The 60,948-nt window shown below is 38.9% G+C and overlaps 1 protein-coding gene across 3 annotated transcripts; it reads left to right on the forward strand.

Annotated features, from left to right (window-relative positions):
* Positions 1-15,330: 15,330 nt before the first annotated feature.
* TES (testin LIM domain protein) lies at positions 15,331-45,511 on the forward strand. Of its 3 annotated transcripts, none has more exons than XM_005519251.3 (7): positions 15,331-15,452; positions 26,178-26,263; positions 35,132-35,381; positions 36,498-36,833; positions 40,136-40,351; positions 40,879-41,037; positions 42,274-45,510. In XM_005519251.3, exons 1-7 carry the CDS (start codon positions 15,426-15,428, stop codon positions 42,463-42,465), a joined length of 1,266 nt encoding a protein of 421 aa, XP_005519308.1. In that variant the 5' UTR covers positions 15,331-15,425; the 3' UTR covers positions 42,466-45,510. The 3 variants fall into 3 exon arrangements, with proteins under 3 accessions (XP_005519308.1, XP_087911937.1, XP_087911936.1); XM_088055811.1 differs by lacking the exon at positions 15,331-15,452 and adding an exon at positions 15,601-15,621 and having other exon boundaries at positions 42,274-45,511; XM_088055810.1 differs by lacking the exon at positions 15,331-15,452 and adding an exon at positions 15,778-15,797 and having other exon boundaries at positions 42,274-45,511.
* Positions 45,512-60,948: the final 15,437 nt, after the last annotated feature.

Consider the following 60,948-nt stretch of genomic DNA (forward strand, 5'->3'; position numbering starts at 1 on the left):
AAATGAATTAAACTACTCTGGTCTCAAGGCTGCAAATACTCACCAAGCAAATGGTGATCTGAAAAGAACCAGTGTAATCAACTATAAATGAAAGATACAAAGAAATAGCTGTCTCTAAAGGATGAATCATATCACCTTAAGACTGGTGTGTGAGTAAGCCAGATGAAGCACACAGTAGCAGTACTTATTTCTTTCCATAGATTTTAAAGACAGCTCAGAGGGACTAGCTGTGACTCAAACATTTAACTCCTACACATGTAAAACTGAATGATAAAAAGCTCTCACTGAATAATGACAGACAACTGCATACAGGGAATACAGGAAGTTGTAGACTACCCTACAACCTGCCTTGACACCTGAACAATAATGATGATTGGATAGAATTTTACTGAGCAATGACCTGTAGTAAACGTAGGTATTGTTACCACCAGCACGGCTTTTACACCACTCACATTGTAGCTCTCTTCTCACCAGTAACCCAGATTTGGCCTTTTAGTTACTTTGGTGTTGGTTCTGTTTATTATTTTTCTTCAGATTGTGCCTCTTGTCACTTCTAGAAACACCCACAGATAACAGTGCCTTTCTGACTGAGGCTTTTTCTAGACTGGTTCAGGATTAGATATTCCCTGCCTCTTTAGTCACTAGCTTTCTGCTGATCCAGAACAACCTGCTGTTCCTTCATGGTGGGGATATATATTTAGCTGCTGACTAGAAATTCAGCAAAGAGTTTGATAGAGATAGATAGTAGAGCAGCTTGTTCAGAGATGCTTAAAGAAACGTGCTCCTGGTTGCTGTGCAGCAATGCTGGTGATGAGCTGAGTGGTGCAGTCTCTGCTACCAGCTGGAGAAAGCACACAAAAGACCTCAATCCTAATGACAGCCTGGAGGGCAAGTGCACACGTTGCGGCCAGGTGACAGGCTGAAAGGAGTCTGGGCTGGGCTTAATGGTGGCCTCATCTGTGGGAGGTGTGCTTTGTTGAGGCTGCCAGGTGAAGGGGTTGGGAGGAAAGGTGACTGCACACTATCATGGAGAAGGAAGAAAAGAGCACCGGGTCTTCCTGACACCTTACAGAGGCAACAGCCTGAGCCACACCATGAGTAAGCATGGCATGAGACCATCCATGGTGGATGGAGACCCCTCCAGAGGTAAAAACTGCAAGCTTATGCCTTCTGACACCAACAGAATAGGTCCTCCTCTGCCTTCAGATCTGAGCTTAGAGTGCCCTGGTAGTCAAAAAATTGGCACAAGCTTCACTGGGGAGACTCTGGAGCCTGAAATATGCATTAGCACCAAGATGAAATAGCAATGAATATGCTGTGTTGATTAAGGACATTGTGGAGAAACTGCTGGGGCTTATTGTGTCCTCAGACTAATATTTCTCATTGCTTATCCACACGGGCACTGAGGGAGACCTGGAGCAACTCTAGAGGGTCTACATTGCTGGATTGGATGAGGTGATAGACACAGAATCCAAGAATTTTCCACAATCCTACAAGTGAAAGGGAACAGCCAGACAGGATTGAACATACACTAATTTACCAGGTGGCTGCGTGGCCAGTTGCGTGGACTAGTACTTTTGTTTTTATGACCAAGTCATAAATTCTTTTTTCCATGATGGGGGAACAATTCAGAGGCAGGTGAACAATTTGGGGGGTGCATAAGATTCTTGGAGGGAAGACAGACAGGACAGATGACATCTACTGATCACAAAGGTATTCCAGATTGATCATAAGATGTTCTCAGCAGCAAAATTGAGAGAGGGAGGTTGGTGGGGGCAGCTGGTGGGGTCAGTTGGTGGTGAGCAATTGGTTTTTTTCACATTGTTATGAAAGATTCTTGGATTTTATTTTCCTTTCTCTTTGTTTGGGTTTTTTCCTTACTTTTTCCCTTTGTCTATCTTACTTATTGTATGGCTTTTATTTCACTCATGAGTTTTCCTCAGTTTTACCCTTCTGATTCCACAGCACTGAGGGGGAGTGAGTGAGCAACTGCATGAGGCTTTGTTGCTACCTGGGGTTAAACCACAATGGGCTAAAAAATACATGTGTGATTCTTCAGACTAACTGCATCCTGGGTTGTAAAGGAAAATAAAAAGACTGAGTCTCTTTTTTTCAGTCAAGGGAAATGATCAATCACCTCAACTTGGCCCTTGTTAAATCACTTTGAGAGGGGCTCCCCACATTCAGTTTGGGGCCCTCAGTACTTTAAAAACATTGACTGGCTGGTGAGATTCAGCAAAGAGGTACCAAGATCATCAATGACTGGAGAATATGCCTTGTGAAAAGAGGCTGAGGGTGCTGAGCTTATTTATCTTGTTCAGAAGAGACAGCTGCAGTGGGACTATCAAGAAGACAGAGTCAGGCTCTTTCCTAAGGTGCAGTGGGAAAATGAGAAACAGTGTCCATAAACTCAAAAGATGGGACATCCTGACTATACAAGGAAAACATTATAATTAAACACTGGAGCAGGTTGCCCAGAGGAGTTGCATGAACTCCATCTTTGGAGGTGTTCAAGACCCAAGGGGACAAAGCCCTGAGCAATACTGTCTGATTGTTTACCCTGCTCTGGCCAAGAGGCTGGAGTAGATGAGCATGAGCACCCTTCCAATCTGAATGATTCTGTGAAATATTCTTTTTCCATCAATTGTATGCTGTGACAAATCATGGGTAACTATGAATGAGAGTAGACATAGCTGCAAATCCCACTCTAATCCATGCAGCAGCAGCTCTGGAAGTCTGATCTGGCTTTCCAAATTCAATTCTTTCTTTCTTTATAGGTGAGAACCTTAAAAATACTTACAAAAAATAATTATTTTGAGAACAGTTCACTTTCCCTTTGCTGACCCTTGAAGTATGGCAAGATTACAATGTGTGTAATTCTAAGATCATGCTGTAGTTGGTAGTTGAATAATCTGCTTCGCACCAGGTTCACTTACCCTTCAAAAAAGAAAAGAAAATCATTAATTAATACTCTGACAAAAAAAACCAAAAAAACAAACAAAAAAAAAAAACCACAAAATTGTGATGGCAGTCTCGGTAGAATTTTATCCTTAGTTATATTAGAATCTCAAAGCAGAAGGTATTTTCAGGCTATACTACATAGAGTAACGCAGAGTTTACAATTTAAATCATACTTATCTCTGAAAGCTAATTTAAAATCACTGGCATTTCATAATGATCATGCAAAGACACAAAAGTCTGTAAAGCATCTAGAGCTTTCAGGCTTTATAGCAAGACTACTTTTAATGTAATTATAGCAATTAAGACCCTTCTATTAATAACTTTCTTTTCAGATTAATGAGCCACTTATGTAGTACAGTACAAAGAGGCTTCTAATTACAGTGACAACATTGCGATTTCTGAAAACTGCTTAATAATGTGTGATAAGCAACTGCCAACTTGCATTAAGATGTTTTAGGAATCCTGCATGAACCTGATGTTTGATAATCCTGTTTTGAAGACATGATTTGAATTGCAAATTGAATTTAAAGGAAAATTCAGCATTCTTCTGCCAAAAGCAGTGGAATATGTATTTGCAGGGCTGAGCAGACCTTTAAAAGCATAGCAGCGCTTGATAAAAAAAACTTCTTGTTTGATGTAGCTGGCCATCAGATGCAAGGCACACTGCTGACAGAAAAAAACTTCTCATAATTATCTCAGTGGATCAAAATCTTAAGTGATTTATCTGGTTTAAACAAGGCATCCCCGCAATAGGAAAGATAAGGTAATAAATAATAAATAAATAAATATAATTTATTTTACTTAAATCAGAAAATAAGAAATGTTGAAACTGAGTCTCTATTTCATTGCTCCAGAGCAAGGTGTCTAGTTCAGATATTAATGAAGTTTGTCCCTTGCTGCATGTGAAGCTCTTGGATTCTTGATTTTTTTAATTCATTTTTTTTAAATATCATGGATTTAAGGAAGACTTATTCTTCATATTTTAGACATGAATACTGAAAAACAGAAAAATCAGATTTCAAGAGATTAAGTTAGGTGACTGTACTTAAATTTTTTATCCCAAATGCATTATTCAGAGTCATGTATCCTTTGCAGGTTACTGAGCTTATGGTGAATGCTAAACTACATGGTATTGACAGGTTTCAAGCTGAGCTACCAAATTGTGACACGTTTTTGAGAGTACAATTTTTCAAATGCTGTTACTATTATTATTATTATTATTATTATTATTATTATTATTATTGTTGTTGTTGTTGTTGTTGTTGTCGTTGTTGTTGTTATAGACTTAAAAATTATAATTGTCTTAAGCACTGCTAAGACCACCAAAGGACTTTGTCCACTGCAGGAAACTGTGCAAAGAAGAAACTGCTCATCTACAACCACTGAAGCTCAACCCTGCGGATATATGCCTTGTGATTTCAGGAAACTGGACAGTGAGTTCAGCCACCTGACAGGGACTTGAGACAAGATAAAGGCCGTACTGTTGTCCAAGTATCTCAGATCTAAGGAGAGGTCCTGAGGCCTTCCACCGAGGATTGCACTTGATTCAGGTGTTGCCAGCAGATTCATTGTTGCAAAAGACAGTGTAAAACATCCCCCACCTCAGGGGAGGTGCTTGGGCATTCCCACCTGTGCCTGAACTACATTAATCCAAGAACTCTGTGTTTCAAGGGACCTCCAGCACCAACAAGCCCAGGGTGAAAAGGACCAATGGGACACCACTGGATCCACAGGGGTGGTGACACTACTTAAGTTGTCTCTCCTTCTCCCTCCTGCCGTCTCTTTCCGATTTCTTTCTCTATTTCATATTCACAGTTAAATAAAATCTGTGCTATTGGCTTTGGCATACAGTCTTACTTGCATCTTAATTTGAGCAGAGGCATCTCTCTCTAATAATCATAATAATTGTATCATAACAATTATAAGATTATAATTAAATTCATCTGTTCTTTACTAAACATGAAAAGAGAAATCCCAGACTTATTTTCTGCAAAAATTCAAGTATTCATTAAACAGATTAGAAATATTAGAATTACAGTTGGATGCACTTTTGGAGGGAATAACTGATTTAACAAAAAAGCAATTTTACATTCAAACCTATGATGCTGGGCTGAATCTGAAAAATAGGCTTTATTAAAAAACCCAAACCAAAACAGCCATTTTCAGGGGTCATTTACAAAACCAGGAAAGAAAGGTATATTTTCTTCTCAAACTTTACCCACTAGTGCATAATAAAGTTGCCAGGGAATATAGAAATGGCCCAGTTTATATATTCTAAGTGTGACTACACTCACAATTATTCCACATTAAATGCAATAGGTAATTATACCAAAGCAGGGGTTGCTCCTTCACAGCAGGGACTCTGCACAGAAAGGGATGTATTAGAAAAAGAACATTTCTTTGTCAAAGATGTTCTGTTCCATACAAAATATTTTAAGTACATACACGATGCGACAGGTTAAAGGTTACAGGATTTGTGTGGGAGATTTGGTATAAAAATAAGAAGTATTAGACAAGGCTGTCCCATACTTCAAGAACAGCTGAAGGCCCTAAACACAAGACTATCCAAGAAGAGATCAGTACTTCCATTTAGGTTGTTTGCTGAATATAGCCATTGACTCCTATTCAAAATGCCTTCAAAATGAGACTCCAGCTGCCAGAAAAAAATTCAGATAAGAAGGCACAAGAATTGTTAGTTCTGGCAAAAGAAGGAAAAATATTCTTCACTATTCATGTTCTAGGAAATACCCTAATTATCTGACATTAACAAGAAATCAAATCAATTTCTTTCTCTCCTCTAATGTTTAAAAAAAAACAAACAAAAAAACCCAAAAAAAAACCAGTCAACAAATGTTAGAAGAAGAATGGAATACTTATGCTATCATGATGGGTAGGATGTGAAGCTGTAAAGCTTTCATCTCAAATGGCTAATGCTTGATAAAGTTATAACAAGCTGAAAATAGACCCTGTACCAGAAAGCATTTGGATAGCCTTGGCTCTTGGTACTGTATTTTGTCACTGGTGGGAAAATAAGCAACAAAATGAATGAAAAAAGCATTTGAAATGTAGACACATACATGGGCACACTGAATTCTAACTTTCTTTTCTTGTGTACCTTTTTGTATATATTCCCTTAGTAACAGACAAATACAAGATGCTATCAAGTTATATTAAAATACTTTTTTGAGAATGGAAGGCAAAACATGGATGAGAAAAGCAAACTAAGACTCAGTCACCCCATATAAGGGAGTGGGAAGAAGATGGAAACCAAATACAGAGCATAAAACATAGAAAAAAGGCATACATAGAGAGAATGAGGGAAATATATGAAAAGGTCTAATCTGATGAACCATGTTGTTCATACAGTTTCATTTCAATAATGTTTTGTGAATCCTTTACTCTTTTCCAGTAAAGGAGTACAGTTGTTGCATATATAAAACAGCTGTGATAAATTGTGTTGCAATGTTTCATGCCTACTATACACAAAAAAGAAGAAATACACCATACAGGCAATGAAGAAGTGAAAAACTTTAAATGAGGCATAACTTCAACAGTTTCTGTTTTCCTCGGCACTCGTGCATCATATTTAATCCAACAGCTTTTGAGACACAATATACCCATTGTTCATTAGTACTAAATGCTTGAATCATGGTACAGTTTTCAATTCTTAGCTAATATACTGTTGTAATTTTACTGCTTCCTACTGAACAAGCCAGAATCTAGACAGTACTGTAGTTCAAGATGTGCAAACATGCTGATAATCTTTGTGAATCAGATTTGTTTCTTGGTCTGTGGTATATACAACAGACAAGTTCCCCATGACACCATACAGAAGACATGAATTCTAGAGTGTCTTCTGAACAACTAGATGTTGTCCCATGCTTGCCTCCACCTACTCATCTTCAAGGGCCAATCCCTAATCCCTTCTGGACATAACTTTGTCATAAAGCTATCTAACAGCTGTATTTAAGAGTCCTCTTAATTCTGGTTCTGCAATGACTTCTCCCATTATCAGTCTCCCTCACTTTGAAGTTCCATGAGAACTTCTCTGCTACCAGCCAGAATGCTCCTCTCCTCCTGCTCTCTCTGGTGTTTGATTTCTTCCACAGCCAGTTCCAGTCCCTAAATTCAGCTCACTAAGAGCTGAAAATTAAATAATCACAAGATTAATACATTTCTTCTGGCTACAGAGTTGAACTGGCTACTCAAGGAATTAGGTAAGAACCAGAGATGGCAAGGTCATTAGACTGAGCAAAGGGCAGAAATGAAGGAAGAAAGAAAAATCAGAACTGCTGCTTTAGCCAGAAATGGATGTTAGGACCAGATTCTTCTCTCATTGCCCCTCAGCTACACAGCCACCTTTACTGAATATTTTTTTAATCATGCAAAAAAGTCTTTATTTCTCCCCAAAACACATTTGTTAATGGCATACAAGTCATTAAACCATTTAAAGTGAATTGCACCATATGGCTGTGTAAAGCTAAAAGCATAGGCAAACTACATGTAGAACAAGCCCTAAGACCAAATTCAGTAAACAAATATAAGCATCCAGCTGTAGCTGAACTTATGCCTCTGTAGGCTCTTTGTCACAGAAAAATAAATCAGATTTTCAGAAAACTTTTTATGTTTTATTGGCTGAAAAAGAAGTTTGCTCTGATTCTTGAGACATCAGCTGCAGTCCTGCATATTGAGCCATGCTTTTCACCTGTTTCAGACCTAGAAAACTTCTACACTAAAGGCCTCCAAGCCAAACAGCAGAATAAAATGGCCAAAGTGAATTATATGCCACATATTTTCATTTTAAATGAAGGCACAGATGTAGGGAAATTACCTCTGTGTCTGACTTATGACTCTCAGCTAGCATTTCCATCTGTTGGATCAGAGCCTAAACTTGTATTTCAATAGAGGCAGCAAATGCTAGACGCATATCAAGACCATATTATATTATGACATTATTATAAGGAGGATTAGAGTGCAGTATAAAGTCTTCCAGGACCGATAAAAACAGAAGTGGCAAGCCCAAGGAGGAAGTTTACTAGGTAGTTCAGATAATTGTCCTAATTTTAATTTTTCTTCCTGTATACCATCTTTACCATCTGAAACTATAAATCATATCCCCTGAGACTTAGTCCTTTGACAACCTGTAAGTTACTGGGTAAGACCTCAAGTGGGTATCTTTTTGGCTGGGCTAAGAGTAGGTTTGATCAGTAGAAAAAGCAAGAATTTTTGATCTATCAAAGTGACAGCTTGGAGACCTATGACCCTAATGACAATTTCAGTCCATTTAAGAGAAAAATTCGTGCTTGCAGAGCAAAGCCAGGAATTTTTTTTGATGGCTCTAAAAGGAGTCTGGTATGCAGAAAGTCTGATCATCAAAACCTGTTTTCTGAGACTTAAATTGTTTCCTTGCCTCAGATGTGGGTGGCAAATATCACAAGATACATAAAGAATTCAATTACCTATTAATGTTCCTTGGCATCTGTAGTGATAAAAGCATGATCTCATATACTGCAACTACTTTCTTTCAATAGCATTAGACATCATCTCTTCAGTTTAGGCTGAAGTTATTAAATACAAATTATAGCAAAAAAGTTGCTATGATTCTGTCCAAATGGTACTCAAATTATCCTTCTCTAGACGTATACAATCTCTATGTAAATTATTACAAATGGAAAATCTGAGAACCACAGAACCTTTGTGGGAGCTCTCTTGCATGGGAAAGAGGCCAAATAAGTGCTCATAACATTATATCAGCAGAGCTGTGTAGGAAATTAGTTCCTATTCCACAGTTTTTTTGAGAGTATAAATAAAAAAATGTCTCTCATTGCATTGGAACAAAACCAAGAATGTTCCAAGTGAGAAACTTGTCAGAAACAGCCTTTACCCTTTATAGAACTAACTACTCCCATGGAAGTATTCCCCTTGGTTACAGTCTTCTACTCTGACCTAGGCAAAGCAGCATCAGACACTGCTCTTTGCAACTCATGTAAATACCTTAGTACTAATGAGATGGAAATTGTTTCTCTGTGTACTCTACTGTGACCAAAAATTCTACTCCTAGTATTTGAATTCGTGCAGAAATTTTTGATTTCAAAGAACTGCTCTGTTGTCATGACAAAATAAAAAACTTTTTGCCATAAAATTTCTAAATAATCATAATTTTCAAAATTTTGCCTCTGTATATTGAAAGACCTCTGACGTAATTCACAACAAAAAAAAATAGATAAACTTATTGACTTAGATAAATTTCATGTAGCTAATAGATAAACATCAAATTTTTGATCTCTTATCAGACAGAAAATACAAGTATGTAGACACCTTTTAAAAGTATTCCTGTTTCTTTTGTCTCAGGGAACCCAGATCTGGACACAATACTTCCCATAAGGCATCAGTGTAGAGGGGAAGGATCACCTCTCTCAACCTGCAGCTCAGGATATCATATGTCTTCTTTGCCACAAAGTGCATGATCAACTTGGTGTCCACCAATACCCCCATGTTCTTTTCTGCAAAGTTGCTTTTCAGTGGTTCAGCCCCCAGCAGATAATGGTGCCTGGGGTTGGTTGTTCCTCCCCAGCTGCAGGACTCTGAAATTCCTGTCGAATTTCATGAGGTTTCTGTCAGTCCATTTCTCCAGCATGTACAGATCTCTCTAGATGGCAGTAGGACCCTCTGGTGTGTTACACCCACCTGTTTTGCATCTTCAGCGAGCTTGCTGTAGATACACTCTGCTCCATCACCCGTAATGAGGATGCTACTCTCATCTAGCAAGCCAGTTATCCCATGGAGGCACCTGAGGATCGTATCAGATTGGTCAAGCATGACTTGGCAAATCCATGATGACTATCTTTGTCCTTCATGTGCCTGGAAATGGTTTCTGGGATTAGCTACTCCATTAACCATCACAGGGACAAGAGTGAGGGTGACCAGCCTGTAGCTCCCTTGCTCCTCCTTCTCCTGATTTTTTTGAAGAGTTACATTTACTTGTCTGCCATCTTCAGGCACTTCTCCCAGCCACCATTATGAAATCAAAATTATCAATTGGTCTCACAATGGCATCATCCAGCTTTCTTGGCAGTCCTGGACATCTCCCATTAGGACCTGTAGACTTATATATGTCCAGTTTGCTTCTGTGTGCTCTGACCTCACCTTCTTCTACCAAAGGTTTTTCTTCTACCAAATGTTTTCCTTCCACTCTTTCCCACTGGTATCAGGGATTTCTGAAGGCAGGTCTTATTAGTAAAGACTGAGGTGAAGATGGCAATGCCTTTTGCATATCCCATGTCACCAGGGCCACTACCCCATTCAGCAATATGTCCACATTTCCCCTACTCTTGCTTTTGCTACTTGTGTACTCAAGGACTTTACTTTGCTGCTTTTGGCATCTTTTCTCAGATTCAACTACAAGTGAACTTTGCCTTTCATAGACATATCTTTGCATTCCAGACAATGCCTCAGTATGCCTCTCAGGCTGCCCATCCTTGCTTACACCTTCTATAAACTCCCTATTTATGTTTGAATTTTGCAAGGAGCTCCTTGTTCATTCATGAATTAAATATTTCTGGAAGCTTACTATACAATAAGCTTTTCAAAGAACAAGAAGTGCTTTACTTAGTATTTTTCTGATACCATACATTTAATTTCTTATAATTTCTAATACATTTTGAGTAGCTGTTTGAGAAGGTGTTGAGTATGTTTTTTTTCCTGAGTAAATTTACCTCTATTAGAGATTTAATAATGCAGGAACCTTTTCTGGGTTGTAACTACTGATGTTGTGACTGGGACTTAAAACCAGAGAGGGAATAAAGAATTAGCTCTCTTCTCCAGTATATAATTTCTGAGTTATATCCAATAATTAACTTAGAAACCTAAAAGTGGGGCATGTTTAGTTTCTATGCTTGGGGACCTAAGGCACATTAAGCTCTTGGAGTAGCCCCATGATTCAGAACAGGCTCCAAGCCAAGAAGCATATTGAGTAAAAAAGAAATGATAGTCAGTAAACAGCTGTCTCCTAACTTAGCTGAATCATGCATACTTGATAGAAAACATCTCTGCTTGTTGGGAAACAGGGACTCCTTCTATCGCAGTTCTTTCAAAGAACAGAGCACAGTTTATTCTTTCCTTTTAGAGGAGTTGTTTTGTTTGTTTTTTTTATTGTTTTCTCTTCTGCTCTTTATGCTCCTAAAACTGTCTACAAAGAGGACAAGTTCAAGTTCCTCTTCTGGTTGAAGGAAGCTTTAATTTTCCCAGCAAGTGTTATAACCATCAAGCTACACCACATTTTTCCACCATTTTGCTTTGCCACTGTTTCAATAACTGAAAAGTCACAGGGACAGTCAGGGAAAACAAGAGCAAGCATGACTGCAGCCTGTGTTAAGGGTTCTTTGGCTAACAAGCCCTCATTTCTAAAACTTTCAACATCTGGCCAATGTAGGCCTTGGGACTACAAAGCCACATAGACAGATCCACTCTGTCACTATTTCAGCAAACACTTTTTCTTTTCTGTACAGTGGTACTACTTTAAAAGCATAGTTAATACAACGCAGCCAAAGTCTGGCAGCTAATCCACAGCCCTAACAGATGGAAGCTGTAGTTTGATTCCCCATCATGCTGAGGAAAACTTAAGACCTTGTATTCCGACTTGGGGGAAGGTTCACTATCTATTCAGGCTTTATAGAAAAAGTGGAGCAGAACCCCTCTTCTTTCTGTATTCTTTTAAAAAGGCAATAACTGTTACCAAACTCCACAAGGTTCTCAAATCAGCCTCTATTTCATACATGGTCATAATAAACCTCTGTGTAGGGTGAAATAGTGAAGTTTAGTTTCTAGATTTTGAATGGATCAAGCATGAAACAATTATCAAAATTACTGTGTCAAGATTAACACTCAAGGTATCTGAAATCTGAGACAGTAAAAAGCAGAAGAATTAAAGTACATTGGAGAACCATGTATATGCTTACCTTGTAAGCAGATTATCAGTAATGCCTCCAGACTTACAACTTTTGATTTCTGCATCCAAATTCTCCTCTAGGTTTTTATTGGACCTGCCACAAGACATTTCACGTAACGTTCCTTTGTTTTATTCAAATGGATACAGAAAGGCAAATGTTGTTCCCTTCTTAAACTGAAATGTTTTTTTTTTAAACTAAATTAGTGTATTAAGCCTCTCTGAGGCAAGACAGACTCTTTATATTTATATCACACTTCAGATTATATTTACAAAAAAAAGATCTTAAAAGCACAATGTCATTACTTCTAACATATAAAGCACTGAGTAAACAGCAAAACTAGAAGAATATAACTGGAAGCTAGCCTCAAGTATTTGCTTGAAAAGTTTAAACAGAAGAACTGTTTATTAAACAACAGCTTTACTGGAAACAAATTTTCAGCATTGCTAAGTTATGATACCTTCCATCTGAGGATGGACATAAAAATCACCTATACAATCTACATATCTAATGTTTGGAGAAATGCAGCTACCTTTATCATTATCGTATCTGAGTGAAAAGAAAATTGTAAAACCAGGGAAGTTATCTGACTGACCATCCACTCTGTGCTGTCCACGTTCCCAGAAATGTGTATGGTAAAAGTATTAGCCTTTTCCCATCTTCTGCCTGTTGGGTTTATGAGCATTGCTGTGGGAAAGTTAGTGCTGGGATACATCATGCTCTTTCCTTACAAAATACTAATATTCAAAACAGGTATTGGATATTTCCCAGACAGTTATGATAAAGCCCAGCTCTGTGCCCTGGCATGTCAATGTTGTTCTCCTGGCAAGTTCAGAATCTTGAAGAAGAAGAGTCATACAAGATCACATTCACAGAACAGGAAATTATTTTTGCAAGGCAAATTAAAGCCATAGAAAACACAGAAAACAGTTAGAATCTTAAAATGCATTCTGTATTGATCCAGGTCTCAGAGAAAGTGTGTTCCATCAGCAGTCTGCTGGTTTGCAAAATAGATTTTATATTACTGTCTGCATTTTCTATTATATACATGAATTGTAGGCTTCATATATGAATTTGTATATAGGAAAGTTGTTAGAAGATTACTACATTCTGTCACCAAATGACACAATTGAGATATGTACAAATCACAACCAGAGCATCTCCAACTCAAGAAGTTTAGGAAAAATATAAGGAAATTATATTATTATTAACTAAGTAGTGCTGTAGCTTAGTAGGGAAAAAAAAAGAAAAATAACATGATCAAAACCATTATTATGCTATTATACTCAGAGAGATAAGGATAAGGAAAATATGCTTAAACCACACAAGATTTTCTTTCAATTCTTTTTTGTTTCCTAAAATGAAAATATGCTCCTACATCCATTCCCAAATGAAAAGCATATAATTAGGACTATGATGGTTTAATTTCTCTGCTTAATTTGGTCAAAAGTATCTATCTAGTCTTTCCAATTGCTGACATTCGACAGCATATTTACTGAACAGGAATAATCTCCTGCTTACTCCTTTGATCTTAGCCTGAGGAAGTTATGAGGCTTGATGGTATTCAAATTATAGGGTCCCAGGTACACCAACATCAGGCACTCTTAACTTCCCCTTGTCTTTCAACCCCCAAACCAGCAGGAAGTAACCACTAAACCAAACAGACTGAGAACCAGAAATGAAAAACAAAAGTTAAAACCCAACCAAACAAAATACATGCAACAGCTCCTGTTGTTCACCTCTTTTAGGGAGACACACTCTAAACACAGCAGCATTACCTGGTGGACTGTGTTCTCTCATTTTATCTAATGATACAGCTTGAGCCCACCCTCTCAGCTTTTTACTGAACTTCTTGGCCAAGGTCTGCTGCACAGATTCACCTGTAGGAGCTGTTGGCCCATAGCATACACCATGAGGCCAGTCCTAGCAGAAAAGTCAGTTTTACCTTTATCTGCTAACAGACAACAAACAGACCTGGTCTCATTTTTGCTTTGTTGCAAACATCTTTCAACGAGTGGTGTTAGACAAAACAATGAAACACTGAAAGATAAGTATCTCTGGCCTCTGGGGAAGAAAGAAAATGACCTAAGATCTACTTGAGAAAAGCTGGTATGTACAGAGAGAAAACATTAGATTCTGAAAATGAATGACAAAATTATCTATCAACTTATTCACCACCACTTCCTAGGGTAGCTATAAATTCTGTATGAATGTTTGTTACTTTTTCCAAAGATAAATATGAAACATTAAAATATTTTACGTTAGTAGTCAGTCTTTCAAATGCTTCATTTTTGTGTCATTTTGCATTATGTGCATATTATAGGTAAAATATATTTTATATAATCAGTGGCATCCCAGGCATAAGAAGTTGCAGACTGGGATCAGAGTCTAACTTTCGTTCCGCCAGCAGGCAGGTAGGTGGAGTCTAGAGCCAGCCCCTGTGGGCATGGCCCTGCCCAGGAATCCGCTGGGAATTCGGGAGCAGTCTCGGCCTGGCGGGGCTCGGCAGGACCGTGCTCGCTGCCGCCTCCCGCTCCTCCTCAAGTCAATAAACCACTGAATAACAAAATTGTCAGGGTTCGTAGGGACCTCTGGTGATCATCTAGTTCAATTTACCTGATGAGGCAGAGTCATCTAGAGAAGGTTGCATAGGAACCTGGCCAGGTAGGGTTTGAATATCTCCAGAGACTCCACGACCTCCCTGGGCAGCCTGTTCAGTGCCCTGTCATTAGTAAATTCTTCCTTACGTTGAGGTGAAACTTTTTTATGTTTTAGTTTATAGCCATTGTTTCTCGTTCTGTCACTGGGCACCGCTGAGAAGAGCCTGGTACCATCCGAAACCCGCTTTGAGCTCTTTATATGCATTAATGTCATCCCCTGTCAGTGCTCTCTAAACTGAACAGGCCCAGCTGCTGCAGCCTCTCCTCATAAAAGAGATGCTCTGGACCCCAAATGATCTCTGTGACCCTTCACTGAACCCTCTCTTTGTCTTTCTTGTTCTGAGGAGCCCAGAACTCAACACAGCGTTCCAGATGTCGCCAGACTAGGGCCGAGCAGAGGGGCAGGATCGTCTCCCTTGACCTGCTGGCCATACCCTTCCCGAGGCACTCCAGGTCACCACTGGTCCTCCTGGCCTCAAGACATTATAGCCCTCCCATTATAGCCAGAGATTTCCCCTTTTCTTATGCTCCGGGAAGCTCCACATTTGCAGTCGCCTGTACCTGCAGGCGAGAAGCCGCAGCAGCCCCGCCTTCTCCGTGACCTCCCGCCCCGCCGGGGCTGACTCAGGGCCGGGCCGGGCCGGGCGGGGCTGGGCGGGGTGGCGGGGATTGGCTGTCGGGCCGGCGGCGGCCGGCGGGGATTGGCTGTCGGGCCGGCGGCGGCCGGCGGGGATTGGCTGCCGCGCGGCCTTTGTTCGGCTGCAGCCACTGCCGCAGGGCAGCGGAAGTTTGAGCGTCGCGGAGCGCGCGAGCCGTGACTCCTCCGTGGGAGCTGCCTCACAGCTGGACCCGCCCCGCCATGAACCTGGAGAATAAAGTGAAGAAGGTAAGGGGGGCTCCGGGTTGTCTGCCGCGCACGCCGGTGTCCGCACTCTGGGGAGCGGCGCACCCGCCTCGTCGCTGCAGCCCCCGCGGGGACTGCCCCGGGATCCCCCGGCTGCTGGGATCAGCTTTTGCCGGCGCCCCGCGCTCCCCGGCCGGGCCCCGTGGCGGAGGTGGGAGGCAGAGGAGAGCTGTCTGCCGGGTACCCCCCGAGCTGGGCTGCCTCGCTGCTCCCGGACCGTAGCTAGTCGCCGCAGCTGGTTCCCCTGGCGGGGTCATGCTGTCATGCAAGTAAAACATGTGTTCGGTCCCCCCCAGTAAAAGCCTGAGATCTGATGGTTGTTTCTATGTACGTGCGCTGTGTATGTTCGTATGAAATTTAAATCACAAACAGCCAAGTCGCTGTTTGTGGTTATGTTAGTGATTAATTTCAGACTTGTGATGTGACTGACTCCTTACAAGTGTGTTATCAGCGTTCTTATGGCTTACCCCCTTGAACGAGAAGCCTGAATTTGAATTTGCATTCTTTTTAAAGGTATATTGACTAATTAGTTGTGTTAAACTGTCAAGAAACAAAAGGTAAGTAAAAGAAAGCAATAGGTAATCCAATTGTATTCAATCTCTTTCAAAAACTCACTATTTAGAACTTCTATGTAAGACTGGCTTCAGGTAGGAGGCTTGTGTAAGTCTTTGCTTCTAGTTCTTTCACAAATTAAGTATAGTGCTAGAGCACTGACCTTTTTTTAAAAATAAAAGCTTATTTGTATCTCTTTTGTTACTATTTGATAAGGTGAAAAGGAGCTTTTTATGTGAATATGGGTTAAATCTATACATAACAGCCTTCACTGATACCTGAAAAGTAGTCTTTTGAAATGCACGTTGTATGAATGTGTGTGGGGTTTACTCCTGAATTATTTTATTTAAAGGTAGCAACTTGTTTTAAAATACACATATACACTTTTGTGTACCTGTGTGCTTTTCCAGCTTGCAGACTACAATCTGACTTGGGGGTGGAAGTAGTTTTGTGTGTGGTGTGGAAGACTACCTGTTGAGGCTGAATCCTAGCAATGCCTTGAGGTGCAGCTTGCTTCAAGTGATGTCACCATGTGATAGTGTCACTTGGGTGAGGATCCTGCTTTGGAGGAGCTGCCTATCTCAAGCCCCAGTCATTAGGCCATCAGCATATAGAGTAGCTAAATACTGTCATTGTGTTTAGAAGCTAGTTGAGTGCACAGGGTCGTTCCCCTTGTATGACTCCTTGATACAATGAAAATAAGATTTTTAAGTAGATTTGCTTTTATTTTCTAAGCACACTTTAAAACTTGATGGCATCACAGAGCTTGTTCGCTGGAAGTTTTTGAACTCCAGGAGGTGAGAGATGCATTTTTGTGGAAGATAGTGCATTCTAATTCAGAATTTATTCATCTGAAGAGAAAATAAACATGGGGTGTAAAATGACTGATAAAATTCTGCAGATAATGGAGTCTTGGTTTGAGTGAACTTGCAGTTGCGAAACATCTGCTTTAAATTGAACTGTAGTTATTGGGTAGTTGTGTGTGTTTTAAATTTATTTGACTATTATTTGATCATCTTTTACTTTTCTTCATCAACTTTGAAGATTCATGAAGACTTTTCTGAATCTGCTTAGATAGACACAGAAGCTATTGCCACAAAAGAAACCAGCAAAGCTGCATTTAGTGAAAGTAATATTTCTATTCTGATCTGCTTTACTGTTAATATACAAAGATGTCTGTGATTTGAAAAACTTCAAATATTCTCTGTTTCTACTATATGTATATTCAGAAAACTAATTCTGTTATTGTGCTGTTCCCTCTCCCCTGCTCACATTTTATGCTCTTCTTCTTTCTGTCTGTAACTTGGGTGAAGCTTATTTTCCAAGAGAACAGAAGAGGCTCTGTGAATGTACAGGGAGAACTGGGAAGCTTTGCTAGGTACCAGCGAGTTTGGTACAAAATCCTTTTTTGATTATCAAGATTTATTTAATCAAAACTTCTTGGATTTTGTACACTGAACAGAGTAACAGTTCATGTCAACTCTGGAGTAACTTTGTGTCTTCCTTTTCTGTCCTTTAATTCCAATTCTCAACCTGTTTATTATCTTTTTGCTTCTGTCCTTTTTTCCAACTTCCTTCTTTGTTGAAGGGTGGAAGAAAATTCTGAGAAGTTTCAAATCAAAGTTATTAAAACCAGTGAACTACTTGGCTTTTAGAAAAAACTTGTCCTGGGGTGGAGATGCCTGTGTCTGATTTTAGTCCATCAGCAGCAATGGATTGCTCAACCACAACCACATGCTGTAGTTCTCACCTGTCTGTCTTGCAGCCTGAAGTGAAAATAGTTTGAGTTCTCTTACAAAATGTACTTTGTACTTTATGTAACCTTTTATTTTGTAGTGACTTGTACATATTTATTGCCTGGGGAATAACCTGGTAAACATCACAGGCTGTTGAGTGGATAACCTGCCTGTTGGGAGGAAGTTCTTAGAACACTGGACAGAAAAAAGCAGGAATTGTCATGTTGTCCCCAGATCAGTAATTCCATTGCATTTTTGAACTCTGAGTTTAGATGTTGGCTGTTGTGTAGCCCTGGTGTTCAGCAGAGCAGAAGGAAATGAATGCCTGTTGGAGCAGCATGCCATGTGGAGGCTCAGACACTCAGCTGGTGCTGTAGAAAAGCTTCTTCCCCTACCTACAACTGCTAGTTTATAACTGTACTGGGTAATATATTGGGATGTTTTCTGTTTCTGGAAAATTCGATAGATGAAGTTTCCAAGGTGGCATTCCTAAGATTTCTCTAAGTGTCAGTAATCCATGAGTCTATTCTTCAGTTTTGAGTTTCTGTATAGTCTCTTTGGAAAGCTGCTACATACATTTATATCTATATGCCTGGGTTTGTATGAAGAAAAAAAGCACCCAGAGAAAGTTTGTTTTCAGTGTTGATACCAGGTTTGGTGGGTTTTCTTTCTCCAAATGTAACAGTTGTAGCACAGTCTGTCTGACTGGAATTGCTTCCCTCCACTGCAAGACCACTAGGGCTCCAACAATGTACTTCAGCAGGAAAAACTACTGCCCCATCTGCCACAATTGCTAACTTTTCATCCTTTTGGCAGTGGATACCTTGCATATTTGCTGCCCATGACAGAAAAGCAACAGTCCTGTTTAACGTACCCTTCTTAAGGAATACTAAGGGCACAATTGCTTTGGCTCAGACTTTTAATTTAGCTATTGTTTGGTTTCTTTCATGTGTTTTAAAACTCATCTTGCTATCTTAACTAGTGGCCAAAGGAATCAGTACTGCCATGCAGCCAGATGTCTTACTTGGTGTGAATCTTGGGCTCTGGACAACCGCAGCCTGACAGAAACAGAAATTTCAGCACTTTCTATACTGAGCAACATACATGCAGAGTATATGCAAATGTGTGGAATAACATGTAAATTTTTTAGTCAGTTCATCATGTTTTTTAAAGCTATTAAATAGCTGGCAAACATCTAGACAGTGAATAGTGTCTTTTTGGCTGCATGTGAATGCTGAGACTTTCCTGGTCTGTTACAATTTTACTTTCAAGAGGATGGGGAGTTTAGGGGAAACTGTACAATTTTCTTTTTCTCAGGAGGAATTGGATTTGCCATTGCATTTGAGGCTCTTGAAGGTGGTGTTTGTAGTAAACGTTTGCACAACAGAGCTGAAGGGTAAAAACAGTAGCTACAGCTTGAGAAGTACTTGTGAAAAAAACAGACCACTGTTTCTCCCAAATACAATATATGCTGTGTTCTCAAATCTTTTCTTTGAGGCTATGGGGAAAATGAAGATTTAATGCTTTGTGTTGAATACTGTAGCAGAACTTTGTTTCAACAGCCTGGATTCCTGCCCTGTCTGCCACCTCTGTGAACTTGGTAAAATGAATCAGTAGGTCACGGTCCTGCTTTTCAGTCCTGCTGGCAGCATGGTCTCATGCTTCACTAGAGAAAATAATCTGGCAGTGAGTCCATTCTATATAGACTTTCACAGTATAATACTTGCTTTATAAAAAGAACTTTGCCTGTGGTGGAGAAGGGTCAGGGCAGTTTGGGGGAAAGAGGTGCAACTTCTCTAATGTGGAATTTGTGTGTGGTTGTTTTTCAATGGTGTGAGACTTAGCAATGTCTAAATCACTCAGTGTTTGGTTTTCCAACTAACAGGAGAAACCTAATCAACAATTGTTGATCTTTGATAAATGAATGGTGAATAAAGTATGTACAGGAGCAAAGTCAACTTTTCTGTGTTTTGCAAAGCATGATTTAATGTCTGCTGGGCTGCACTTCCTGTTGAGGTCACTGTTTGTTTTGGTGTTACTGCTATGGAAACCCATTATAGCAGATCTTTTTTGCTGTTTCATGCATATAGTAAGATCAAGGAAATGTACTTTTATTCAGTGGTGAGTTTTGCCTGCAAGTGGAAGAATGAAAACATATTTGTAGGCATGAGAGGAACTACTTCAGGTTTGTTCACAAGGAAACTAAGTAACTGCTTCCTGCATATGCCATGGGGTTTGAGGGGTTTTTCTCCCATCAAAGTTTAAAAAAAAACCAACAAACCATGTGAATAGTGTTTTGGAGCATCTGTCTGAATCCACACCTCTAGTTATTTTTTGTCTGGCATCCCTGGATAGAAGCTTGGCAAAATATGGCAAGGCTAAATTTAACATTTTGACTGTTTTGGGGTTTTTTTTCCCTATGGCAAAAGTACTCCCCAGGTGTCTGACGATAAAATATCATGAAATGGCTGAATAACAAGTCAAGAAACTCTTTAAATTCAGGACTCCATGACTTTTTAAGATCAGATGAAACTTTCTTGGATAGGGTATAATTATAAGCCAAGTATTTTACAGCAAGAAGGAAAATTAACTTAGTTTGAGTTACAGTGTTCTGTCATAAAACACAGATCTGCTTCTGCAGTTGTTCCTGTAAAAAAAGAAAGAAATGTTTCTATTTTCCTCTAAGTAACTAATAGTAATGGTGAGTAGCAATTGTTAATGAAATTTATTGGTAAAAGTTGCTTAAAATTACCTTTTTTACTTAAAGTATACTGAACGTGTCATGCCAATTACTGTCTTCTTCCTGGCAGATACGAAGTTTACAGTTTATAAGGGTGTAGATTTAAATATCTATAATGTAGTGTATTTTAAAATTGTATTTTATAGTCTAAATAGACATGCATGTTTCATTTATATAGAACTAATTCTTATGTGTATGGGTTGTGTATATATATATATAGATGCATTTTTTTTATAGGAGTGTATATGTACAACCCTCCCTAATATGTAGCTGTTGCTGATGATCAAAGTTGGTGTGGTTCTTTTAGGTCCTGGAGACCTTCAGGAAGAGCAGGGCTGTTAAGATGAAAGCATGTCACACCTGTTAGCTACTGTCCTAAACTTGGTCAAATGAGCAGGTCAGGGGAGTAAGGAGGCTTCTGTTGTGACTTTTCCAGAATGCACCAGACCTAACTGCACTCCTGGACTGCTGTGTGTTTCTGGTTTTGTTGGGGGCGTTTTGGTTGTTTTTAAAGACTGCCTATCTCTTTATTTGTGCTTTGTTTTCAGTCTGAGGTTGTCTAGCTACAGCTTTTAAAAGCAGAAAAAAGCAGGCACTTTCCTGCATGACAAAAAATTAATGTGTAGGTGTGGAGGTCTGCTTCTCAAATCCTAGGTGCTAATGTTAGCAGACACAACTGGGTAAGAGTGCTGATGTCAAAACAAAATACATGGAGTATTGTGAAAATGCTTCTGCAGTACTGGAGGATGGATAGTGTTGTATCGGAGATTTACAGATAGTGTTATAGTGAGTGTCAGCTGCATTCAAACGTAGCTAGTGTAATGCGGGACTTTGTGAATAAACAACACTTGTTTTCTATCCAACTGAGCTATCTTTAATATTTGTTAGTCTTTTGAAGGTACACTATGTAGCAGTGTCTTAAATATTTAAATTCTGAGCTATTTGATGTTTAGTAGAAGATACCACAATAAAATAAATTCCTGAGACTCGTATGGTCAGGCTACTGCAGCTACTTGATTTATTCCTCTGCCTGTCCTGCCTAAATATTTTTCTTGGATGCAACCACTTTTTGGCATCCTTTTTTTTTGTGCAAAATGGACTTCTATATCCAGACTTCTTAATTCCAGTCAACCTTAATTCTTAATTCCAGTCAACTTTTCCCCAAATCAAGATGCATATTAAAAAAACCCAGAGTCACACTTGCCATCAATTTTAATAGACATGTTAAAAAGAAATATAAAGTGGTTTGTGGGATACTGCTCTTTCTTACAGATCTGTTTTTTTTTTTTCCTTCTCATACAGTGTATGTCAAAGTTTATAAGAGCATTGTCCAGATATTCATATGTCTTTTGGAGTGGTTTGTTCTTTTTTTCATTCTGAAATCAAAAGAAGTATCATTCTTCTTCTGTTTTTAAAGTTTAAATGCTGTAGCCTATTTTAATTTTCTATTTGTTGTGTTTCCCTGCTAAAGAGGACTTTTGATGGTACACAATATAGTGAGACAAGATCAGGTCTCAGCAATAGAGCATGCACAGCAATGAGATTTCTCATGTTTTTTGGGGTTTTTTTTTGGTTTGTCCTTCCTGGTTTACCTTCCCTTCTTTGAAAGTGCCATCACATTAAGATGTACTAGAAATCTGCTCTGCTCTGCAGATGCTTTCCCACTCAAACATCCAAATAGATCAGTAGTTAACTAATCTTCAAACCAGAACATTCCTAGGATTTTATGGTAAATCCAAGAATAGCTTTAGCATGGATCGCTTCAATTCTGTGCTTGGAGCACTGAAGAGCATAGGAGAGAGATCTGCAAAAAGGATAGTGAAGAGGATTTAGTTTTAATCTGAGGCTCACTGATACTTGTTGCAGTCCATTAACCACAGCATTCTCACTGTATAGCCACATCCTTTCAAATTCCAGAGGGATCTGTAACATTTGGAAGGGTTTTTGATCTTTTGCAGAGGCTCAGTACCAGCACTGTGTCTTACTGCCTGTGGCAGGGTGAAGTTCACCTGTCTGGTGGTACAGGAGTCCTTTTGGGATGACAAAGGAAAAGAAGCTGAGGCCTGAGTTAATTCTGGTTTCCTGGTGGCACTGAGGAAATAAGAAATGTTCAATAAACTTAAGAATAAATCCTTCTGATAAGCCAGATTTGAACTATTTCATAGGAACTGCTGTTTCTCTTACACTTCTGAACAAACTCTTAGACACTTGAATATTATCATTTGGGTTTTTAAGATGATGGTAAGTGTCTATGCATGACTCCTCACTGTAAAGTCAGCCAGCTTTTGTCACTAGATTCCAGTGTGAATTGAAATGGGGAAATCTTTCATTAATTATCACTTGGCTATAACCACTTAAAGCTTTTTGCCCTTGGGTACTGTGTAATCTTGAAAACAGCATGCAACAGATGATCTCAGTCACAGTTATATCATCTTCTGAACTCAGGCTATTTAAATCAGTACTGGGTATGTTGGTAATACCAGATGGGTTTGGTTAGCTTTTGCTGTAAAATGAAATTTAATGGTGGTAGACAGACAGGAACCTTCTTCTGGCAGTATTTCAGCTGACCTATCTGTACCATTTCTCCCATAACTCCATTTATGGGGAAAATGGGTTCCCTGCTGTTCTTAGGCACACGTTACCTCTCCAATGCTCAGCCTGCTCTGTATCTCTGGGTGCTTCTGCTTGGAGCTGGCCATCTTCTGCAGAAGACATGGGGACAGATATGGGTAGCAGTAAAGAAACACTACAGTGCAGTTTTAGACTTTGTGAATTTCCTAAACTACAGCTGAATTGGCTGCTGAAGAAGACAGTAATTTCTGAGGCTGATGCTTTCTTATATTTGAAGGATGTCCTGTTACAGGACTCTGGAGAAATATGTGTAATGTACTGACTTCTGGATAACAATAGCCTGCAGTGCTTTTGAGTTTTGCTATTTTATATCTTAATTTTTGGCAAGCAGCCATGTAGATTCTCTGTCAGAACAAAGGCTGAGGCTGTGTGTGTATCTAGAATCACATCTATTTTGGTTTTTTTTTGTGTGCCTTTCAGTCTTGAGCCTAAACCTTTTCCATAAGATGCCCAGACATTGTGTATAGGACAGTAATTCCCTTCTTTCTGTTTCACAGAAAACTAAAAAAAACTGTTTCAAAACAAGTCTCTGTAATTTTCTAATTCAATTTGTCTTGAGCTGCACAAGCATTTACATAGTGACGTGCTCTTTATTTCTGGGGAGGGAATGTAGAATGCTGAATTTCTGAAGAAGTCTGCACTAAGACTGCTGGCTGTGAAAGTACACGTAGACTAGCTGGTTGTTGTCCCTGGAGGGAGAGTATGTTCTGGGTGGAGCATTTAGATAGCACATATTTCCTCTCCTTAATTTGTTTCTGAAGAGGTGGGGTTTTTTTTTAGCTTAAAAAAAAAACTTAAATGTTAGGAGGCTTGGAAATGATAGTTAAAATGGTTTTTGCAATTTTTTAAAAATATTTCTTGCTTGGATTTCAGATTCTGTTTTGGGAATTCTTGAAATGTCAAGCTTATTTCTCTGTAGTATAAAAGAGTACTCTCTAAACAAGTGATCCTATGTTTCTAAATCTTCTAATTACAATACTAATGAGTTTATCATTATTTCCCTTTCTTCTCATTCCACTCTTTTTGAAGGAAGGGAGAACCTGAGCATAAAGAAGCAATGCCAGTTTTTAACTGAAGTAGCAGCAAGAGAGAATGGGTTAATGTTATCTTTGTTTGGGGTGAGGGGGGAGGTCAGGATTTTGTGGGAATTTAGTTTGTTTATTAGGGCAGTGCAATCATATTTTAACAACTTTTTGGAGAGGATGATTTTAAAAACAGGACAAACAACACCAAATAAAAAACAACCTGTCTTTCCCTCCTCCTCCCCCCCCCCAAAAAAAAATAAAAAAGTTGGTTTGTGCTGCTTTAGCCTCTTTTTTTTCGCTTTAGAAAACATCCTGGTCAGCATCTTGGTGTGTGAACTGGGAAGAGTGCTCAGTTTTCTTGTGATTCGTGGTGTGGGGGTGTGTGTTGGTGTGGGGGTGTGTGTACATATGGGAGATGTCTGGAAGACTCCTACAAATGCCCATCTTCAGTGAAGAACTTTTATTAAGCAGTTAGCTTATCAGAAGTATAGCTGATGAAGAACCTAATCTTTAAAGTTATGCTTATTTTACGTATCTACTGGTAGGCTTTAGGTTGGCACATATAACATGAACTTCTTGAGCCCTTAGCTTGATGAAGATGTCACCGTGATCACAGCCAGCTTGTGTTTCATCTTCCAGATATGGAAGAAATGATGTGTCCTGTCCATCCCTGTAGTAGTTTAATAGCTGCTAGCATACCTCTTTTCTCTAAATAGATCATCACAGTCTTCAGGGAAGTTTTCCTGAGGGATGTGTGATGACTGTTGAGGCAATGATCCTTTAAATTATAAAGTAGCTGAAAACATGGTGTTCCCTGCATTTTACTGTGTGTTTTGTATTAAACAAGTGGTTTGTGAATAGTCTGTTCTTTATTTTGGACAGAAGCAAGTTGAAAGTTGACCTGGTATATATCCTTGTACATACAACAATAGTAGTATGATTTCTCTCAGTAAAATGGCCAACTTAATAATAAAAATGTATCACCACATCTAATTAACTTGGGCATTGTGTTGTTGCCAGAACTAAAATTAGTAGCAGAACTTGTCAGTAAAAGCTCAACTGAAGGTGAGCTGTTTCTACCTACAGATAGTTTTAAGTGCCCCTCCTGCATCAGGGTGTGGGAATGCGTTCCTCTCTGCATGTTGGTCATGAGCCTGCATACCCAGCTGTGGCCACATTTCCATGGTCCTTCATCTGTCTGATTTGAGAGACATATCCCTCAAAGGTTTAAAGTGCTGGAGTGAGACATTTTTATTTTACTGTGTTACATGAATGTGTAAGTTGTTGTGCTTCATATTTGTTTTTCACCTCAAATTTCAAGTGGCTGTTACTAGGTTAAACTTGCTGATGTGCTGATACATTGTGTGAATACCTTTACTCTGCACTGTTTTCTGTATTCTCTGATATTTCCTCTGCATTGTGAATTGATCATCCATCCTTTTGAAACTCTTTGCATATTGCTTCTGGTCATTGATTTTGCTAACTGTGCTGTTTCTCTTTCCCCTAAGAAAGTAAGCTGGTATGAGTCCAACTGAAATGTAATTGTAAAGGGTATATGCTACTCTCAGTCATTATCAGAGTAGCCTCAAATATACTTGGAAATATTAGACAAACTTAATTGTTTCCTTTATTCTAGGTTAGTGCATATAAATGTGGGGTCTGTTTATTTCTTGATCTCTTGTATTTTGCCTAGCCATATACTGTGAATCACTTTGTCCAGACAGCTGGATTAAATGGCCTTTGACTTGAGGTCTTCTGGCCTCACTTGATCTCATTTCACAGCCTCATCAAGGCTATCTCTGCCTGCTTAGCTCAACTCTGTGTACAGGCTTGTGTGGACACTGCTGCTTATATAGATACAATAGGAAGGTGAGTGGGCCCCAAAATGATGTCCTTACATCAGCTTAGTCAAATGCTTAATCTTTTGTTTTAGCTGTTGATTGTAGATTATAAAGGCATCAGTGGGATCATTCATGCAACATAATTCTTGAAGCTGACTGTAGTCATCTTTCTCTGTACACAGATGGGCTTGGGCCATGAGGAAGGATTTGGTGCCCCCTGCTTAAAATGCAAGGAAAAGTGTGAAGGATTTGAGCTTCATTACTGGAGGTAAGTAGCACCAAATGTATCCTAAGCTGTGACTCAGCACTGCAGACCTTGACGTATGTATGCAAATGTAAAAAATAATTAAGTAACCTTTTTGTTCTCTCTCTCAGTTAAACTATTAAGATATTTTTAAAAAGCTGACACGATTCAGGGCCAGAACTTTTCAGTTGCATTACAGTGTAGTATCTAATCACCTGTGAACATACATTTCGTCTGCCCTGAAGTGAGTGGTAGTACTTCTACTGTAGCATTTGCTTTAGCTGACTAAACAATTGAAATAGATTTGTAAAAATATGTAAAATTGTAATACAGGAAGAGACATGGTAGGGAAGAAGTGTGTTTTATCTCTGTAATAAAATGCTTTTTCAACTCCTGACCAAATACGTAAGCTTTGATCTGAGATGCTAGGTAAAATTATTTTGAAAATATTTGAAACTTTGAATATATCTACAGCTTACTTAGATGGGGAAGAGGTGTCACTTCTGTGTGTGTCACACAAATTCAGTTAGGTTGGATAATACTGAGCTTTGGACGGTGTACTGTTCCTAAATCAGTGAGTTGATGATAGCAGTAAATAGTCTGTCATTACTGATGCAGAAACTTTGTATTGCATGAAGACCTTTCTTGTTTTACTGAAACAAGATGTATATATCTATATTAATGTGTTTATGTATCTTTGGCCCAGTTCATTCATAATATTGGTGATTAATTAGGGTGTACCTTAAAATGTAGCTTAGTAATTCTGATTTTTTAGAAAAAAGGTCCCTCTCAAAGGGAAAAGAACAGAAAAATAGTAGCATTAGCGCATGCTATTAGTGAAAATTCTTGCATTTAACCAGTGCTAACTAGCTACAGTGAAAATTGCATTTGCAGTAGAATTTTATTTTGTTCTGTTTTATAAGGTAGCTTCTGTATCCCAGCCATAGTGGCATCAGGTGCTGATAAGGCCTAGAAGATTTTACATTGTTGCCCAAATATTTGACTGCAGATGAGACTGTTTAGAAAATAATTGGGCAAATAAAAACAAAACACAGCAAAAGCTTGTTATAAGTTGATACATAATCATAATAATTCAATATAAACATTCATAATAATTCTATATAAAGCTATATTCTTATCTGTAATATGTAGCTATTGAAACAACTTTAAAATAATGACATGGATCAAGAAATGGTAATGCAGTAGTAAGTAAATGTGATCATCTAAAGATAAAAGAAATAATTTATGGAAAGACTTCTTCAATATGCATCACTGAGGGGTCGTGTGTAGAAGTAATAGTAAAATAAAACAGAATAAATGTAAGTAATGCAATAAAAGAATTTTAAAAAGTGCAAGTGTCAATAGTGTTTATCCATGGTTAGATGAGAAATGATATTACTTACTGCTTGAAAGCTCTTTTGTTCATAGTCATGGTGCCAGATGGGGAAATTACAAGTGAAGGAGGAAAAGGTCCATTTAATCCATATAGCTTTCTCTCTTTTTCTTTTTTTTTTTAACTTTCTTAATTGCCAATGTTACATGTTTTAACTGCTAGATTATTCTTTATCATAAAATAATTTGGAATAAAAAGAAATAAAATGGCTGAAGTGGTTTAGTCACATCGTAGTGTGATTGCAAAGTTGTCTGCTTTGTCTGTAAAAGGTGTCTACTTCTCTGTGGGTATTGGGGTTTTCTGCCTGTATTTTTCTTTATCCATATTGCATATTCTGTATCTTCCTGTGATTAGGGGCTCATTGTGCTAAGTCCTGAATACACAGGTCATCAGAACACTTTCTCCTAGAAAGTAAGAGTTTGTAGACAGCACTGGATTAAAGAGCAAGTAATAAAAAAGATGTAAAAACAGTGACTATTTAGCTAATATTTAATTTGGAAATTGAGTCCATATAGGATATACCAGATAAATAACGTGGCTGGAAGTAGTCTGAGAAGCTTCATCTAAGTGTCAGACAAATGTGGTGCATACTTCTGAAACAGTCAAAAAGTTAGCAATTGAAAGAATTCAAGAATGGGTTGGAAAATAGCTGTTTCTCCAGTAGAGCTGCTACTGGGGGCAGTAAGAGTGTGAAACTGAAGTATTAATTCAGTTCTGTGTAAATAGTTTTCAAAGGAAAAAAATATATTAATATGCTTTGCATGATGCATATCTTTTAGTGGTCTAACACTTAAAAGGAAAGTGATGCATCCCAAATATCTATTTACTTAGTTGTTAGCCTTTAAATCTGAAACTCTCTTTGAAATAAGAACAAACTGTAGCAAAAGTGGACAGTATATTGCCTTTATAACATTAATAATCAAAATCAATTCAAGTTTATTTCATTGCTACTCATCCGTAAAAGGCAAGACTTGAAGTAAGAATTGTAACTAGTGAAACAGTTACACATTGGGAGAATCATTATGGGTAGGGATTGACCCCAGTCAGTAAACACCAACACAGACAGCAGGGTGGGACACAAAAAAAGGAGAAACAAAAGTGAGGCAATTCATAGGTTTAAATAGTTTAATAGGTGAGGTGGTGGGTAAGAGATGCAAAGGGAATCACCACCAGCACACTGATGCCCAGCTAGTCTCCAAGCAGTAACTACTTAAGAAGTCAGAAACCCCGATTTCTTCATCCTCTATTTCTGTTTTATTGGTTAACATGACATTATATAGCATTTAACCCCCACTGACCAATTTGAGTCAACTGTGCCCCTTCCCAGCCTCTCTACTTGCTGGAGCGGCAGCAGAGTTCAAAAACGGGGAAGCCTTGACTGTGTGCCAGTAGTGCCCAGTAACAGCAAGTCCTGTCAAGGCTGTTTTAGCTACAAATCCAAAGCACAGCTCCGTAAGGGTGTTGTGAAGACAGTGACCTCCACAGGAGGCAGCTGCAGCCCAGCAAGCCGGGCAGTAGCGGCCGCGTGTGCCGGGCGTGGTTCTGCTGCAGGCTGTGCAAAGCTGACACTGCCCTCTCCTGGGGACAGCCCAGGAGCTCCAGCACATCGTGCAGCTCTTGGTCTGATACAGGAAAACGCTGTTCCTCAAGAAGACAACACGTAATTCTGTTTTGTATTTCCATACAAAAGAGCCTCAGTTCTTCCTCTGGGGAGTCAGATTGTAAAGTGCACAAAAAACCCAAGTGTACCTATCTAGTACTAAGGCTTTACAAGGAGCTGCTACACACTTCTTCTCTAAGCTTGGAGTATATCTCTTCTGAGGTGGCACATACAGTTTTATGACATTTGTGCTGTAAATCTTCACACAGTGTGTGGGCAGTTTTTATAGGTGCAGAACTGTAAATTGAGGCTAGTATAGAAATGGTGGTAAACCAAGCCTTCAGTAAAATTTATTTCTAAATTTAGAAGTTGTGGTAGCCTCAGTGTTGTGAGCTGAATGCAAAATTAATAAAATGAGAGATGTAGTCTACAATGATAGTTGAATGGTTAACAATTATCTGGTTTATCTTAGTGTATTAATAGCTTTTGTTTTTAAAATTGTCCTTAGAATCATGCTTCTGCCCAAGTGTAACGGCAGCAGAAGGTGCAAAACAGCTCTCACACGTGCCCAATGGGTCGGGCTGTATGTAAGAGATTCCTACTCGGTTAGTTACATATTGCTCTTTGGGAACGTTCCCCACTAGAGGGAACTATGGGACATGAGTAAGAAGTCGCTAAAAACAGGAGGAAAGGTTCTGATTTATCTTGGTTGCGTATATACCAGAGAGTGTAACTGTCCCTGATGTGACTTGCTAAGGTGTTAAAAAAACTTCTGCAAAAAAAGAATCTTAGGTTTGGAAATGATCTTTTTCAGCATATGGCTTCTCTGCACAGATAGAGTACGTGGAAGGCAGGGTGAGCCTTAAGTTTGCTTTAAGATTTTCTGATAATACAGCTGGCAGGGAAGCATTGAGATGCAATTCAAAGCAGTTGCAATTAGTTATAGCTGCACTAATAGCAAGAAAACATAACAGAAGTAATCACAAAATCTTATACTTGGATGAAGAAGCAAAGTGCCTTCTCAGTCATTTGACTGATGACGCAAAGCTGGGAGAAGTGGCCAATACGCCAGAGTGCTGTGCAGCCCTTCAGAAGGGTCTTGACAGGTTGGAGAGATGGGCAGAGGCGAACCAGCTGAAATTCAACAAAGGCAAATGCAGGGTCCTGCACCTGGGGAAGAATAACCCCAAGCACCAGCACTGGCTGGAGGCTGACCTGGTGGAAGGCAGCACTGTGGAGAAAGCCCTGGGGATCCTGTGGAAAACAACCTGTCCCTGAGCCAGCAGTGGGCCCTGGGAGTCAAGGCCAGTGGTATTCTGAGGTGCATTCTGTATATGGAGTGCTGTGTCCTGTTCTGTGCTCCTCAGTACAAGAGAGACATGGAGCTCCTGGAGTGGGTTCAGTGGAGGACAGCAAAGATGATTAAGGGAGTGGAGGGACTTCCTTTCTTAAGAGGAAAGGCTGAGGAAGCTGGGCTTGTTCAGCCTTGAGAAGAGATAATTGGGTGAGGACCCCATCATTGTCTATCAGTATCTGAAGGGAGGGTGTCAAAAGGATGGAGCCCAGCTCTGCTTGGTGAGGCCAAGCAATAGGACAAATGACAACAGCAGAAACTGATGCACAGGAAATTCTACCTGAATATGAGGAAGAACTTCTTTACTCTGCAGGTGACTGAGCACTGGAACAGATTGCTCAGAGAGGCTGTGCAATCTCCCTCACTGGAGATCTTCAAGAACATCTGGATTTCTGTAATAGGGAGGTTAGTCATTCTGCATGGAGGGCACAAGCCTCAGGACTTGCCAGGTCTTTGTTGAGGATTTCTCTATGCTTGCAGCTGCTACCTCCTGTCACTAGGAGCCAGCATAGGAAGGACCATGATCAGTCTTATTTTTCCTCTCCATACACCAAAACATAGACAATTGGGAGGGTGGCTAACATTTGATTTTGGAGAAGGAAGTGGAAGTCTTTGATCCTTCCTGTCAGTAGACATTCAGGACAAGAATTCATCATTTGAGAGGATGGAATCTCTATACCTTTCTTCCTCGTTCTTTCTAACTACTCAAGACCTGCTAGCAAAACACTATCTAATATTAGACCTGTCTTTTACCTGTGGTATGCCACTTTTCATTCCACAAACTTTGAAGTTTCCTTCATATCTTCCATGTTTTGAGTGGGAAAAGCTTTTCAAATTGCTAAGACGTGTGTGGAGGAACATTGCTCTGCTTTGATGAGGTCCTTAGAGCTGCGAAGACATAAACAGGAACACCTCCTTCAGCAGGGATCTTGCTGAATGTCCTCAAGTGAAGAGAAAATGTTTGCAACAATGCAGATGGGGAGAACAAGTTTTTCAACTGCCTGTCCTCTTGATGGAGTCAAAGGAGATAAAATTGTCTAAGCATATACATTTTTATATGTTTATATGTCTGTGGGTGTATATAATGACAGTTGTTTTTTTCTTGCAAATGAGGTGTTCACTTTAACAGCAAAGATAAAGTGTCAATTATCAGACAGACTTGTGAAATATAAACTTGAGGTAATGGAATGGGGTCACTTCAGTGAGATAGCTGTGTTAAAGTTAACCAAATTACCAGCTAATCTATTCTAAAGAGATAATTGGCCATATACCTTCTGCAGAAGGGACAGTGAGTGACTAATGAGCAGGACTGTGCTGTGGCAACTAGTGAAAGATGTTAGGAGTAAATTGTAAACAATACTATTCAAGAACAGTTACATGTGTAAATATCAACTGGATATCTTTTAGTACTGGAAATTACTCAAGAGGAAAGGTTATAAATCAGGACAGGATACTTTTTGGGCTGTTAGCAGCTGTATGGATATCTTCATGTGGCTGAGAGCCAGGGGGAGGGTTGGGGAGCATGGGAAATGGCAACAGCCATGGGGATTTTCCTGCAGTTTACTGAGATATGCTGACATCAGGTATGACTCAGCATTCTCCACATTCTTTCTGTATTGTTTTGTCCTGTATCCAGAGGCATAATGGAACACGAATTCTAATGCCAAGGCCATTATTACACTTGTAACATAGGCCCTGTAACAGCTTCTTGCAAACTGTTGGCAAGGAATTATTCACTTGACTTTGAAGGCGCAAGGAGATTAAACTGAAATGTACACAGTCAAATTCTTAATTTCAGTGTGTGCAGGGACAGGGAAGATTAGTGAGTACCTCATTATTTTCAGTGCAAGCAGACAGTGCAGTAGTTCTGGCCCATTTTCCAGGAAGGACCTAAGGACAAATTGCATGCTTTCACTTCTACTCAACTACCTATTTATGAGGAAAGCAAAAGAAAAATCTCTCACAGATACTGCAGTCAGTGAAACATGTTAAGCCTGCAAGGATAATGACAGCAGCTGAGTCAGGGTGTTCATCTAATTGATGGTAGAAACAGGATCTCTGAAGTATTTTGCATTCTGAAAGAATACTGTTAGGAGAAAGATACACAATTTCATGGTGTAACGTGAGCAAATATAAGGTGCTCTTACGGTTTTTCCAGCACTTGTGAGAGTCTTAGGATAAATTCCACCACAGCTTGTGGAGGGTGGTCTGGTCTCTGGCTGCTGTCAATGCTGCTTTACTGTAGTTGGAGGCTGTAGAGCGGGGAGAGTGCACAGCCTGTCATGTGGCAGTTGTGACCACACAGGCAATACAGCAATATGAATTGTCCTTACTGAGGTGTGTCTTGCAAGCAGAGTGGTTCTGGACAGCATGATGATATTGTGTAAGTCTCTGGAGGGAATCCCAGGACAGCTGGTCTTCACCAATGTTACTAAATCACATCCTATCAAGACATGAGACTAAAACCATGGGTTACTATTGCTAGAGTAAATAAAGTTCTAAGAGTAAATAAAGTGTTTGGTGTCATTGTTTGGATGGACAAACTGCTTCAGTTCCAGTAGCATGTGTGCTGTGAGGCATAAACTGCATGGTGATTATGATTTAAATTATTAAATCTGCAAAACACAAGGTCTGATTCTGTCACCTGTTATTAGATCTCAAAAAAGATATGACTGAGAACTGGTAATAAGATATGATCACATGCGTGCCATAAAAGATGAGCAATGTGAATATGAATTGCTTTATTAGTATATTAAATACTCTCTAAGTATAACCTACATAAAGGACTTGTGTAGACAGATGCTGAAGATCTTGCAAAATTTTATGTTTGGAGTGCTTGAGGTGCATAGTAAAGCTTTTAGGCTTAATGGGCAATGCTAGCTTATGCTTGAATGTTTTGGTAAACTGAGAGATTACAAAGTGATTAGTGTTTAGTAGCTATCCAGGTAAGTACCAGCTTTAAATTCTGTACATCTTTCCTGTTGTGGAAATGAGTTGGAAACTGTCAGACAGTCTACACTTCAACGAGTGATATCTTTAAGTATTTGTGTTGCAAAGTGGAGTCACTTCTGTTTAATATTCGTATTTTGCATGAGTGTCTCATTTTTACTGCAGTTAGGTGTTTTTACTTGGAGTGGGCTTTATAACTTCAGTTGTCATTAAATTAATGTATGGTTTCTGTATAAAACCACATGACCAGGGCAGCATCCACCACACACTGAAATGTTAGTACCCCTCATCCAAACTGGTGTACATATAGACAGCATATGTTTAGACCTGGCTGTGTATCACTTCAGGTGACCAATTTAAGATCCTCCTTCCTTTCCCATTACCTCAGGGGCTTGCTGAGTCATGGCATGTTTTTGTTGTTTTCCTGTGATGTACCTTAGGTGTAAGGCACCTAACTTGCCTTAAAGACTGTATAAAGGAAGATGCAGAACTATGTTAGATTTTGATGGGTTTTGGCAAGCAGGGTTCAGAAGCATTTTATAACTAATAGTTCATGCTATTTGCTATATGAAGGATAAATAATGGGATAAAACACTGCTCATTCCTCTTCAAACTGCAGAGATCCAGAAGGCTGATATGTTTTCTTAGTCTATAATAAGAACCTTTAGTTAACATCTAGTTTCACTAATTTCTGTATGCTGTGGCTGACTGCTTTGAGCTGAAGTTCTGGAGACACCTTTAATAAATAATGAACTAGCTTGTCTAATCCAAGGTTCTGTTTATTATATGTGAATTGTTTAATTATGCTTAAGATAACAAATTGCTTTCTAATATTCGTTAGCCAAAGCAGTTGAAATGTGTTGTATATGAAATAATATAATTTATATCCAAGTAAGTAGATATACTTCTACCTTTCAAGGCTGTTTTCTGTGAAAATTGTCTACAGCATGTGCCAGAGTACCTCTGACTTTGTTCAGGGATATTTTGAAAGGCTTTGTCCATATAAGCCTTTAACTTTTCTTTCATCTTCTGTTTAAACGCTGTGCTTTGAACAGAACTTGGTGCAATTACACTCTTTGTATGTCTGTATGCATTTTCTTCCTTTCTAGGAAATATTTGTTTGCACATGATAGCAACCTGGTGATAACCAAACATCATGCATACAATGAAATGCATATGAAGAAAATAGTATAGTATGTGTAACTTTGAATGTATGAAAGCAACTGAAAAACTAAAAGCCCAAGGAAGTGATTGCTGGGGGAATTGTGTTGAAGGTTATACTAAATCTGATTGGTGACTGATAATGGATATGTGTGTTTGATCAGTACTGAGATGTAACTGAAGAAATGGCATAGCTTCATATTAAAAATGCATTAGTGTAGTTGACTGATATCTATCTGATAAAAATATCTGTAGATAGACAACTTGAATAATACAACAGGATACATAAGGAGATGTTTGACATATTGCAGAAAAACGTGTATATTTCCTAAACAAAGCACTGAAAAGAAGGGTTTGGGTTCCTACACACCCAGATGTTATACACACCCAGATGGTGTGAGATTGTCATTTTGTTGCTGTTTCCATGATTTTCAGGAAAATATGCCGCAACTGCAAATGTGGCCAGGAGGAGCATGATATCCCTTCAAGCAATGAGGAAGATCGGAAAGTGGGGAAACTCTTTGAAGATACGAAATACACAACACTCATTGCAAAGCTGAAAAATGATGGCAATCCCATGTATAAACGCAATGTAATGATATTGACCAGCCCAGTGCCAGCCAAGAACATAACCATCGATACTGTGACTTATGAGTGGGCTCCTCCTGTTCAGAATCAGACACTTGTAAGTCCAACTCACATTTATTCATATTCAAGGCAGGAGTTGGAAGACAAAGTAATAGAGCTTATTGGAAAGTAACTTTGCCTCTTGTAGTCTTCCTTTCTTCCTCCTCAAAACTGAAAATATGGTGCCTGTTTAATAAATCTTGCTTGATTGATGTTTGTATGTAGAAATTCTTAAAAACCTGGGGAGATTAGGTTTTAATACATAGGATTAAGAGTTATCTACTAAGTCCCTGGAGACCAGTTTCTGTATCCTGCCTTTTTTTCCCCTTTTTTCCTTTTCTTTTTTTTTTTCTTTTTTTAAAATAAATTTAAAAATTTTCACGGAGTGTGGGCTTAAAGGAAAAAAATCAAACCCATCACCACATCAGTTTAAACTTAAGGGGAACACTTGGTCTTGCATGTAACTTTTACTGTATATGGTAAGAACAAGGTCAGTGTTAACGTCTAAAAGAGCAGCTCTCTTCCAGTATATTTTCAGCTGAAGTAGATGAGATAGTAGATAGCCTTCTGAGGACCTTGCTTCACTTTTCAAATTTTTATTATTAATTTATTGTACCAAAATGTTGTGCAGTCCATGTCAGAACGACATTATCTCAAATTACTCCTTTTCAGTGAATTAATCAAACCTTGTGCATCTAAGACTTATTTAATACTCAGTTACCAATTTGATTTTTAGCTTTTTCATTGCTTTATTAAAACCAGGGCTTTTTTATTTTTCCTTCATTTAGCTAGAGTTATTTCTTCAATGGGCTGTGTGACCCAAGCAGATTATTTCAGATTCTACTTTTCTAAGACCATACTCATGATCAGTATTTATAGATAGAGACAAGGTGCTGTGTAAATGTTATTTACTCAGAGAAGTAATAACTCCTTTCTGTATGTTGTAAAAGGCTTAAAAAGGAGCCTGTCTCTTACTCTGGGAAGAAGCCAATTAATGCATCTGCTGAATTTTATCTCTATTACTGTTTCAGGAGCTTAGTGTTTATGGAAAGAACCTTGTTTTTGACAAATTTGACTGTCACTAAAAACAGTAGAGATTATTTTAGTTGTGTTTGCTTATGAGAATGGGTTTGTAGCTGAAGTGCCATCTGATATATAATTCCTCCTGATTCAGGCTAGACAGTACATGCAGATGTTACCAAAGGAGAAGCAGCCTGTTGCTGGCTCGGAAGGCGCGCAATACAGGAAGAAGCAGTTGGCAAAGCAGCTGCCTGCTCACGATCAGGATCCTTCAAAATGCCACGAGCTTTCCCCCAGTGAAGTCAGGCATATGGAACAATTTGTGAAGAAGTACAAAAAAGAGGCACTTGGTGTAGGAGATGTCAAGCTCCCTGGTGAGGTGGAAGTGAGAGCTTCTGATGAGAATAACTTGAAAAATGGTCGTGACAGAGGTACCTCATCTGCTGTTGGAACAGTGGAGAAGTCCCAAAATCAGAAAGCATCTCAATATGTAAGTATAAAAAGGGAGAGATAAAGCAATAAGGTATATTATCATCTGAGTGCTCTATTTGGTCATTTTAACCCAATTAAATTTGTTAATTTGGAATAGCAAAAATCTGGGGAGGGGGAGAAAGAAGGGGAACTGGAAAATGTTGTGCATGTCTGCATAGAGCCCTGTTTTTTGATGGTATTCAATGCATTGCAGCACATAACTTCCTAGCTGACACTTTCATCCTCAGTGCAAAAACATGTTTGCTTGGAGATAGTGTATTAGGGTGGCTTTTACAGAATAAAAATCAAAATGCTTGTGTCGTCTTATGGACTAATCATTACATTCTTCTCTTGAAGAGTTAGTTTTATTTTAGAAACTTGTTTTCTCCTCCTTCTTGGAAGAGCACTGAAATTACCCCCTTGACAAATTGTGCTTAAAATGAAAAGAAATTAAGGAATAATGAAGTAACATGTTTCCATCCTGTGTCCAACAAGTTGAGCCATACAATGGCTCTTTTGACTAGCTTTCTTTTCATATTCAGCTCCATTTTCTTCTTCTATTTTTTTCTGATTTCTCCTTGTAGTAGCTCAATGAAAAACGAGGTATATAAAACTACCCAGTTTTCATTGACATTTCAAAAATTATAGCCTTAATCAAGTATTTTTGACCATAACTACTGCTGTGCTTGTCTCAACTACCAATTACAAATACAAAATAGGGGTAGGACTACTGAAGGAACATTGAATCAATTTAGTGGAGGTAGACATTATTTAGGAGTGTCAAAAGCTCTACTGTAGGATGGTTTCTAGAAATGTTGCTATTATATATATGAATCCTTAAAATTTTATGCAGCTTGCCTACAGAAAATTAATATACAAGTTCTAGATGGAGAAAAAGGTTTGCTTAACATTGTAGAATGTGGCTTTTCGTGTTATTGTGGGGTGTGGTGTGCTTTTTTGTTGTTTGTTTCTGACAGTATATATGACTACTGGTGTGAAATATAAAATCAACACTTAGGTTTCAGCTTTGGACATGGCCACGTACCCTAAAAATTTTCAAGCTCTGCCATTTGATTACCTGTAGATGTTTTCTAATTATTTTTATTTTTTAGGAGGGGAGAAGGAGGGCATTGGGGGTGGTTTTTGGAGTTTTTGTTACTGTCTTGTTATGCAGAACCTAAGAAACTAAAAAAGTTATTTTTCTACATCTTGATTATGTTACTGTCATTTTGTCTTAAATCAGCCTTTCCTGCCAGTTTACTTTGATTTCACAACAGCAGTTCTTAACTTACCTCTTTCTCAAGGAAGACCCATAGAAAAACACATCTTGCACTGTCCCCTGGTGACCAAATGCCTTGGACTATAAATAAGTCAAAAGCAGGAGGTACTCTGTCCTCTTGAGTAATTGTAACAGAAGGTGCTTTATTTTTACATGACACCTGTTTATCGCTATCCAACTTTCCTTACTCCGGCACCTGAGTATTCTTCCTGCAGTTTAAACCAAGCATCTGTTATCACTGTGGGCTGTGACTGAGAAAGAGGCTTGTAGGTGCTTAATAGCATAAGTGAACATTTGGGTTTCTTATCTGTTGTTAGGTACTGAGTTTACACTGTGTTAAATAATCAGGATTTACATAGGTTATTTTTAAGTATTTTGGGGGGGGGTCTGATTTCTGCAATGCTAATTTGTTTAGCTGTATGGTTTAGCATTATCTCAGCTGCTTTTTAACAGTTCAGCATGAACTGATGAAAGAAGAGCTCTTAAATACTTAGCAAAAGAAATGCCATCCGTTTTTTATTGGTTCTGCATTTTTGCTCATCTGCTTTTCTTGTACATTGTCTTTCAGACTGAGTTTGAAAGCTTTATTCCTGTAGCTGTGGTAAAAAGAATCTCTTGAAAAATTAATTTTTATTATCGGAATAGACTGCACTTCTTTGAAACCTGATAAAAAATTTAAAAAAAAGCAAACCCAACAACACTAACAACCAGGTCTCCACTATTAAAGTAAACATACCTATAATAATTGTCTCTGTGTTTACAAATATAAAGCTTTTTCACCATGATTGAAAGCTGAATTAAAGAAAAATAGGTAGTTAGCATATTTTCATGCTGTAAAGAAGGAAATTTTTATATAACTTTTAACCACCAGAGCTGGAGATGCTGGACGTGTTAGACAAGGGAATCACATTGCCTAGACCTGGGTCTAGGGAGTTACTTAATCTTCCAGTGTACTTCTCTTGGAGTATGAGGTCTAAAGTAGAAAGGTCAGAAACCTTTATATACATACATATTTGAACTTTCGCTTCCATTAGTTTCCCTACATTCTGCATTTTGTTTCTGTTGCAAGTTGTTCTTCCATTTTTGTTGTCTTTCTATATATCATTTGAAATTGTCTGGGATCTGGGATCTGATCAATATGCCTTACAGCTGAGGCACTTTATATGTATTTTATTTTTATATGCACACACAAAGCCATTTGTGGCTGATGTGAGTCATAGAGGAAAACCTTCCCAGGATGTTCAGCCCAGTCCACAGACCAGCTGGAGTGCAGGAAATGCCAGACTGGTGATTAAACTGTAGATAAAAAAATTTTTGGTTCAGTAACATAAATCATCTGTGTTTTTTTTACTTGATGGCAAAGCCCTCTCTGTGAGCAGCTATAGGGCAAAAGACTGAACTCTCTGGAACTATTTGTAGTGTAGCTGTGTATGTACGCTTTGTAGTTTATCCATAGTCACTCTCCCTGTCCTAGAATTATTAATCTCAGGCTGTTGGACATTAGCCATGTGCAACTAGTTTCTCTAGAACATAGGTTTAAACAAAATCAGTTTGAAATGCTCACTTATTTTATATTTCTCTCACCAGTTATGCAGATACAGCTTGGTCTTCTCATGATATATAAGTACAGCCATTTTCTTGTCATGTGTTCTGGTCATAGTTGATTAGCTTAGATGGATGCTCATTATTCTCTCCTTGTTCCTAAGCATGTAAAGTTTACGGAGCATAACATGAATTTTAATTGCATGTTGTGTTTTTAAACACTGGACTGCAACTGCAGAATGTGAATACAGCGAAGTACAACAATCCTTTTAAGGAGCACCAATGCTATGTCAGTAGAATGTACATCATCCTGAATTGGTTAGTTAAACCTGAAGTATGGTACAGGTATATCCTGAACCATTACTGTCTACTCATGGAACTAAACTAATGCTTTAATTTCAGTCTGGAAAGATTGAATTTATTAAATATATCAATAGCATGTAATTTTTATAAATACAGTTCTCAAAGACTTAATTAACTTGGTAATAATGTCTTTCCAGTCCTGCTATCACTGCAAACTGAAGATGGAGGAAGGTGACCCAGCTGTCTATGCAGAACGTGCTGGATATGACAAATTGTGGCATCCAGGTTGTTTTGTCTGTTGCACCTGCAGTGAACTTCTAGTAGACATGATCTATTTCTGGAAGAATGGTAACCTGTATTGTGGAAGACATTATTGTGATAGTGAAAGACCCCGATGTGCTGGATGTGATGAGGTAGGAAATATCCTAGTCTTTTCTTCTAGCATATAAGTTTGTTCCCCTGAGAAGTGATTAGGAGTTTTAGTAAAACATTTCAGTGCAGGAAAATTATGTGCTTTCACCAGTTTAGTTGATATTTTAGTTGCAAAGAACTGAAACCAGTATGGACACTGCACATTCAGGAAGATCCATAGTTTGTTTTGGATTTGGTGGTGATTTTGCACAATCTGTGGAGACATAGGCTGTGATGTGTGAGGGAAAATTCTTCCAACAAGTTCAATTTTCACAGCTGTCTCCTTATCAGGGGCAATAGGGGCCAAATTGACTCTGAGCAGCAACAGGGAACAGCCCTTCTGGGGTCTCTGGCATCTGCAGACTCTTGGGAGCAGCATGGAGGCTTTTGGGAAACAGTTAAACAATGGTGGAACCACTGGGAGTTCCTTGCAAGTCACAAAACATCCAGAGGCTGTATTTATTAAAAGGTACACTGTTCAAATGAATGTACTTGTTTACTTGTATATTTGTTTATATCTTCCTTGTAGCTAATATTCAGCAATGAATACACTCTTGCAGAAGGGCAAAACTGGCATCTGAAACACTTCTGCTGTTTTGATTGTGATTGTGTTTTGGCTGGGATAACCTATATAACAGTGAATGACAAGCCAGTCTGCAAATCCTGCTACATGAAGAACCATGCTCCGGTAAGCCCTTACAGATGTGTTGGTGTTGTGAAGGAAGGGAACATAAGTCTATGGAGCTTCAAACTCTTACTTTTTCTCAGTCTGGGAAGTATCTAAAGTGTATAAATTGAATGTGTGTTTAGGCCTGAGTCACTCATCTTCTTCCCCTTCAGGAAAAAAAAAACAACAAACAAAACCCACAACTTTAGACAGGCAATTGTTTGTCACTTCATAAACTTGAACAAAAGCCATTGCCGGGGGTGGGTGGGGGGCTGGGAGGGAACCTGTTGGAAAAACACCTTGAACTTAACCAATGGTGAAGCAGGATTTGGTAACAGAAGAAGTAGGTGAAGATGAGTGATGCTGCTAAATGTTTAGTTCTTGTCGATTGTACTTCACTGAGCCTGGTGGGAGTCAACTTCAGCTGATCTGGTAAAAGTCTGTAGTGATAACTGCAATCTAGGGATTTCTGTTTCATTTATTTCTAACCACAGGTGTTAAAAAGGAGAGTGATTGACAGGATAAAGCTAGAAGTTTGGAAAAGAATGGTAGTTCTTGATTCGTCGTTCTGCTGGAAACTAATATGAGAGGATGGTGCAGTAATGTCTATAAGTTAGCTAGCTACTAGTTGGGGGCTCAGTCTAATGTGCACCTAGATGGTTTATATAGTGAATGGACAAAATGTGGTCGTCTCTAGTTGGCAGTTAATAATAATTCTGAGGTAGGAGTGAGGAACTGTTTTTTTGGAGAGACTTTTTTTTTTCCCTCTTAAAACATTAACTTTCTCTATCTAACTTACAGTTTGTGAACAACCAGATTTTAAGATGAATTCAAGACATTCTAATAACTTCTAATAACCTTTAATTATTTGACATTGCCACAGAGCTGTCAATGCACAGGTAGATTTGTAGGTAATCTCTTCACATATTTAGGTTAATATATGAAGATCTGTGCTGTTTGACAGAAAAGGTTTTTATGGTTATTTGGATATTGGGAAATACTAACCATCATAACTGTCTAAGCTTAGTTCCAGCAGCAAATAAGTTGTGTGTCCATTTTATTATTCTGTGCCCTCAGCTGAATTCTAATCAAAACACTTTAAAAATAAAGAAAAAAAATCAAAAGCTGGAGACTTTTTAAAAAGGCTTCTTTTAACACCTGTCTCTCTTTTCCAAAAACATTTAAGAGTTCCAGGCTTATTTCACTTGAAGAGAGCATGTGTGTGCTTCATTTGAGTGTTGTTTTATTTCTAAACAGATCTGCCAAGGCTGTCATAATGCTATAGATCCAGAGGTTCAGCGCGTAACATACAACAACTTCAACTGGCACGCTACGCGGGAGTGCTTCTTGTGCTCCTGTTGCAGCAAGTGTCTGATTGGGCAGAAGTTCATATCTGTGGAAGGGATGCTTTTCTGCTCAGTGCAGTGTAAGGAAAAGATGATGTCATAAAAGAAGACATGCACAGAACTAATCAAGTATTGCTGAGTTCCAAAGGCGCTTGCATTTCTACTGTAAAATATATATTGTCAGGGCATTTAAAATTATTGAAAGTATTAAATAGCATTTCCCAAAGAGATTTTTTTTTTTTTTTTTAATGTCTAAAGCTTCCTATGTAATCTTCATTTCTTAGCTGTAATGATACTTTCTGGTTTGGAATACTGTTTCTGAGTCCTATTTCAAATTACTTCATATCACAGAAATGTAAGAAAAAATGTGTTACAAACTCTATACATTCTAAGGGAGCTCTTCACTGTGAAGAATTGTTTTGCTGTATCTTGTTTAATGGAACAAGAAAATGTGAAAATGCTCCAATTTATCTTGTTTTGTATGATAAAAGTAACTCTTCCACCTCTGGTTTCACTAATCTATCATTTTTATAGTTTTTCTGCTTTCATCAAGCACTTTAGATAAAAGGATCAGTTTTACTGCCATGTACAGCTTTGTTTTCCTGACTTCAAGTAGGCAGGAAGAATGACACTAAAAAAAATTTGTCTTTAGTAATTTCTTTGGTTTTGACACAGGGGCTCTTGGGGGATAGTTACTACTCTTATTTCTAGTTTTGAAAGTAACTCCACCAGTAGAAAAATGTTGGCTCATAGTCCTTTCTTGCAACGATTCATGCCTGTAAAAGCTTTAATTTTACACATACTGAAGTTATTTTATAGATTGGGGTTGGGGAGTGTTGGTGTTAGAAAATAAGAGCAGGTCTTGCTTAGATTAAAAAAAAATCCACCAGAAGTAGTGGGTGTCACTGTTAGCCTTTCAGAACTTGCTTCTGTTTTATATCATGAATGTTCCTTTCATAAGTTGTGCCTTCTATCAAGAGGGATGTGGCACACAGTACTGTATGCATTTCCAAGAATGTATTTTGCAAATGGATCCTGCTTTTGATTTCTAAGTTCTGAACCAAAGCACAAAGAAGTCTTTCCCGGAAAACTTCCAGTATTTGAGTGAAAAAATTCACAGCTGTGTATTAGCTTTGCTTACTAGATAAACCAAATGTGTGGCTCTTTTTTTTTTAATAATTATAGACCTAGGGTGAAGCTTCTTAGATCTTTGTGCCAAACACTGAATGGTGAGGTTTTGGCCTGAAAAAAATAATAAAATAATTATTTTTAAAGAAAAGTCTATGCAAGTCTTATTTTCAGTTCTTGTAAGTTTTATGGTGATTGTATTGCAACAATTATAAATAAAATTAGGTTTTTTGCTTAAATTGTCTACTAATTCTGTTTGTGTTCAATCCCCTTCAGGGGAGGCAAGGAAGAAGGGAAATGTTCCCATATTTTACTGTAGCTTTGACATTATTTCCTAAAAACTGAAGGCCTGTATTACTGTGCAGTGGTTACTATCTTGTGTAATATTGTTTATGTGCTTACAGGTGCAAAACAGTGGGTCTTGTTCCAACAAATGCTCAACTTCAGAACTTCGTGTTATTTTTTATTCACATAAACTATTTTAAGATATTGAATGGGAAGTTTTGAATTCATACAAGTGAGGTAATGTGTTGCGAAAATAAAGTGCATTGTGATCCTTTGAGTGCTGTGAAAATAGGACCCACTTTGGGATTTTAGATGTTGTCTAAGTTGTAAACTTTACATGCATGTTCTTGAAGCCTGTACAGCTTTTCTCAGAGATCCTCAGGAAGTACAAAAAAGTATATGTATTTCAGCTCATACCAATAAACTGTATCCTTGCCAGATTTGCAGGTTTAAACCAAGGAACATCAGGATGTCTCAGTAAGAGAAGGTTTTTCCATGTAAGTGCTACTTAACCTGTAGCAGGTTATGTACTTTAACCTGTACAGGACATGCTGTGAGAACACTGTTTGGGGGTGGGATAATGCCTGATTTAATGATTATCCATAAGGATGGCTTAATAGTGACTGGGTTTTATGTGTCTTGAGCACATCTGTCCTCACCCACTCACTAACATGTCTTCTGGAAGATGCAGCTGACCTTTATAAAGAACTGAAAAGATCTTTTGCACATTTCTCTGCCCTGCTTTCCCCTGCCACGCTGTGTAAAAGCTTTCTCATTGATGTGATTACTTGGTCTGATAGCAATCATACTTTTCACTTCAAACCTTTTTGTAACAGTTTTGTTTATTAAACTTTATTATTGTGTAACCTTCATTTACAAGGCTGAGCAAGAGATAGGGCTTATTTTTTCCACCAAGACACAATTGCTAAGGAAATTTATGTCAAACCAAACAATTTAAATAGTCCATCAACTAGGACTGACTTTTCCCATGCCTTGTTGGCTTGCTGGATTTAGCTGGCCTTCTTCTTGAGTATCTTCCCTTGCTTGCTTGATTCCTCTGGCTCTCCTCCCTGGAACCTGATGAATCTAGGTGTTTCTTCTATGGGGAATCCAAAGTTTAATTTCTGTTCATGTAGTAATTGGAAAGGATTGTGTCTTAAGAACTTCAAGTGTAACATGCAGGTGATACAGAGAGTAGACAAAGATACTGCTGTGTGACTTCACGATAGGTCAGAGATGATTAGGAGTGCTGAACTATTCCTCTAATGAGCTAGGAAGGAGTTTATGTTCCTGCAGATAATTGTTTGTGTTAGCTGAAAGATATGTCAACATAGTGGAGCTAGAAAACAAGCATTAAGGAGATTTCATTCTGTCACTGTCATAATAATACTGGCAGTAAAATGTTGGGATTTTTTTTCTTTCGCATTTTTTGGCTATTTTATTAGAAGTCCCTTTGGACCTATTTCTCTTAATAAGTTAAGAATAGAAGCTGGAAGCTTTTGCATACTTCAGTAATAAAAATATATACTTTCCAGATGAAATTTTGACGTCTCTTGAATGTTGAAGTTCTTTGTTTAAGAGTAGAACTTTGTTGGTAAGAAAGAGTTATAAGCAGTCATTTTAACAACTAAATATTTTTATTTAAGGAAGAGCTATCATGTGGGTCTGTAAAATTGAGGCTGGTAAAAGCTTTGCAAAAACTTTGAAGGAACAAAGCTAAAGCAATGCATCTTTGAATTAGTAGTATATGTATGGTAGGAATAATCTGTAACTTTTGCTGAGATTTGGATTACATTTCAAACTTAGTGTGATTATACATATGCTAGAAATAAAAGAAAAACATATTTTAATCAGGTCTTAAATGTATTTTTTACCTCTTAAAATCTAAAGTTTGTGCATTAAAAGACATGCTAATGAGTAATCAATACAACAGCTTCCCATTAGCTTCCAGAATCATAGGTTTTGAGTCTTAAGAAACACAGGTAATGGTGTGAAGCAAAATTTTCTGACTTTGTTGTAGTAGTGACCATTAGCAGAGAAGTATTTGCTTGCAGAACTAGAAGTACTTGGGACACTCTAAACCCTCTGTTCCCATAAGAATAGGTGAGGTAGGGGTGGCAGAATGGTAACATTTTGCTCAATAGCCTCTGCTAAATTTAGAATGGGTTTGGGATGTTAGAGGTAGGAATGGGTGGCAAGAAGGAGGTTGGCAGTCCAGGAAAGGGTCAGCAATTCACCTAGCAGTAAGTTCTCCAAGGAAACAGGAACACAATGGCTGTACTAAGAACAGGATGAAGGGAACAGTTCAAGGGCAGAAATTCAGAGTTCAGGTAGGGTGTAGGCATGTCCTGGGCATGCTCTCTCACCACAGCAGCATCCCAAACCTTGTTGAATCTCAGTGGAAAGGCATCTTGAAAATCGCCTCCACAAGAGCAGTCCTCTGGGTCCCAAGTAGTCCTTTCTTAGCCCAAGCAAAATGCTGTCAGAGAAGATTCCAGTCTGATTCACATCCAAATATATATGAATGCTTTTGTGTGGTGAAAAAGGGTAGGAGAGACCAGTAGAAAATCTTTTATTAGACCTCTGCACTTTTTCACGTGTCAGGAGTGTGGAGTGCCCTGTTTTATCCTAGAACTGACAGGAACCCACTCCGGCTGCTCCTCACATACCCGTCAGTCTCCATTGAGTACAAATGTTATTTTCTTTACATTTTTCAGTATGAAACACAGGGAAAGTTTGTTCACCTTCTTCTGTGTCTCTGAATGAGTGAAGTAGGCTTCCAGAAGCGAGAAGTCTGGATTCAAGGCTGTCCTCAAGCATTTCAGCTTCAAATTCTCCCTCTCACCTTCTGCGAGAATGTCCCAGCCATCAAGCTGTGGTGTCAGCTCCAAGTAGGCACCCTTCACATCATCTGTTGTAGGTAGACCAAAGAAATTAAGAATTTCTTAGTCAACCTAAACTACACATGACACAGCTAATGATTTTTAATGTTAACTGAAATACACCATTGAAGTTGTATTGCTGTGTTGTTAGCACTCAGCAGCAAGTAGGATCACACACAAGTAGATTTGGTGGTTTTTGTCTTGCAAAGAGCTGCTTGTTAACAGTGTAAAGTTGGAGCCCCTCTGCACTCATTGTGTCTACTACCTTATTGCTTCAAAGTGCTGAGGCTGAAGAAGTCTATGGGCCAGGGCCTTCTACTTCTGCCTTTTCTCAATCCTTCAGTAAAAAAGTAAATTCAGTTTATTAATTAAGCATAAGGCCAAAGAATGGTACTTAGTAAGAGTACTACCAAAGAGGTCCTAGAATTAAGTACTAAATGTCATCTAATTATCATCAGGTACTGAAAAAAGTGTTGATTTTTTTCCATGTCCTTATTAACATAAATGATGGGTAAAGGAGCTTTAGGGAACTAAAGTCCAAGATCATCTGAGCCAAGACTAGGCTCAGATTGTAGACTGCCACCCTGTGTTCACTGCTTAACTCACAGAAAATGAGCCAGATAGGCTTTGCCTCCGGCAAGCATTGAGGCAATACCTGCACCATGGTGCCACCACCAGAGCAGCAATGCCAGGTGGTTGCTATGAACAATCAACAAAGTGTTACAGATCAGTTTCCCCTCTTTGCCTCCCCCCTAAACAAGTGAAAAAAGAAACAAATAAGAGGATGTTTCTGCTACAAATTAAGCCCAGCATTGTTCAGATTTGGATTCATGCCCAGCATTGTCATGGAAAACTTTTGCACCCAGTTTATGAGAAACTAGCTTCATGTATTTGTTAACTTTTCATTTGTTAAAAAAAAATAAAAAAATAGTGTCACAGTAAAGCATCGAGGCTATTTTATTGTTTGCCCTGAATGAGTTTTTTGCATGAGTCAAGACTTGATTTTTATGTTGGCAGTAACTGAGCTCTTGGAAACAGACCCCTGATGTTCCTCCGTTCCCCAGCAGATGCCGTCTGTGCTGCGCTCAGCGCACGGGCAGCTGCATCCGCGGGGCTGGGCTCTGTTTCCTGGAAACAGCAGGAAAATAAGTTTTGAGCTGAAAGAGATGTTCTGAAGGCTTTAGGAAAGAGTGAGCTGAGGACAGGGCTCTAAGTCCAGGAGGCAGTGCAGAACTGGAAAACACCATGACCAGGAATTTGGATAGGAGAAAGAGGCACGAGGAAGATATTTTAGAATGAACATGAGTGGGGAAATAGAGGGAAATGGGAAATAAGCCAGGGCATAATGCTGAATGCATAATGCTGAATCGTGGAACCACTGTGAAATAGTTTTGACTTATTATTGAAAGGTGAAAAACAGGAAGTGCTGAAGTTCAGTTGCTCTAGAAAAGGAAAATTGATGATGCTGCTTAATTGCTATGGGTAGAAATCAGGCCTTGAGGGTAAGAAACAGGCTGCAATAACCAAGGTTGTGAGATAAGAAGAGAACTTCAAGATGACAGGTGATGAGGAAAGGTTGTTCTTCAGCCCTGATGAGGCATATCTGGAGTGCTGTGTCCAGTTTTGGGCTCATCAGTACAAAACTGACCTGGAGCTTCTGGAGTGGGCTCGGCAGAAGACAACAAAGCTGATTGGGGGACTGGAGTATCTCTTATGAGGAAAGCCTGAGGGAGCTGGGCCTGTTCAGCCTTGAGAAGAGACAACTGGGACTCATCAATGTCTATCAGTATTGAAAGGAGGGTGTCAAGGGGATGGGAGCCAGACTCTGCTCAGTGGTCCCAAGCAGTAGCACAAAAGGCAACAGGCAAAAACTGATGCACAGGAAGTGCATCCTATATTCACCTGTATATAAGAAAGAAATTTACTGGGCAGGTGACTGTGCACTGGAACAGTTTGTCCAGAGAGGTTGTAGAGTCTTCCTCACTGGAGATATTCAAGAACCACCTGACCACAATTCTGTGCCATATGGTCTGGGATGACTCTGCTTGAGCAGGGAAGTTAGACCAGATGATCCACTGTGGTCCTTTCTACTCTTACCCATTCAGTGATTCTCTGATTCAGCAGTAATCCATGCTCCTAATGTTCCACACTTAGATATAAGTTTTTGTGTGCTAATGGTACTGTGCTGAAGTCTGCTGCCTGAGGTTAGCTTTATGACTCTTCCTAGCAAGGAGATCTGATTCTGAGGAATTTCACTTCTCATTCTGAGGAATTAGAGCAGAAGTGAAACACAGGAATAGCATTTGGAAGGCATTTGAAAAAGTTTGAGGCAATCCCTATGTTCCTAAACAAGCAGGACATGGATGTCCATTTAAATTTTCCGAAAGCTAAGGGCATCCAGGCCAGATATTCATGCAATGGTAGCAGCTAAGAAACATAAAAGAAAAATCAACTACCCATCTTTTAACTGTGGAATCAGTGTTTTAGGGCTCATAGCATCACAGAAAGATTTAAACTGAAGAGTTTACTCTAGGAATAAACTCTAGGAGTCATCCAGTTCAATCCTCTGCTGAAAACGGGGTAGAATTTGTGGATCCGTTGTTACTCAGAACCTTGTCTAGCCAAGTCATAGTCACAACCTGCTTTTTCCAATGATGGTTGTAATTTAGTTCTTTTTATCTCCTGGCCTGCTCTGGTTTTCACTGTCACACATCACTGAAAAGGTACCTACTAGCTGCCATTTCTCCCTCTAGCTAAGATCGTTGCTCCATAGCGTTTTCCTTATGAAAGTCAAAGCATTTCCAAGAACCTGAACCAAAGCAGCTTAGCTCCCAGAGGTTTTGTGATTAATTGACAATCTAATTGCATTATATTAGTTTGTAGCAAGAGTTTCTCCTTTAGAGACTTCAAAGAATCTAATTAGTAAACCATACTTATAAATGTATTTATGACTTTTATCATCATCTACATTTACTAGGTAGCAGAGACTCCATGCAGGCAAGAACTCTGAGGTTTTCTGTGGCTTAATACGTCACCTCTGACTAATGCATTTCTCATGATTAGGGAGTTCATTAGATCTTATTTGCCCATGTGAAATTTCTGTTGTCTTTTAAGAGGCTGAGGCTCAGCAGAGGTTCAGCATTAATAGACAAAACTTATTTTGCAAGTTTTTTGAAACTTTTGGGAACTTAATATTAGATGTCTATCCCTCTGCCAAGTTTGGCTAAGGTTACAGGAGAAGAGGCTCCTCTGTCTCACACACAGACCACCTACATGGAAAACACATCCACATGACTCAGTCTGAAGAGTCTTTCCAAAAGTACCTTAACACTTCAGTGTGTTCTGCACCCATTTCTATCTGACACTGGCAAGCTTCAGAACAGGCAGAAAAATCCCTGTCCAGAATTTGCAGCATTTCCTACTGCTGTGTTTTGGTGGGGTGACCCTCTGTTCAGCATTTTGGCTCTAACCTTTACTGTATTTCAAGTTCTGGACCCAAAAATGGCACATTCTGACAGACGAGTTTTAGGTACTGACATCTTTTAGTTAGATTGTGTAGAAATTTGACTCAATGGCAGCTATTGAGGCTTATCTTGTTTCAACTGGACACATATTCATCAAAGAAAATATGGAAAAAAGTCAACAACATAGCTTAAAGTTCCAGCTGAAACAAGTTGGGAGGTATTTTTAATTAGTAAGTTTGGTGGTGTATTCAGGAGACAAATGAAGAATAAGTAGGAATAAAACCCGTAAACAGTTGACCAGTTCTTAGAAAACATTTTAATGACCTTCCAGAATAGGGAGCCAGAACACTGTGGGCAGAATACAAACAGCATCTCTCTCATTCCAGGAATTCAATGCACTTTTTTTTCACTTCAAAAACTCTCAATATGATAGGCATTCAGAAGTTTTTCAGGCCACTTTTGTGGAATTGCATCTATTCCATTGCTTCTCTTTTTAAAAATTCGTTTTGTTTTGGATTTTTTTTAAGTAAGTCAGGAAATTATCTCTAAAACTGAATATTCCTCTGCAAATTTCTTAATTGCAGCAAACAAAAAGCTTCTTAGGCCACTCTAATTTAATTGTAATGCATGGAAAGTATTAATATATGCTGTTTGGAATCCTCTTTATGTAATACTTCTTTCTTGTCTAAAAGCATAAGGAGTTAGCATAGTTTAGTAGACTGCAGATTATAACTGCAAAGCAGAAACATCCAACATCTAATTCCAGTCGCTGTCTGAATGCAATGGGACATTGTCTAAATTCCTTGGGCATTCTGTTCCTCAGTTCCCATCCTATGTGGGATGGGTGTAATAACAACTTCACGGTGATATTTTGAGGCCTGGTTCACTCTAACCAGTAAAGTTTATTGAATCTGTAAACTGTATAATTGCAGTGCAGTTCTACAAATGGTCTTAACAGTCTTTTCTGAAATACTTTCTTTTCTTCATTTTGAAATTCCCATGAAAAACTGCCAAACAGAATCTGGACTTTATATTCAGGAAGCCTATAATCATTCCATGAAGTTTAAGAAATCTGACAGTGATCTGGAAAATTTAGGAGGTAATGAAAGGTTACCAGGAGGAATGCAGAAGTGCCTTGTATGGTAGTGGAGAGTAGAACCAGTACATATTTTGATAATACAGCACAGCTCTTGTCTTTGGGGTGGGCCCTGGTTGTATAGCTCTGCCTGCATCTGAAATGCATGGCAGTGTAAACATCACACAGAGATTCTCTTAAACATTTGTAAATAGTTCAGCAATTTTGAGAAGCGGGGTGGAGCCTGCAGATGGCTAAAGAAAGAAGTATTATTCTCATGCTTGCTGAACTCACTGTCCCAAGCCCAGTTCTGATCCTAATGTAAACCACTGCCACTTGCCTTCAGGCACAGTTGTACAACGTGTGTCTGACCAGACTTGGAAGGCACACGCTGTTCCAGAGAGGGCAGTGCTGCATCTAAACCTGACCCAAATGTGGTACCCCAAACTGAGGATTTCTTTCTGCTTAGCAAGAAAAGGTGCAGTATTGGGTATATTGTTGGTGGCTTAGAGGAGATGCAACTTTTTAAACTGAAAGCCAGTTCTGAAAACCAGAAATTCTGAGTATCATCTTGAGGCTGGGTTTTCTTTCTCTCACTGTTAACCACTTAGAGAAAGCCATAACCTTTTCTAATTCCGTGGTTTAATTTTTTAAATGAGGATAGCAGCACCAATGTTTCTGGAACCTTCTGGAGACAATTAATAATTTTAAAATAACTTGAAGGTGAAAGGTGGTAAATGTTTACTCAGGTGACTGTTCTCAACATTCCAGTTTCACTGGACTCAATATAGAAATTTTCTTGGCCAGCAATACCTGGCTATTACATGTAGGCTTTGAGGCTTTAAGTGCCTTTTGCAGCCACTCAGCTCCCCTGCTCTGAATCTTGGCTCAAGGTGGGTATCTTGTATTTTAGATATACCCTGATGCTGTAACTGCAGGTGAATTTTAATTCTTAGTTCAGCCAATTGAACTTGTATACTGAGTTAACTGCAGTTATTTATTTACTTACCAGAAGACAACATCTAAATAAAGAACCAAATAAAATTTTAAAAAAAGCCAACATCTTTTAATCCCAAATGGTCTAATTCAGATTGCAAGATTAGAAGTATTGTTTGCTATAGCAGCACTATGCTAGTCTGCACTACTAATCATTCAGAGAACATCTATGAGGTGGGAAATTCTCATTAGTGCAGGAAAATGTGGTGTCAGCAAATGCTTCATCTTTCAAATTGATAAGAACAGGTCCCTGCTGACAGAAGTCTGGAAAGGGAATAGGATGTGGAATTTTAGACTCCCATCTCAGAGGAGCTTGCCAGCGTTCCTCATACGTGGTGGTACACAGGTCTCAGTCCCATTAGCAGAGGTAATAGGAAGACAGAGCTCTTTGGGAGGGGTTCTCTAGGGACTCCAGGACAGGAATTAGAGGCCTCTGAGGAATGTCAGAGTCCCACCCCATTAGTTAACCCATATCCTTCACTTTACATTCATAGTGATATGGCTGACATCCACAAGTGAGGCAACACTGAGTCATCAGAGTCATCTAATCTAGCAAATTACTTTCACAGGATTCCCCACATCTCATAGCGTGGACAAGAAATGTGGAGATATAACTTTTTGTTTGAGCACGGTTCTTTTGTCCCAAGCCAGTGACTTTTGCCTGTTCTATTGCTAATAGTGACCCCTACAAGAAACCTGCCAGAGGGAAGGTACAGAAGTGAGACCTGGCCAGCTGCCTGCTCCTACCAATTTGCAGCCAATTCAGCTGACTGATAGAATCATAGAATGATCACAGTTGGAAGAGATCTTAAGATCTTAAGATTTTCCAGTCTGACCATCCACCCAGCACTACCATTGTAACCACTAAACCACATCACTCAGTGCCAATGCAGATGCCTCTTAAACATCTCCAGGTATGATGAGTCAAGCACCTCCCTGGGAAACTTATCCCAATGCCTGATCACCCCAGCAGTGATTTTTTTCTAATATCTAATCTGAATCTCCCATCTCAGCTTAAGGCAATTTCCTCTGGTCCTCTCACTGCAGGCACAGTGGAAGAGACCAGCCCCCACCTCACAACAGTCTCATGTAGTTGTGGAGAGTGGTGAGCTCCTCCCTGAGTGCCCTCTTCTCGAGACTAAACAAACCCAGTTCCTTCAGGCACTCCTCATAAAACAAGTTTTCTAGACCTTTCACCGTATTGCCCTTCACTGGACACGCTCCAGTGTCTCCGTGACCTTTTTGAAGTGAGGGGCCCAAAACTGAACTGTATTAAAGATGTGGCATCACCAATGCTGAGTACAGGAGGGAAGTTCTTAGGTTTAGGAGGGGCTCTTTGCTATTGGGGTGTTGTGTTTTTTACCCCAGCCAACAACCAAGCCCCACACAGCTGCTCACTCCCTCCCCCACCACCACTGGGGGTAAAATTGGAACGATAAACTTGTGGAATGAGATAAAGACAGTTTAATAGGGAAAGCAAAAGCTGTGCACGCAACCAAAGCAAAACAAGGCATTAATTCGCTGCTTCCCATGGACAGGCAGCTGTTCAGCCATCTCCAGGAGAGCAGAGCCCCATCACCTGTAATGGTGACTTGGGAAGTCAAACACCATCACCCCCAACATCCCCCCTTCCCCTTTCATCCCCCAGTTTACCCACTGAACATGATGTTATATGGTAATATATGGAATATCAATTTGGTCCTGCCCTGGCTGTGTCTCCTCCCAACTTGCCATGCATGCCCAATCCTCTCACCAGAGCTGCTCAGCAATAACAAAAACATCTTGATATTACTGGGACTGTTTTCAGCACAAATGCAAAACACAGCCCCTCAATCCGCTGTACCTCAGTTCAAGCCAGTACACGGGCTTAAATCAGAAAATATTGTGGGGGAAGAATTTGCTTTAATAAGGGCAAAAGGAAAAGAAGTGTATTGTCCAGAGCATCTGCATACAGCTGACACTTTCTCTAGTGTTAAAAAAAAAGCTTTATAGATGTTCACATTATCAGGATTGTGCAACAACTTCTTTGAGCATGACATTGAGGCTGTATGCACTCTGTGCCTAGAAAAGTAGCATGGGACAACTTGTAGGTAAGGAATAATGTAAAGTCTGGAGAATAATAATAGAAAACTGAATTTGAAGGAAGACAAAAATAATTTCCTTTGGAAAATGTTGCTTTTGGGTCTCCAAACTATCTCAGTCCACCGGATTGTGCTAGGTGTTGTCTTAGAATGAGCTATTAGAAAATCCACATTTTACCTTATTAAGCATGTAAGAGTAAGGTAACTTCTTTAGACTAATAAATGACTCTTCACATCAAGGGAGTAATTTCTCTTCCCCTTTGTGTAAAAAATTGGTTCATCCTTTACAAAATTTCCTTTTTTGTGGAGCACATCTCTAGCACACTGACCAGTCAACATCTGCCAACTTAAGCAGGTATTTCATTTCCCATTATGGGTGGAAGAGTGAAGATTTAGGCCACCATCTTAGACAAGACTTTTCTCAGAGAGAAGTTATTTGCAGTAGAGCCTCACAAAATATGTGGGTCCATCTTGAATGAGCAGCAATGGTAAGCATGCATTGTGGCAACTAGAGTAGGAGAAGAAAACACAAAGTCCTGTTTTACATTAGCTGCAAATAAGCCAGTATGTAATAATCTTCAAAATATGAAATGTTTTCTTTCCTTTGTTTTGACTAGATTTGTAATAAGTCAAACAATATAATAAAAGTCAGAGTGGGGCTGCTAAAGCCAATCCTCTCTGTGGCCTAAAACAACAGTAATGCAGGCAAGATAAGTATTTTACTCTTTCAGTCATTTTGGAAACTAAACTGGATGGCTAATTGAGTCAAAGTTTAATTTCCTGAATATTTGTCAAAAATTCAACATGTTTTTTTTTTGATGGATGATAATGTGCTATACTCACCATGTTCAAAGTCAAGGCATAACATTGCTTAGTAGCTTCTATTTTATCTTTGTGATATGTACACGAATAGAATTCGGCCTCTCAAACTGCAACAGAGTTTATGCAAGCCTCTTATCTAGGCTGCTGTGAAATAGTGCTGTAAAATATGGTGAATACCACATGAAAAACATTTTTCTGTTGCTTAGACACATAACTTCAGTGAAAGCAGGGTTTGCTTGCCAACTTGCAGGGGAGTTAAATGGGCTCAAAAGGGTGCTCTCTGTTCTTGCACTATCTAGTTTTTCCATGTGTACTTTATACCTTGCCAGGAAACAACCAGGCAATAATGTTGCAATTAAATAGCAAAATAGGTAACATTGGAGGTTATGGTCAGCTAATGCTGATGTTCCCACTGTCCCTTTGAGTGTCTCATTCCATTGACTGTAAAGGGAATCTGGATTCCTAAATTTGCATTTCCTTAATTGCACCTAAGGTAGATGCCTAAAGTAAGCATAGTGTATCACTAAGTAAACATAATAATTGTATCTTAAATCTATTCCCACTTCAGTGTCTCTGCTTTTCCCTTTTCCTGCTTTTTTTAAGATAACAAAAGAAAATAACTTTTAGATGCTTAGTAATCAACCAGATGTGAGATGTGCAAGCTCTTTTTCTTACCTTCTTTTACCTTCACTTCCCTCTGGAAAAGGCAGATTAGACAAGTGGTAAACAAATCCTTTCAGATCTGGTCCTCACATTTTAAAGCTGCAACTGCAAATTAGACCAATGATATTGATAGGAATTTCAAGTGCTAAACACCATTAGAGATGCAGTACTTAATCCTGCAAACTGATGAGCACTCTTGACCTGATCCAGAAATACACTTAAAAAGATTTATGGCAATTTTTTTACATAAGATTGCTATTAAATGCTTTGCTTCATTGGGTGAAAATAGATAATGGCAAGATAAAGTTCATGTCACCTAATTTTAGCCATTTAACAGTAAGATGTCAATCTGAAGCTAATGATCAAAACTCAGCGTGTTACTAAAGAGAGGAGGTAAAATCATCTCCAGAGAGAGATTTTACTTTAGACATTTATTTATGAATGACTGAATTTTTCCCACTCATTCCTCTCTTTCTCACTCTCTCTTGATGGTAGCCCTCTGGCTTAGACTACAAATGTGACTTTCTGAGAGTCAAAGTAATTCAGTTTAATTACCTATTCATTTCTGCAGAATTTGTAGTGTTTTCATTTAATCTTTGTATCAGCTAAAAATACTGATATAATTTGAATGCAACGATGTGGTCTGTGTCCTTCTGTTATTACATGTAAGCAGAAAGAGAAAATAAATACTACCTCTTGAACTCTATTTTTTTTTTAATATTACACAAGACTAAAATCACTTGGCCACAAAATTTTCAGAGAGAAATAATTTATTCTCTTTTTATCTATAACTGAATCTGCAGATTGCTGTCACACCCACGGTGATAAATTTATACCTAGTTCTCTGATGGAAAGAATTCGGGCAGTGAGAAGTAACTGCCTGTTAGGAGTGGAGCTCTTATCTAGAGGTGGAGTCTCAGATAAAAGTGAATTAATAACTTGTTGAAAAAAAAAAAGCACAGCACTTCTGCTCTGCCATATTAAAAAGTTTTTTCAGCAAGTGGATCTCAACTAAAGCTAAAGATCATCAAAAGGCGGCCACATAGCATTGTGGAAAACTCTGTAGTTGAGGTTTGCCAAAGACCTCCTTGTGTGGTCTTGAGATCCTCTGAATTCTGATATAAACCACAAAAAAACTGATAATTTCTAAGTGCACTTAGTTCTGAAAGGAAGAAATTAAAACCTTGATCATAAAAATGTAGAATGAGTAAAATCTGGATAGAAGATTTAAACTTTTTGCACAGTACCTGACTTTATTTTGCTTTCCATGCAGTATCAATAAATAAAACTTTCATCACAAGCTTGACACGACATATTTTTGAGTGCAGTGAAGGCATTTTAATGGTATGTTCTCACAAGCTCAAATTAACACATCTTAATTGTCTGTCAGTCAAATGTCGGTGGCTGGATGTGCATGTGGTCCCAGCCCATTGCAAACAGGCAGATGACCAATCTTCATGGGTGACTGTTCATAAACCCAGGTTCCTTTGCACTTGCAACAGGCCAGGAGCAAGCTTGGAGCAGTCAGTTTCCACCAGATCACTCAAAGCCAGCAATACCTTGCAATCAAGAAGGCAAACGGAATTAGAGCTGGAGCCTGAGGAGCTACTGATTCTGTCACCAGTGGATTTTGGGAGGAAAATGGTAAGATTTTCCTGCTGACTGCATTTTTTTTTTTTTTTCTTGCAAATGAATATATTAGAGTGCAAGTCTGAGCCACAGTTTGATTAAATTTTTGTGCCTTTTCCACAGAAATCTGGGCTATATTTCTACAAATCATTGAAATTCACACATACTTCTTCTTAAGAAATTATTACAGTGGGGCTGATCTATGAACTATTCCAAACTGTCTACATCACTTCCGGGTCTTTCTTTTAATCACACAGAAATGCTTTTTTTTTTAAATAAATCTATTGAGGTGCCTTTGTTTGCAAGACATGTATTTCTACATCTGATTTGAGCTTACGTGGATACTTGACACTTTTTCATTTAAATCACCTTTGTACATTTCATTTTATTCATCGATGCAAATTTAAACGTAATTTTTGTGTTGGGAGAAGTGACAGAATTGAAGTATACTCATTGAAAACCATACTGTACTAATTCTAAAAGGTAATTCATTGCCCTGCAGTCTGGTTAGCCTATTTGGACCCAGAGAGGTCACTGGGGCTCCTTGTGAATGCAGGAGTCAGTGTGGGATGCAGGGCTGGGGCAGAAGTATCTGTTTGCTTTACCTGGAAAATGGATTTGAAATATTCCTGGGAGGGCTTTCAGGATCTGCCCACATGAATGTGTTCCATCTCGAAGATGGATAATACTGATAACACACAGATGTTGTTTATTTGTAGAAACCCATTTATTAGATTTTAGAAATGTCAGGGGTATACTGAGGGAAAAATTTTCCAGTGCGGTGCAGCCTACTCTTGGTAACAAGGCATTTGATGCTTTCCATGAGCTGCAGCCCCAACAACTGAATCACAGATAGTCTAAAGCAGATAGAACCGTGCAGAACTGCTTTATTTGCAGGGCCAAGAGATTCTGGGAAAAGGCATCTCTGGAAACTACTTAATAGCCACAAAGCCCATATAGCATCTAAGAAAACTTCCATGTTTTCTTAGCTCATGGGTTAGATCTTCAACTGCTGTCAGAACATGCTCCTCATAACATTATAACCTTGGGACAGTGGTAGTAGGTCACAACAAAACTCCATTTACACCAACATCCTGTCTCCAGCAGAGACCACAAGTCAGTGTCTAAGGAAGAGTGTGGGAACAAGGAAAACCTAACATATATCACTGAAATGCGTTCTCACCCTTGAGTAATTTTCAAATAAAAGTAAATCCTAAGAACAATATGGGTATGTTGTAGGCTTCAGTTTGGTTTTTATTGGGTGCTTTTTAATTTGGTGCTGTTAACTGATTTCTTACCCATGGGCTTGTCCAGTTTCCTTTTAATGCTCTGCAAACTTTTAGCATGCACAGCACCATGTGGCAAGCAGTTCCCAAGCTGGACTATTTCATGAAGGACAATAATTGTGCTCTTTGTTACTTATCAATGTCCCTTAACCTAGAGACAAAAACATGGACAATTGTGGCAGTGCATTGAGATTTTTCACAGCGACACTCATTAAGAAAGTACTAAGCTCTGCAGCTGTTTTATCACTGTTGGGCCTTGGGGTTTTTTGTTTGTTTGTTTGTTTTTACTGATGCCACTTGTGTCCCCTCCCAAGGAGTAGCTGGGGTCAGTTCCCAGCTCTCCTGAAGGCTGCCTCTGTGCCCTCTTGGGCTGTGACCTTATCTGTATAACCAAGTGTTGAAAGTACTGGCAGTTTAATCCCTTAAGCTTAAATTCCACATTCTTAACAATAGTTTGCTTCCCCCACCCTTTGCTTATCTTGTATATATACACAGAATGGTTCACTGGAAGTGAGTCTGCTTTTTTCTTAGTATTCGGAAACCCCAAATCCAGAGGAAGGACAAATAAACTTTTAGGTTAACTTTGAAACTGTAATGAAAAAGAAAAACAATCTGTCTTCTTCTTTCTATTATTCATCTGGTTATGAACTCTCAAGGTCTTTCTTCATGTTATGTGGATTAGAATATTTTTATTTTTTGAGCAGTAGTAGAGCCTATCACATGACACAATAAAAATGGGGGAAAAGAAGGCTTGAAGAACACTAAAAATCTTGAAAGTCACAATCAAATAATTACTGTATTCAATTACTGTATCTCTACAGAAATACTATGTATTATTTTTACTGATTTATTTTTGACAGTTGCTGGTCTCAAGAGTATTATGCTTCTGAACAAAAGAAACTGGAAGAATAAAGTACACTTGTGTGTCTGCAAGTAATTTTCTCCTTGGTCTAGCAGTATTCATGATCATTTTACTGCAAGATAGCTCACACTGTGAAATTCAAGAGCATTTTCTTTGGGAGTATTTCAGGTGAAGCCACACTAGAATTGTGGTCACAGTGGTGTGTCACGGTATTATTGGGGTCAGAGTAAAGAATTTTGGAATGTGCCATAAGTATTTCTTCAATGTAAGTAATCCTTCAATATAAGCTCTTCTTTATGTCTTCTCTTAAGTCAATAACACTATAGCTTGGAGAATAAATTGGGGTCTATTCGGAGATGCATTGTCTTCCAACAGAAATGGAATCAATCTTCTTTCATGTCAAATTATGCATCTCTGAATTTGGACAAACAGCCATGGTTTCCATCTTTTTATGTTTCCCTTAAAGATAAAAACAGAGTGGTGAAAGAGTTCTCAAGATATCACTGACTCACCTTCCACTGAAAGCATTCCCCACAGGTGATTGTTTATCCTGTCTGCAGATCCCAGTGAGGAAGAACCTGCAGCATCCCTTGGTCATCTGATGTCACTCATTGACTGTACACTGCTAAGCAAAGCATGCTGTTTGTTGGAAAACACTCTCAGCTTGGGAATTTGGTAAGTGAGAACTCCTAATTAAGGAGGAAGATCTTTCCTAATAAAGAAATTGTTTGTGGGAGCTCTTGTTGTAATGCCTCTAACCCAGCTAAACCCATTGGGCAGTCATGCCTTATTTATAACTAACACAGATTTTTTTCCCATCTCAAGCTTGAAGATGTTTAATACCCTAGAAAGTGCTGATTTAAAGGAAGCATAGGTTACTTTGCAATGTACCTTTTCAAGTACTTAGCTTGAGGAACTACAGTTTTTCTAACTTTTCTTCCTAGCATACCCTTACTTAGCCGAGGCTCTTAATAAACTAGCACATTTATAACCTTCACAGCGTGGCAGCACAGAAATGCAGTGAGGACAAGCAGCTGTCTCCTCACAGGTGCAATGTTCAGAGCCCCACCAACACCAGGGAGGCCAGTGCCCCCTTCATGGGAAGGGCACACCACCTACTGCCAGCCCAGCCTGCAGGGCCCCACTGCAGCATCCCTTGGCACCAAGGGTTTTCATGGCATGTGAAACCTTCTGCTGGCTAAATGCACAAGGGAAAAACATTTAGAAACTGCCAGCTTAGAAAACTATGTAACAAATGCAGCTCTAGTGAGGAATAATGTTTGTTGGCATTCCCTGAACATGTTGCAGATCATTTACAGGTCTCAGCAAAATTCCTATAGAGCGCCAGGCCCAAGGAGTGAATTAGTATGCTTCGAGCTGGTGAAGCCATTTTCTTTAAACAAAATACAAAGT

This window comes from Pseudopodoces humilis, chromosome 5, assembly GCF_049639895.1.
Source record: "Pseudopodoces humilis isolate 2021_Gansu_Grassland_sample_001 chromosome 5, ASM4963989v1, whole genome shotgun sequence".
In the NCBI taxonomy this organism is placed as follows: domain Eukaryota; kingdom Metazoa; phylum Chordata; class Aves; order Passeriformes; family Paridae; genus Pseudopodoces; species Pseudopodoces humilis.

Bases quoted from the DNA above. Each gene is read 5' to 3' on its own strand.
- TES (XM_005519251.3), top strand. From the start codon at position 15,426: ATGAACCTGGAGAATAAAGTGAAGAAG. The intron at 26,264-35,131 runs GTAAGTAGCACC...CATGATTTTCAG, and splicing joins TTTGAGCTTCATTACTGGAG to GAAAATATGCCGCAACTGCA. The intron at 40,352-40,878 runs GTAGGAAATATC...TCTTCCTTGTAG, and splicing joins GATGTGCTGGATGTGATGAG to CTAATATTCAGCAATGAATA.